We start from the raw sequence: 72089 nt of genomic DNA, 5'->3' as shown, positions 1-72089 counted from the left end.
AAAAATTCAGACATATACTTAAAATGGCCCAGCATATCACTGCTGAGACAACAACTGTTGTCTTAAAAAAAAATAATAAATATCTATGGTTAAATAAGTTAGAATGTTGAGAAACATACACGGTGAAATATGAAATTCTCCCTCTTCAACAGCCCCTACCCATAGTCACTCCCCATCAGTTGAGGTTTTAGTAATTAATTTCCACAGAAATAATTTGTGCACATGCCAGTGATATGTGTGTGTGTATATGATTTGTCTGTATGTTTTTACCTACAAATCAGGGATCATACTATACCCTACTCTCTACTTAAAAAAAAAACACCTTAATTACGTATATTGTAAATATTTTCATATCAGCATATAATCCTTTTTAAACAGTTCTAATGTTTATACAGTTATTTAAAACAGACATGCACATAGCAAATCCTGATTAAATGAATGAGCACAGGCTTTGGAGTAAGAGGGACTTGGTGTAGCTGTTTACTAGTTGTAGGGTCCTGGGTAAGTTATTTCTCTTTGTTTCTGTTTGCTCATCTGCAAAACGTGTATCAAATCTTCGTTTAGGGTAGCCATGACAATCATGATGGTCAGGCACATAGAAAACCCTTAATAAATAGGTGTCATTCATGTTAGTCTTGTTATGTGTGTCATCTTTTTTCAGACATTGACCAAAGCACATATTATCTATTTTGAAACCATTATCTTGCCTTATTTTGCACTAAAAATCATCAAACTCTAAATGCAAAAGTCTTTATTTGATTTTAATTTTCTACTGAATCTTAATGGTATATGAAAGCCACCTCAGGATGAGACTTAAGAGCCAGTTCCTGCTTTTCCTCTTCTGTTGGCACATGGATTTCTCCAGAGAGCACTTCAGTAATTATGAGAGAGAGAAAAGAATTACAGATGATTCCTTCTATACCTACCTCTATTGTCTTGTATCTGTCTAGGACTGGGGTTTCTGAAATAATTAGGCCACTGGGAATTTGTCTCTTGCTCTTCTCTGAAAGCAATCATGCTTTTTTTTTTTTCCTGTGCATTCCTTAGAGAAGCTGTTGAAGAGTAACAAATATGGAGCCCCATGTGTTATTGGCAGAGCTGGCTTTAAGCTTCAAGTGATTTTTTAAAATAGTCATATTTATTTTGCCTTCTTGTGAAAAAGTGTATTTATTTTGTAGCTAGCTGGGCTTCCATCAAGTTGTGCTGCAACTTGCAAAGAAAAAATTGAGGTTTTAGTTTAAGTTATTATAATCCATTTCAAAGCTGTCTACTAGTGAGTTTCTGTATTTTATGTCTCTTGATCTAAACCTATTTTTTATAATCTCAATAAACAATTGAATGTGCAAAAAAGAGTCCCACATTTTTTCAATAAAATTTCCCAGTCATCTTATGAATGAATTTAGCATTTTGTAAATAAGAAAGGTTGCCATAACAGTGAGTCCAGGAGCCCCAAGCTTTATAAAGACAGATAATTAGAACATCTTTTTAAGTTGCCTTATGAAAGTTTTTGGAGAAAAAGGCAAATTATCATCAAAGATGATTCCCTAATTCTATCATTGTGTATTAAATTATGATGCCATCTCAGTTTTTAATAAGAAAACCAGCATGATTTTAGCCCAAATATGAGATATTATGATACTTTTTTATGCACGTTCAAGGAAGAGTGGTTGCAGAAAGGCTCTCTTCAAAGTCCTTAAGAGAGGCTGAAGGGAAAGGCCATTTTCACAAATCTAAACTGTATGTCTTCTTCACAGCTAAAATGTCCACTCAGCCACGAAGACATTCCTGGGCTCCTCCACTCTTTTGCACTTCTTGTTTATCCATATTTAGTAGCACTAGATATTTTCTTCCTTGTGTTATAGTTATTGATGGACAGGCTGTCACATTCTCATCTGACTTTGATTCTTTAGAGTATTCGTATTCCCACAGCATCCAGTGAACTGCAAATGCCCAATAAGCACATGTTAAACTTATACACTTATATTATTTAGATCTTGCTATATTTCACAATAGGAAACAGAAATACTTCTTTGTTCCCTTGCTATGAGAAAAAGAAGATAAAGATGACTAAGCACCGTGTCAGTGGTACTAATGGTACTGATGGTTTTAAATAACTAGATCCTACATGAAATGAAAAACATTCAGTTCTCTTTATGCTTAAAGGATTATGAAACCTGAAGTGGGGTGCAGGGTCGTTCAGGAAGATTAGAGGTGTGAAGACTGGGAAGAGATGAGGGACCCAGAATTAAAATATATTCTATCGTGCATCCAGAAGCATCCTCTCAACTGTTGTTGACTGTAATTGAAACATAGAAGGTTTTACTACAATGACAAAAGTTAAAACACCTAATACCCCCAGTGTGCATAGCAGATATTTGTGCCATTTCTAAAACAGAAACGTGAGAATTATGAAAGCAACAAGGTCCAGGAGATTAAAATAACAGGTTAGGATCTGAAGGCAGGGTCTATACCTGGTGACTTCCAGAAAGCAAGCATCCTTTTGGTTGCTTTTTCCCCCAACCTTTGAGTTATGAAATATATATATGAGATTCTATGTATCTCTCCTTTAGTCCTTCATGTAAATAAAGTGCTTTGAAATCTTCAAAAGAAAATGTGAGAAAGATTAATAGATTTGTTCTTGTCTTCGAAGGTCACGTTGAACCAGCAATTTCTTTTTAGGACTCATTACACACACATCTCATGGAAAATTTGCATGGGTATCTTAAAATTATATAGGATATGTCAAAATTATTTTTTGAGCAGTTTGCCAAAAGAAAGACAGGTTTTATTTAGCATGCAGCTGACGTTCCTGTTTTTGTTTAGGTGTGTGAGGGTCAGATGAGAGAGCTGGATTCTTCCATCATTAATGCTGTTGACCGGGACATTCCCAAGGACCCCTTGCTGTTCAGCGTCACTCAGAAGCCACGTCATGGCCTCCTCATCAACGGGGTGTTTAGCAAAGACTTGCCTCAGTATAAGCAATCACCCAACCCTGGCCAGAAACATGAGCTTGTTTACAACTTTTCTATGGAACTTCTCAAGAATGGTATATCACGCTTCATTTCAATTTGTTTGTTGTTGTTGATTTAATAATTTAACCCAGGAAAGATAATAATAAATCACAGAAAGAGGAAGTGAAGAAATGGCATTCACCTACATTCATTATCCCTCAAGGGTTTTCTCTGGGCTCTGGATTAATGCAGGGCATGAAACCCCAGCTAGAGATAGTGGGTAATTGAAAAGGAAATAATATGTTTTCCTTTACTTTTCGAGCATCAATAAAAATGGTATTTGTGATTTTTGGTAGTTTACCCCAAGCTTTTTTTTTTTTTTTTTTTTTTTTGCGGTACGCGGGCCTCTAACTGTTGCGGCCTCTCCTGTTGCTGAGCACAGGCTCCAGACACGCAGGCTCAACGGCCATGGCTCACAGGCCCAGCCGCTCCGCGGCGTGTGGGATCTTCCCGGACCAGGGCACGAACCCATGTCCCCTGCATCGGCAGGCGGACTCTCAACCACTGCACCACCAGGGAAGCCCTACCCCAAGCTTTTAATGTCATAATAAAAAAAATTTCTTTTTAAAACTATTGAGATCGTGGAACTAAATTGAAGAGGTTTGTCTGCCCAAACATCCACATTTGAAACAAATATAGAACAAATATAATAACTCATTATTCTCTGAGGAGATAATTTGCCGTTTAAGGAAATGACACATTGGAATAGCAGCCTGAATTATTCTTTCATTACTCTTTCTGAAAAATTGATCTTATCGCATTTAACATATATATATAAATGCTTTTAAATATTTGAGAAAAGTGTGTTGGCTCTAGAATCACTGCCTACTTGCATTCTCCTTCCTGCCCTGCCTTCATGTATTCTGTTTACCCTGCCTGAGGGGTCCTTCCCTCTCCTTCCCCTGGCCACCCAGTACCAGCCTTCAGAACCAGTTCACTATCGACCTCCCTGTGGAGCCCACCTGCACACTCCTTCTCTGTGTTTGATTTATCTAGCACTTGTTCCACATTTTTTTCTGTCTTTAAATTTTTCCTTTCCCCAACTAGAGCTCTCTGCCCCAAAGTTTATTTTGCAATAGTTGCACAATATCATATCATGTTTGAATTGAAAAAGCTAATTAACATACTTCTCAGTTTTATCAATTGCAAAGAAAGAAATTCCAGAGCTTAAATGATGGTATTACCAAATGAATAACCCTGTGTAGGAAATAATACAATATATTGTTACAATATTTTCTTCAAATATAAGGCCAAGGAAAAAGAAATAATAAATCAAATTTTACTCTCAGGAAAGTCAGTTTTTTGGGACTTCCCTGGTGGCGCACTAGTTAAGAATCTGCCTGCCAATGCAGGGGACATGGGTTCGATCCCTGGTCTGGGAAGATCCCACATGCCACGGAGCAACTAAGTCCGTGTGCCACAGCTACTGAGCCTGCATGCCACAGCTACTGAAGCCTGTGCGCCTAGAGCCTGTGCTCCGCAACAAGAGAAGCCACTGCAATGAGAAGCCCGTGCACCACAACGAAGAGTAGCCCCTGCTTGCCGCAACTAGAGAAAGCCCGCGTGCAGCAATGAAGACCCAATGCAGCCAAAAATAAATAAAATAAACAAATTTTTTAAAAGTCAGTTTTAAAAAAATAATATTCATTGTTTATTATTAAGTTAAATAAGTATTGTATGCATATTGTGTGAAGTTTTCATTACATGATCATTTTGAAGAAAAAAATTTTCATCTAAATTAATATTTTGGTGACATTCTCAGAGATTAGATTTTCACCTGTATTTTATTTTTGGTTCATTTATGGCTACATTAAAAAAAAAAACTTTAGTATATTCTAACCTCTGCCTCCACCAAACATACAGAACTTAAAAACTACCATATTATGTAATCTGTTTTTTTCTTATCAATTATTATAAGCATCTTTTTACCTTTTAAATATTGAGAACATGATTTGTGATAATTACAGTGTTTCATTATATGGACATACTGCACTGTAATTTTATACAACTATCTCCTATTTTTAAATATGCAGGTAACTTCATATTTTGATATTATAAGTTACATATCAATAAACATATTTTACATATATTTATGTAACATAAATCTTGGTGCCCATCTCTTAATATTTCTTTTGAATAAATTTTTATAATGAGATTGCTCGGTACAGAAAAGTCAGCATTTATAATACTTTTCGGGAAAAAGAATACCATTGCTACCACGTGCCTGGGTATGCCTTTTGTCCTAATCAATAATGGATATTATTTTTAAAAACCTTTGCAAACTTGGCGATCAATTAATAGTCTCTCATTGTTATCTTGATTTGAAGTTCTTAGATTGAGTGAGATTGAACATATTTTCATGTTTATTGACCAGATATGTATGTTTCATCTTTTGTGAATTTCCCGATAATATCCATTGCCCATTTTTCCATCAATTCGTATTGATTAATAAGGGATTGGTAAATACTGATGCTTTGTATTTTTGTCACATTACAATAAGTTTTTCCATGTTTTATTTGCCTTTAATTCATGTTTTTAAATACAGAAGTCAAAATTGTAGGAAGTAAAATTTATTGTTATTTTTCTTTATGTATTTTTCTTTTGTTTTTATATTAGGAAGATCTTCTACATCCAGGAATAAGATATTTATTTGTATTTTCTTCCAAATCTTTTAAAACAGCTTAATTGAAATATAACTCATGGGCCATAATATTCACCAATTTAAAGTGTATAATTCAGTGGGTTTTAGTGTATTCATCATCACAGTCGATTTTAGAACATTTTCGTTACCCCAAAAAAGTAATACAATACACATTAGCAGTCACTCTCATCCCTCCCTCCCTAAAACCCCGGGCAGCCACTAACCTATTTTTGCCTCTATAGATTTGTCTGTTCTGAACATTTTACATAAGTGAAACCATATAAATGGAATATGTGATCTTTTGTAACTGGTTTATTTTATTTAGCATAATGTTTTCAACATTCACCCATATTGTAGCATGAGTCAGTACTCCATTCCTTTTTATTGCCAAATAATATTCAATTGTATGGACATACCACAATTTATTTATCCATTCATCAGTTGATGGACATTAGGGTCACTTCCACTTTTTTGACTATTATGAATGATGCTGTTATAAACATTCATGTACAAGTTTATTATATGGGTATATACTATATATTCATTTCTCTTGGCTATATATCTAGGAGTGGAATTGCTGGGTCATATGTAACTCTATGTTTAACATTTTGAGGAACTGCCAAACTGTTTTCCAAAGTAGCTGTATCATTTTACATTTCTACCGGCAACATATAAGAATTCCATTTTCTCCACATGCTCACCAACATTTGTTATTGTCTATCTTTTTAATTATAGCCATCCTAGTGTGTGTGTGTGAAGTAGTATCTCCTTGTGGTTTTGAATTCCATTTCCCTAATAGCTAGTGGTGTTGAGCATCTTTTCATAGGTTTTTTGGCTATTTATATATCTTCTTATATCTTCTTTGGAAAAATGTCTACACAGATCCTTTGCCCATTTTGTAACTGGGCTGTCTTTTACTATTGAGTTGTTAGAGTTCTTAATACATTCTGGATACTAGATCCTCCCTTATCAGGTATATGATTTGTAAATATTTTCTCCAGTTCTGTGGATTGTCATTTTGCTCCCTTGATGGTTTCCTTTGGAGTTCAAATTATCTATGTTTTTGTTGTCATTTTGTTTTGTCACTTGTGCTTTTGGTGTCTTATCTGCAAAACCATTGCCTAACCCAAAGTCACAAATGTTTTCTTCGAACAGCTTTTCTAGCTTAGCTCTTGGTGTTTAGGTCTATGACCCATTTTGAGTTAATTTTTGTATATAGTGTGAAGTAGGGATCCAATTTCATTTTTTGGCCTATGGATGTCCAGTTGTCCCAGCACTATTTATTGAAAGACTACTCTTTCCCCATTGAATGGTCTTGGTGCCCTTGATGAAAATCAGTTGATCAGATACGTATGAGCTAATTTCTGGGCTCTCTTTTATTAGGTTCCTCTGTATCTATTCTATGCCGGTACTACCCTATCTTGATTACTGTAGCTTTGCAGTAAGTTTTGAAAATGGAAAATGTGAGTCCTCCAACTTTGTTCTTTTTTTTCCCAAGACTGTTTTAGCTATTCTGGGTCTCTTGCATTTCCATATAAATGTTATATAGGTTTTTAAAAATAGTTTTATAATTAAGTTTTGATTCATCTAGAGTTTATTTTGGTTGTTGGCTTGAGGTAGGGATCTAACTATGAATTTCTCTATGTAATGAACTAATTTTCTGTTTCATTTAAACACTCTGTCACCATTGTTCTCCTGCAGTTTATTAAATAATATATACTTTCTCACTGATTGTAAATAAGACCCTTATCAAATACTAACTTATTTAAATAGGAACTTTTATTGAACGAGGACAGGTGCTCTTACTTCATAAAACAGTTTGATTTATGCATTTATCAATGCAACCTTATGGTATTGATTAATGAGCTAATGCTAATACCAATGCCTTGGAGGTTAAAACAAATTATCTGTGACGTGCTTTGAAGTGGTTCGATCATAAAAAAGATTTGCTTTCTCTCTTTTTTCCTTTTTTCCAGGAATGAGGTTGATGTATTTGCATGATGACTCAGAGAGCCTTGCTGATGACTTTACAATCCAGTTGTCGGATGGGAAACATAAGATACTTAAAACCATTTCTGTAGAGGTCACCCCAGTTAATGATGAGAAACCAGTGCTGAGCAAGTAAGCTACCTGAAAAGAGTGCCTTTCAAATTCTGTGTAAAATTCTGAGGCCTGGAAGACTAGATGCAAATGGAATGTGTGTCCTCAAGAGAGAAACAAGTCTTTGACAGCTCCTGCCTGTTACAACTTGCCCCATCTAGTCAGGCACCTAGAACCTTTGGTGCAAATATTAGTTAATATAACTTCTCCTTAACAGTTCTCAAATTAGCCTTTTAAAAATTAATTTTTATTGGAGTATAGTTGCTTTACAATGTTGTGTTAGTTTCTGCTGTACAGGAAGGTGAATCAGTTATATGTGTACATACATCCCCCCTTTTTTAGATTTCCTTCCCATTTAGGTCACCACAGAGAATTGAGTAGAGTTCCCTGTGCGATACAGTAGGTTCTCATTAGTTATCTATTTTATATATAGTAGTGTATATATGTCAATCCCACTCCCCCTTCCCTCCTTGATATCCATAAGTTTGTTCTCTACATCTGTGTCTCTATTTCTGCTTTGTAAATAAGTTCATCTGTACCATTTTTCTAGATTCCACATATAAGCAACATTATACGTTATTTGTTTTTCTCTTTCTGGCTTACTTCACTCTGTATGGCAGTTTCTAGGTCCACATCTCTGCAAATGGCACTATTTTGTTTCTTTTTATGGCTGAGTAATATTCCATTGTATATATGTACCACATCTTCTTTATCCATTCCTCTGTTAATGGACTTTTAGGTTGCTTCCGCGTCCTGGCTATTGTAAATAGTGCTGCAGTGAAACTGGGATGCATATATCTTTTAAAATTATGGTTTCTCCACCTTTCAGTTATTTGATTTTCCTCTAAAAGTTTTATTTACTTGTCAATAATTCAAAATAACCAAACATACAATATAAAATGAACAGTGTACTAAATATTTACACACATGCATGCACATACATCAGAGTGTAATTAATATATAGATTCAATTAAAGTGTGGTAATATTAACTGCAGACAGTCCTCACTGTGGATTTGGTCAAACTTTGAACTAAGAGTGACTGAGGGAAATATATCACTGACTCTTCTTTCATCATCTTGCTATTTCATTGTCCTCCAGTCCTCTACTGTGTTCCATAGGGATCAATGCCCCCTTGCCACCTGTTGTCAAAATGATCACTTTTTAAAAATTCTGTAGTGATATTATTAATTGCAGACTTTCTCGGTGTCTCCCTCTGTAGCTGATCAGAGTTTGGTGATAGGGTACAGAGTCTTCATCAATTATATTTCTATAGTTCTAGCCATTTCCTTTATTATTGGAAACTGTACAGAACTGTCCAAGGTTAGAACTTTAGGAAGTCTGACTCTTCTCAGGTGCTGGATGGAGAGAATTGTCTGCTTCTTGGTACCTCTTTGACCATTTTAATGGTGTAGCAGTGAGGGGCATTGAGTAGACAGTCCAAGTCTTTATCAGGAAGTGAACAATTTCCTGAAGTGTGTAACTCCCAAAGTCTCGTCCACTTTGCAGAAAACAGGACTTTAAACAAATCCCTTACTTATTCTGCCAATTCTCCTGCTGTTCCCTACGGGCCACCAAGGCCCTTGGAAAGCATTATGGGAAATACTGGAGATAGTTTTTTGGAGGATTGCATCTCAGATATCAGTTTGACAAGGAGTATTCAATAGAAATTTGAATTTGTTGGAAGGAGTCTGGAATGTTGGATTGCTGGAATGTTGGATTGGTAAATCTTGATTTATAAAAATGAAAATATGAAGGACATTGTGGTATTATGAAACCTCCTTTCTGATGACCTCATTTTACCTAAAAAGGAGGGAGAGAGGTGAAAACTGGTGTTTATTAAGTGCTTACTATGTGGCAGTACGTTGGCTCCTTTCACATATAGTTGTTCCTTAAGTCCTCACCAGAACTGTGTGAAGTAGGTATCGTTATCCTCACTGAGACAACTGAGACCAGAAAGGTGAAATAACTTAGCAAGGCACTCATTCAGTCCTATCTGATTTACTATTTCTTGCTGTGTTCTTGCTATTAAACTTCCTGGCATAGCTTCATCTACAGAATCACCAAAGCTCCTCTAACTTTGCCTCGAAATTCCTCCTTCTTCTTTTCTTTTTTCCTTTTCTTCTTTCCCTTCCATATGTGTCCTTGGGCATATCACCTCTTGCCTTCTCCCAGAACTTGCTCCATTATTTTCTCCCTACCGCATCTTCCATCTCTCTCTTTTCATTCCTTCTGCTAATAAGACACAGGGATATAGTTAGTGGTGAAGGGAGCAGATTCTGGAGCCAGACTGCCTTGGTTCAGCCACTTATCAGTGGTGTGACCTTGAACGTGTTACTTAACCTCTCACTACCTCTTTGTCAACTTCTTTGTAAATGGCGATAATAGCAGTATCCTCTTCATGTGGTTGTTGAAAGGATTAAAGGAATTAAAATATGTAAAGGTATTTCAGATACTATACCTATTAAGTTCTCATAAGTGTCAGTTATTAGCATTATTCCAAGCAGGTATTCTCATTCTAAAACTACAACGATGACCCAGTCCCTCATTTATTTCAGTGCCAAACTATTTGGAGGAATAGCTTGTGTTTGCTTCCTCTATTCCTGCCCACTCTCCAACCTCCCTTAAAAGTTACCCTTGGATTTCCCACCAAATCTAATGGCTCTTCTCATATTGCTGGACCTTGTTAGGTCATCTGACACCATTCCTTTGATATTCCTTTTAGATGCTGTGCTTTTGGCTCCTGGGGTTACACCCCCTTAGCCCACCTCTGATTCTAGTTGCAGCTATGACGGAACGTACCCTGCACGCTGTCTGTGCCCCATCTAAGTGCCCGCAGTGCTCTGCTTTTTTGCCTCTGGACTTTCTCTGAAGCAGCAGTGGCTCATTCAGCCCATGTCCAGGCACAGGGGAGAATACTTTGAGGGCAACCCTCCACCTATGAAAGGTAGTGGAGAAGATAAGTATCCCAGCCTCCTATCCTTCTGAAGCATAATTTGAGGCATATTCTACATGGCTCTTCAAAGGATCCCCAGCAGGATTGAGCCCCATAGCAGTAAATACACCCTTCGTTGCCTTTTCCTCCTTTCCTTCCTCACTCCTCCCTCCCTCTCACTTGTTCCTGAGATCACTTCGCAAATAAATTACCTGCACCAAGGTCTTTGTCCCTTTCAGGGTAACTCAGACTATGACATACTTTCTTCTCTCTTGGACCCTCTGAAATTTAATTCTGACCCTTTCTTTCTACCAGACTCCTTATCATCTTCATTGTATGGGCTTCCTGTTTTGATTCATCTGTTTCTATATTAAAAGCACCACTGGGGGGACTTCCCTCGTGGTCCAGCGGTTAAGACTCTGTGCTCCCAAAACAAGGGGCCCGGGTTCAATCCCTGGTCAGGGAACTAGATCCCGCATGCCGCAACTAAAGATCCTGCCTGTGGCAACAAAGATCCCGTGTGCCACCACTAAGACCCGGCACAGCCAAATAAATAAATATTTAAAAAAAAGAGAGAGACCTTTCCACACAGTCATGTGTTTAAAAAAAAAAAAAGCACCACTGGGAATTCCCTGGCGGTCCAGTGGTGAGGACTCCATGCTCTGACTGCCTGGGGCCCGGGTTCGATCCTTGTTTAGGGAACTAAGATCCCACAAGCCGCGTGGCGCGACCCAAAAAAAAAAAAAAAAAAAAGCCACCGCTAATCTCCATAAGCCCTAACCATCATTTTAGCCTACTAAAATGATAGGATTAATATTCTCTAGTAAAGAGGTGGGCAAAAGTCATCTCCTATGGCCAGGGAAGATGTCAGTTATGAGTAGGCAAGAAAAACCTAGTAAAAGAGGTTAGAACTGAGGTGCTTGGGCTACGGCTTGTCAGCAGAGGAGTGGAAGGTTGTTGAGAATGACCAGTTGATGCTACACAAATGTCCTTAATCTAAATCCCAAGGAAACTTCCCAGTTTTTCTCAGAAACAAAGTGTCAAGTTGGACACAGGCCATGTGTGATGACCAAAACCAAGAGCTAGAAACACAGGTGAAAAGAAATCTCTTCTTCTCTTTGGTAGGACCAGGGAAAACAGCCATATTGGCTGTGAAAGCAGCAGCCCTTTATAGGAGACACAAAACCCATAGCAGCAGCATTTATGGTAGAAGCAGCACCTGCTCTCTGTCCCAGCCTTCTCTTCAAGATGCCAGGAGCTGACCGGGCAGCTGTAGCATTTGGAAAAGATGAATTACTGTGAAGAGAACACTAGTTATGCAGAACATCACCAAGGAGGAGAGTAATGTAGAGGGCTACAGATTACCTAAATATCACCAAATTCATAATGGTCTATCATAAAGGGTACCAGAACACCCGTGAATAAGTCATTTCATTTCTTTAAGTTCCTGTCTGTAAAATTAGAACAATAATACCTAGCCCACTTACTTCATGGTGCTGTTGTTGTATCAGATAAAATTTTGGAAACAAAATCAGTTTATAAAATAAATGTTAACAGAACATTATAAAGTTCTATACAAGTAGACAGAAGTATGTAATTACCTCGTGCCATACTCATTGTTGCTGACTAATTGTCCTTAGGACTTTCACATGTAAGGTGAAATGAAAGCGTATTTTGCAAATCTGACTCATCATTTTCAGTACTTTGGATATTGAATATCATTCCCTAATTTTTTAAGGTTGAACGCTGTAATAGTCATTATCAGTGTCCCCTCCTAAGGTGATGTCTTCTATTTTTTATATCAACCCAGACATCTTCCTTTTTACAGGAAAGCTGAAATTACAGTGAATATGGGTGAAACTCGTATTATTTCTAGTGCAGTTCTCTCAGCCATAGATGAAGACTCCCCCAGGGAGAAGATTTACTACGTATTTGAAAGTCTTCCCCAAAATGGGCAACTTCAGCTTAAGGTTAGTGGCCTTTTTACTTTTATTTTTCAAAATGAATGTAACAGGTATACATTTTCTAAATGCACAGATTCCTATAACTGAATTTATTCTGTAATAGCCATATTTTGCTCAGAGGTAGAAAATTTAATTTTCCTAGTTTGGGAAGAACTCACAGTATTCTAAATTTACTTCCTCAATTCAGGGTAAATTCAACCAAAATTAAGGTTCATCATTGCTCCTTCCCCATTGGGACTGTACCTAAATTGGAGCATAGGGAGTTACTGGGGTAAAGCAAGTTATCTAGTTACTGATAGACTTTATTTTTTAGAGCAGTTGTTATGGGTGTCAACAAACTGATTCTAAAGTTTATCTAGAGAGGCAAACTACCCAGAATATCTAACACAATATAGAAGAATGAAATTGAAGGGCTGACACTACCTGACTTCAAGACTAATATACAACTACAGTAATCCAGACAGTGTTGGTTTGGTACAAGAATAAACAAACAGATCAATGGAACAGAATAGAGAGCCCAGAAATAGACCCACACAAGTGTAGTCAACTGATTTTTGACAAAGCAGCCGAGGTAATGCAATGGAGAAAAGATAGTCTTTTCACAAATGGTGCTCACCAGTCTGATTCAGACTTTGTGTGTGTGATGTCCAAGAATCAGCCCAGTACAAATTATAGCTCAGTCACTTGAGAAGGTCACTTGAGTATTCCATCATAATGTCTGTCTGAATGGTGGATTAAGGCTAGCAGCAGTAACCACCAGCCATCTCCAATGTGATTATTTGACTGAATGCTTAACTTTTAATGTAATGTAGGTACAGCCTGAGAAAAGCAGCAAGGATTCATTCTGCGTAGAACAGCTTGATTGTCTTAGATTGTGGGCACCATAGAGAATCAAAGTGAAGAGCAATCACAGATTTAAATTGAGGTGCAGCTGTGTCCTTATTTCATTTCAAAGAGTAATGAAGCAGAAATGCAGTGACAGCTCACACATTTGGGTGACATGGGAACTGAAGTGTTTTGGTTATGAGAAAATCCAGATGGGTCCATGTTCCCAATATGGTGCCACAGAGTTCTCTCCCTGCTCTCTAGGGCTTTTCCAAGTCTCTCCAAGACCAGGGACCAGGCCTCCTGGACTTTCTCACGCATCCTGGTTTTCTGGTTGACTTTCCTGCGTTTTCCCCACCTTGAGACTGAATCTTATTTTCTTCCTCTTTTGGGGCTTGCAAATGATTTTGTTAAGTCAGAGCTCACACTTGGGAATGCAAGTGGGGAATTAGATGGAGATGACAGAGAGCAAAAGATATCATCTTCTGTATTTACTTTCTGGGAAAAGATTATAAAGAAAAACATTAAATAGAATTGCAGCCCGTTTGGTTTAAAACCTGAAAGAGAATCTGTTCTAAAAAATAAATTTACAAACAGATCTTATGATGCAGACAAACAATGTGCTTAATTATTATAATTAACTTTCACCCAGTGAGCACTGGGGCAGAACATACCTGTGTGCAAACATCAGATGGGCACAAGCATTAAAGGGAGAGAACTTTATCAAATAGAATGACAAAGGGAAGTGGTAATACAGTGAGGGGAGAGAAGGCATGTTGAATAATGTGACAAAGGAAATTTTTTAAAAATCGTTTAAATTTCTGTTATAGTCTCTTAAACCAGAGAGGAAAAGCACAAGATAATATCATATAGTAAATTTTTAAGATGACATTTTGCTTGAATTACTTCAAATGACTTTTATGAGCCCTTCTTAGGGAAAGCTATGCATTTTTAAGAGAAAACAGTAGAATTATTAATGAGACAGATTTATTATTATTGTATTTTCTAATAGTCTCAGTTGTCAGCTCTCCCTCAGCATAAGGACCTCTTTTAATTGAAAATGCCACAATTTCTGCACTGAGTTCTGTACAGAATATATGCTTAACTAATGCCAGCTTATTATTAGAAGAGCATGATACATAATACATATATGATATTTGCAGTTGTTTTTGTGCTGACTCAGGGTATAAATGTAGGGAGTGATAGGGACTTTGATCATTTTTGGTCTTTAGGAAGCCTAAAAATGTGTGGACAGTAAATACACCCATTCTATTTATGTTTTATCTACTTCAGATAAGCCCAGTGACAAACCAGTATGAAATAATAGGTTTTATTAGTTGTACAATGATAAGAACTAAAAACAAAAAAGGAAACCCCAAATGAGACACATTTAATTTTTAAAGAATCAATTCCAACAGCTCGATTACCCACCTGCTCTCAATAATTGAAATACTTAATCAGCTATGATTGCTTGTGTTAAATACCTTGGAAATAGCACTGCAGTTGAATTGCCACAAGACTTTGTCAAAAATCCTTTGGTTAAAGCTTGTTTTTTCCCCAAGGCCTGCAATTGTTTTAATATATTTCTTTAAATGGAAAATATGATGCAGAATGGCAAAAAATTAAATCTAGAGTTTTCCTGAAATATCATTTATATTGGAAGTTTTCAGAGGATATGGAAAATGTCCACTGACACAACGTGGGGGGAAAAATACCCCGGGCAGCTGACTAATTCTGACACCTTTCAGATAGGGAGGGACTGGGTCCCTCTCCATCCTGGCATGAAATGCACTCAGGAAGAAGTGGATCTGAACTTGCTGAGATACACACACACAGGCGCAGTGGATTCCCAGAACCGAGACAGCTTCACCTTCTACCTCTGGGACGGTGACAATAGGTCCCCTGCATTTGACTGTCACATCACCATCAAGGATATGGGAAAAGGTAAAGCATGTCTGTCAGGGTTTATTGGAACCAACTTTTACAACCAGAAGTGAGCTGGTGTAAGCCCTTAAAGCTTTTCCCCTCCCTCTCTTCCTCTCTCCCTCTCTCCCTCCCTCCCTCCTTCCCTCTCTCCCAACCTTTCTCCTTCCCTCCTTTCCTTTCTTCCTTCCATCCTCTGTCTTGAAATTCCATCATTTATGATTTGATCCTTTGACTCCTCACTTGCTTTGCCTGTGATCTGTGAGGTTTACGAGGGTAGCCAATTCATTTGTTATTTTCAGTATTTCAAAAAGCCTATTAAAAGCCCAGCCTTGCCCACAATATGGCTGCACAGGCTACTTTAACTGTCAGGGTTTTAAGCTTTAAGTAAAATTTTACCAAATCAATGTGATGACTCTAGTTTTATCTTCAGGGATTGAGTTATTACTTGAAAACAGAGTTTGAAAGGAAAAATATTTTCAATACAACAATAATAAAGGAAATACAAATAAATGTGTCTTAAAATAAAAAAATAATAGAAAGGAATTTTGTTATTGTAAAGGTTGGAGGTTGTTTCTCTGTTCACTTTGGAAGTGCTGACAATACTCTTCAGGGACAAGGGAGAATGCTGTAAGATAATTATCTTCTTGAATTAATTAAAGACCATTTGCATGATAGGACTCAGCAACACATAAATGGCAGAAGGAAGAGATTGAAAAAAAGATACTGGAAAGGAATCTCGGCAAGGGAGAGTGTAAGCCCTTGATTCCCAACATGTCACTCACTACCCCATACTTTTCCTTAGAGCTTATGTGAAGAGGGTAAAGATCCTATCTCATTCATCTGTATAGTCCAGGATCTATATATTCCCAGGACCAAGCATAGTCTTAGATCCTCAGTATGTGCTTGATTGACAGAGTGCTTTCTTTTTTTGCCTTGGCTGCCAGGAAGCTCAGAGCTAAATTAAATTGGATGCTTAGGTACAGTAAAAGTCTTACTTCATATGTATGGTAAAATTACAGTTGTTCTGAATTTTTTTAAGACAGATTTTAAGCTAGCTTGATTGATTTTCAGATGTTTATTTTGGGGCTGTATAATAATATATTTTATTTGCTTGTTTCCTTGAAGATGTCTAATAAGTGACTCTCAGATAAGCTACGTGTTACTGTACACATTTATTTCTCTCTGCAAAAGTAAGACTGCATTCATCATAAGTATTTGTCCAGGCAAAACGTAATACAAGTAAAATGCACGTAATGTATTAGGGCAGGTTATCCTGTCATTGCCTTACTGAGATGCATTCCCTAGCATGGTGGAGGAGAGTTCTGTTCCAAGCAGCCACCTGGGGATTCTTTCCAGCTAGGGGATCATTTGTCTCGGAAGTCCCCGGAGTCACTTTGAGAGTGAGATATGGAGGATATGAGAATGAGAGAATTTCATGGGCTAGGCTTGGAGGTAGGGTACCTGTGGCTGAATTGCAGTCACGGGCTACATTAAGGAGTCTGGGCAGTAGAAACTGGAGCAGTGCATCCAGGAAGAAAAGGCATTGAGGCTGGTGAGTGCCTCACTAGTCTCTGCTACAACTGACACGTAATTATTTTCTAAAAGTATTTGTGAAAACTTACATCAGGTAGATACATTAACCTGTTAACATTTTCAGAAGTTCATAATTTCTTTTTTTTTTAAACGTAGTGGTGTTTTATCTCTGTACAGTGTTCTCTCCTTCCCCTCCTCCTTCACTGTTGCTGTCCTTCCTTCCCTTCTTCCTTCCTTCCTTCTTTTCTTTCTCTCTCTCTCTTTCCTTCCTCTCTCCCTCCCTCCCTCCCTTCCTTCCTTCCTCCCTCCCTTCCTCCTCCCTTCCTTCTTTTTTTTCTCTCTCTCTCTTTCCTTCCTCCCTCCCTCCCTTCTTGCTCCCTCCTCCCTTCCTTAGCGTCAGTTTTCTCAGTTTGCAGTGTAACTTTATAGCCATAATTGTTCATCTCTAAATGAAACTATACTGAATTGTTAGACTAAATCAACACTAATATTAGCATATTGAACACTTGGGTTATTTCCATTTGGGAGCTATTATAAATAACATTATGCCTTCCCATTGTGCTGTGTCTTCTGATATGTGCAGTGGCAAAAATGACATGGACATCTTTGAGAGAAGTTGAGAAGGACATTGTCTGTAGTTGACCCTGATCCATACTCTGTCATTACAGTGCTGAAAAGTTGGGTTCAGGCTAAACCTAGATGCTCTTCCTCCACTCAGCTGTATCTTCTGCTCCTGGTGAAACCTCCTGTGCATGATTTTTATTTCCCCAGCCTTGTTCATTCTTCTTACTTCCTTGATATATTCATCTTGACTCCCTCTGAAGAATCTGGGGCTCAGGTTTTGATTTAAAATTAGGTTGGTCATTGATTCTTAGGTTGGACGTAAGTTGCATAGCATTTTGAGTTAAAAGCATAGTATACAAAAAAGACCAATTTGATCATCTCAAACAGGGTTTCCCTGTCTCGGCAATATTGACATTTTGGAAAGCAGAAGTCTTTGTTGTGCATTATCAGATTTTTAGCAGCATCTCTGGTCTCTACCCACTGGAAGCCAGTAGCACGTCTCAGATAGGATAACCAAAATGTCTCCAGATGTTGCTAAATGTCCCTTGGGGGGCAAAATTGTCCCTCATTGAGAAACACTGGGGTAAAATTATACCTCCTTGATGTTTTATTTCCTTATAGGACTAAATATCTTTTCAAGATTTTATTGACTGTATTTTTAATTCAGAAATGACTTGGCATTTATTTTACACACATTTCCTTTTGGGTATTCACCGTTTTAGTGTTAATTTTCAAGAATTCCTTATATACTAAAGAAAGGAAGCCAAATAATAAAATGTTTGAGTTTGTGCTCTTGGGTCACATATTCAAGCTCCACCTTTCACAACTGTGTAATCATTAGCAAGATGGTTAACATTTCTACACCTTAGTTTCCTCATTTATAGCCTGAGAAATGTGACAATACCTTAACCCTGTAACTGTACAAAGTAGAAACTCTATAGTATATTAGTTGTGATTTTTTTAATGAACCTCAGGTGAGCAAAATTGGATTACAATCCTTAGTTTGTGAAGCACCATATCCTTTGTCTGTGTGTGATCCTCTTCTCCTTTGCTCATTCAGACACTCATTCATACAGTCTTTTAAGCATAAGAACACCTGTGTAGCCACCACACATACAAGGACTGGAATATTAACAGTATCAAGCATCTACCTATGTGCTCTTTCCAACGTCCAGTGAGAACCACCATCCTGAATTTTGTGTTAATTTTCTTACTTTTGTTTATACTTTTCTGGGACTTGCTCACTCAGCTAATAAATGTTAATAAGCTACATCTTGTGTGGTTGCATATAGCTCTAGTGCATCTGTTTTGCTACTGTACAAAATTCAGTTGTATGAATAGACCACAGTTTGTTTATACATTCACCTTTTGAGAAGGCATTTGGGTTGTCTCCACTGTTCTCAGTTACAAGCAGTGCTGCCATGACCATTCTAGCCCAGATCTCCTGGGTACAAGTGCATGTGTTTCTCTCCAGCATGCAGCTGGAGTGGAATCCCTGGGTCAAGGCATAGGTGAGTATCCAACTCTTTACAAAATAATTCCAGATTGTGTACCAGTTTACCCTCCTACCAGACTCATATGCAAGATTCTACGTCCTCTTCAACACTTGGTATCATCAGGCTTCTACATCCTTGCCAATCAGAGGGTTACAAGATGACAACTTACTGTGATCTTGATTTATATTTCTGTGACTATTCATGAGACTGAGCGTCTTTTGTGCCTTTGTTGGCCACATTGTTACTCCTTCTTTGTGATATCTGCTCGTGTCTTTGGCTGAATTCTTTTATTAATCCTTGTTATAGAAATCTTGCTATGTCATATTAGTTTTGACTTCTGCACAGTTTGACCTTTGCTTTTTACCTTCACCTTGGACATTTTATTTTTAAAAATTTGGTTCTTGACCACAACCTCTTCTGCCACGCAGGTGATATTGTCATCCGGTCAAAACCACTTTCGGTGTCTAAAGGTGACAGAGGTTTCCTGATGACCACCACCCTCCTTGCTGTGGACGGAACAGACAAGCCTGAGGAACTTCTCTACGTCATCACCTCCCCACCGCGATATGGCCAGGTCGAATACGTCCGCTATCCTGGGGTCCCCATTACAAGCTTCAGCCAAATGGACATAGCAGGACAGACAGTCTGCTACGTACATAAGAGCACGGCAGCTGCCCACAGAGACACGTTCAGGTGAGCCCCGAGGAAACTCTTCAGAACTCCTTCTTTGGATTAGTGATTAGAAAGACAAAGGAGGGGAAAAAATGGGTCCTTTTCCAGCTCTGGTGTAAGTATGCTCTTCATCCACTCCCTCGATGGATGAAAGGGAAAGGTGCACAATTAAAGTGACAGCAGCCAGCCAAGAAATTAGGGCTCGTTGTTTAAAAATAAACACCTAAGCAGATCTCAGTGCAAGCTGTTACGTGAAGAGACATGTGAAGACCTGAGGATCCCCGCTAATGAGAGCTGCGGAAAAGTAATTTACCTCTTTTTGAGTATGTTTTTCTATCTGAGGGAAAGGAATTTGCTAGTAAACATTTGGCATAAGCAGACAGTGCCTTTTGACACAATGTGTTCTGGTAACTACATCATAAATCATGTTGCCATAAAATGGATCGTATTTCCCCATAGAAACCGTGTTATAATTGGGGGCTGTGCACCTGTTCAAGGATTCTGTATCAAATAAATCACTGGAAGGAATAACAATCTGTTGAAAAGGCAAAGATACAACATTAATGAAGGTCTACATTCATTTAAAATACTGAAATCTGTTTCCAGTCACAGAAAGCAAGAAAAACTGCAGAGGATCTATCATTTAGCAGTTTGCAAAGCTGGCTGAACTTGAGTTTCCCCAAGGACCTCAGGGCTGGGATGAGAACCCAGAAATCTTAGACTAGCCTTTGGGGGACCATGGTACACATCTAACCCTGAATTTTACCAATTAAGAAGGAGGCCGTGGGGCTTCCCTGGTGGCGCAGTGGTTGAGAGTCCGCCTGCCGATGCAGGGGACACGGGTTCGTGCCCCGGTCCGGGAAGATCCCACATGGCGCGGAGCGGCTGGGCCCGTGAGCCATGGCCGCTGAGCCTGTGCGTCCGGAGCCTGTGCTCCACAGCGGGAGAGGCCCGAGTACCAAAAAAAAAAAAAAAAAAGAAGGAGGCCCTGAGAGCATTGATTCATTTTGCATACACATAGGACTTCTGGCCTCCAGTATAATTTTTACCATGTCAGAAAACAGCCTTCAAAAGAATGCTATACAATAACATAAATGTCGCAGACTCCTGTGTTATTTGAACGGCTCCCATAAACTATCAATTACACTGATATACCCATGTCCAAATACCACTTTCCTCTATCATATATCTTATCTATCTAAATTCAATATGTCTGCTATGATAAACAGTGTTTAAATGTCAGTAAAGATGATTTTGCTTCCCTTTTTGGCATTTGGAATGATGATTTGAAAAGATGATTTGGATAGTTCAACTGTTAAACAAAAAAATCCAGGGGAGTTTGAACTAATACCTTCTCTTTTCCCTTGACACGTGTTCTTAACAAGCAGATAATCATTTGGTTGGTCACTCTCTCAATAACGAATTCAGTGCCTGAGTGTTGCTCAGTATTAACTGAAACGTCAGAAGTGGGGAATACTTTTCCCACTGGTTCTTTGGCTTGGGAAGGCATAGGCCTGGGGTCAGTTCCTGCCTTCATTACATCACATCTCTGGTTTTCGTCAAGTCACACATTCTCCTGTGCTCGCATTAACTCTTCCATGAAAAGGAATGATGCTCATGTTAGCTGCCTCAGAGAGTTGCTGAGGGGTTTAAATGGGCTTGTGTACATAAAGTACTGAAAACAGTACTGGCACGTAGGAAGAACAAGATAAATATTGGTTTCTATTTTTACTGTTACTATTGTTGTTGTCATTCTTGTTGTTATCATTGTTTACTATATTCTTTCCTTGGCCCCATTTTTTTCTCTCCAATCTTTACACCACTAAGATTAACCTTGGAGGAAAGAAGGTATAAAGAGCAATGATGATTCTGTTTTTCCTGTTTGTTAATGGAGGGTGGATGCTTCTTGACTTAACCTAGGTCTACCAGATTCAGGGCTTTTCGTTTGATACCCATTTCTGGGACTTCTTGTTCCTGTCCATTCCTGCTTCCCCCCGTCAACGCCTATGGGAGAGTCTGTTGAAGACATTAATGACTGTATTGGAGAAACCAGAGATCCTACTGGTGAAGCCAAAGAATGAACATGTAAAGATGTTGAGAAATAACAATTAGGTCTTAATCAGATGGTAGTGATGAGCTGAAAATGAAAAACAAAATGCCTAATGTGAGGATTGGTGATACCATAACAGTTTCCTAATTCACATGCAGAGAGAGTCATACTAGATGGTGTTTTAGAAATCATTCATCCCAGGAATGTCTAACTTTCTAGATTCTGAAGAGACTTACCTGAGAGGTTTAAAAAATTCAAATTCTTGGGCCTTACCGCAGAGAGGCGACTTTGGTAAGTCCAGTTTCAGGCCCAGGAATCTGTATTTTTAAAAGCTCTCTAGGTGATTCTGATGCTATTGGGACTAGCCGTCTCCAGTCTGGTCCAGTCCATTGTTCCAAGTATGTTCTGAGGAGTTTGAAGATTTACAGGAGGCTTCTGAGGGCCTCCCAGAGACAGAAAATGAAGGGGCTGAATTAGTGGGACTCTGCAGCTCACATCCCAGTTTTCTGAGATAACTTTGTTTGGTTTAGTTTTTTGGTGGTTTGACTTTTAGTTTGTTTTGCACACTGAGCTTCTGGGCAAGGTTTTCTTTTAGCAAAAAATCTGTTTCCTAAAATGAGTGATTAGTACCATCAATGATACAAAGATGCAGAATGATGTGGGCTGGTACAGGAAGGAGACAATAAATAATAGGGATTCAAGAGTGGGAAACTACTCCCTTTTAATTCTCTCTATCCTTCTGTTTCTAGAAGGAAGTCTCAGGCCTGTGCTCATATGTACTTAGCAGCTCTTCAATATTAACTGTTTTCCCTTTTTAGCAAAGAGTGTACAGGCCTCAGGCTCTAAGCCATTGGCCAACAATATCTAGCTAGAATGAAAAACAGTTTGTTTTCCTGTATTTATTTTTATAGTATTTGTAGTGATTAAGTTTTTATGAGTGCAAACTTTGAGCTTTTAGTATTTAAAAGGTTTCTTTTCAAGTACATTTACCTAAGCAGAAAAGTGAGTTGATATAAAACAAAACAGTAGGTAATAAGAATACAGGTAATACTAGAAAATGGCAACAATTGTGATGATGGTGTTTGAATGACTTAAGATTAGGGAACAGGTCCATAGAGAGACAGTAAACGAACAACAAGGGTTGAAAAGCATTGATTTAATCCAATCCCTTCATTTATATCTAGGAAAGCTAGTATTGCTTGAACACCTGTAATGCGTCAGGCAGTGTTCTAGACCCTTTTTTGTGTGTATATCATTTCCCTTAAGCCTTACACCACCACCTTGAGAGAGGTGTCTTGCTCCCATTTTATGGATGAGAAAACTGAGTTTCCAAGAGACAAAGAAAGTCACCTAAATTGACATAAGTAAGTATCAGAGCTGAACTTGGGCTGAGATCTCATTTTGGAGAGGTCTTTCCATTATACCTAGTTGTACCAAAAATTTGTGGACAATTTGTACTTGTGGGAAGGAACCTTCTCAATGTGTCATTCTGACGTTTGGCCAGCAGTTTTACATATTTATAGTGGAAGAGCCTAGCATCTGCTGAAGACCCTCCTTTTAATCTTGTCATTTCACTAACCCAATCATCGACTGCTGTGTTTGTCAAGTGGCGCTCAACCAAAGCTGAAAGCCTGTTTTAATGAAAGTGTGATTATGGTGCTTTTTAAAAATTAAATATATGCAACCAATCTAATCACCTAAATTTATGTTGCTTGCTGTTAAATCTGGCAAGGAATTTGGCTGGGTAGAAGAGATAAATTCTGCGGCAGAGAATTTTCCCCCTTCTCTTTTTAATGTAAGCTATGGCAGCATTAATTAAATGGGGGAGTTTCATGGTCAGATTTTTACCTTCTGCAAAACTATTTTGTGAATCATAAATTTCTCCTGTATTGTTTGGTGCTGCTGGCCTGGAAGAAAGATTTGGCATCGCATTCTGGGACAGATGACACCAAGTGATTAGCAAGCTGACTTCAGCTGCTAGCAGCCGGGGACTAAAAGAACATGCTAATGTCCTCCATTTTGACATGCCGGCTGGACTTTTTTTTTTTTTTTTTTTTTTTCTGAAGAACTGGCTCTATTTATGATTCCATTTTTATCTTTTAAATGCCATGACAGATGGCAGATTCTTCAGCCAACTCTATTGCCAGGAAATGCAGAAAGCTTGAAAGCACCATGGTAATGGTGAAATCAGACCAGGCAGGCACCCCAGACAAATCTAAGAGTCATTCCCCAAATTTCATGAGATAGTGGTCATCTTGGCTATGTCTCTTCTCAAGGGAGGGGGGCGGTAATAAAGGAAATGGGACCCACAGAAGGAGCTGCTCCCTCGATACCACCAGCTTCTTAAGCTTGGAGTGGATGCCATAACAGCAATGGCACTATTGTTTTAGAACTTGAAAATATGTTTGGAAGGTTTCTTTTGAGGGGGGTGGTAGTGCAGCATTTGTAAGATCATCTGGTCAACCTTTGTAGACACGAAGCACTGACCTTGTCTCACTGGTTCTGCTAGGCTTTTTTTTTTTTTTTTTTTACTGGGAAGCCAACCATGACCATCCTCCCTGTCTCTCTCTCTCTGATAATGTTCTCTGCCTGTGAGTAGTTTGCATTGTTACCGGTGAAGGTGGAATGATGTGTGTGATCCAGTCCTGTTGAGACATTGTGTCCTTTTCACCACTGGCTTCTTAGCTTTCAGTCCGTGCAGACAGCTGCCTTGGGGTCCCAGCTGGGAACGCTGGCCTCAGTAAACATATTTCTTACTCTTACATGGTCCCTCTCCCGCTCGCCCTCATTCCCATCTGTCTGATGGCAGGCTGCCGGTTTCCGACATGGTCAAATGCCCATCAGAGGCAGGGAGGAGTCTGCGATGGACCACCTGGATCAGGAGAAAACTTCAGTGCCCGCCACACGGGTCACACACACACACGGATAAATGCAGCCGCCTCGAGACTGAGCTTGGAGGACCTTGTTGGGCATTTTTGGAATTCAGTCTCCAGGGAAGAAAGTCAGAATCTGATGCTCAAAATGACTGCCTCTGATGAGCCCGTGGCAGTCGCTGGGCCTCCCCCTTCACCTCCTTGCCCCTGAGGGCTGCCTCTCCCCTTCCTTCTTTTTCCTTCTCCACCAGTATTTGACCTGCTTTTAACGGGGCACAAAGACTTGAATTCCACAATTAATGCTAATACTAGAAATACATGTCCTCTGGCTTAAATTTTTGATCAACTCTAAATGGCTAATTTAAAACTCTCCACAAGAGCATGTGTGGATATAGGGATCTGGTAGGGAATAGACAGCCACTTTATTGTGAAAGAGGGCAAAGTTGGAAGCCTGAAACGTGTTTCTGGAGGGGTTAAGTGAAAAAAGGAGAAATTGGAGGCCCTGAGGGAATGCCTAGTCTCCTTATTTTACCTCTGGTCAGATGATAGGCTCCAGGGAGGAAACATGAAAAAGTTAACAGGAAAACAGTGGAATAAAGGCATAATTCCACGAAAAGCTGCCCCTGAGAAACAGACCATGATTTTTGTACCTAAAAAATGTATATCGCTTGATCTTTGAAACTGTCAAGGTGACTAGTAAGTAAAAAGTTGAAGTACACACACAAATATTTTTCTAGGTGTGCTTTTTTTTCCTTTTTTAAAAAATAATGAATTTTGCAAACACTTCATGATCAAGCAACGAAATTACCCTCTTTGCTTAGAATATATTTATCCAAATGTTTTGTTTTAAGGAAGCTATGTGATTTTGCTCAATCTACAATTCTAAAGTTAATTCAGTATTCTTTTCCAAACTGTAAAAATAATGCTGTGGACAAAACCAGGTCATATTCTTTACAAGACAAGGTGTGTGAAATGTCAAAAATGTGCTTTATCTGTAGTACTTCACTTAGCAGTTTTAACTTTTTAGACAAGAATTTCTATGCATCACATCCTATTTTCCTTGTAGGCAGTCTTATCAACTAGATAATTTGAAAGCTCAAAATTTTTAGCCTAGCCTTCAAAGCAAAATCTGTATCAGCCAAACTCATCTCTTACGTTTTGTTCAGCTGCTTTTTTTCCCTGAGTCCTTCGCCTCAGGCAGGCTGGTTGCTACATGACGCCCACACAACCTGGTTTCAGGTTCCCTCATGTTCAAAAGCAAAGCATCAACCTTCCAACCCTGGAGGATAAGACACATTTTGTAAAGAATGAAAAACTTGGTAGTCACATTTGTCAGATTAGTAAAGATAAACCCCATGTCTTCTCTAGTTTTGAAAAAGAACCTCCTAAGTAAATTATTATATAATTTAATGTTATATGCCACAGCAACAGTTTTAGACATGTTTACATCCATGGAATATAAGAGTATCTCTCTCCCCCATGAATATTTCAAGCACCTGGTACATGGAGAAAAACGAATAGACAAAACTCTGTGATTATTTCAAAGTACATTTCTTTGGCCTACGGTGAATGTGTCAGTTCCATTTGAGTAGTGATTTCCTAACTTGTTGGAGTTTTAATAGTGCATTCTGTGGGCTTAATTTCATGATGGTCTCCATTGTCCTTCAAATAGAAATTACATGTTGAAATGTTCTAAAGATCATTTCAATTAGTTTAATTTTGAGATTGGCAGTGCTGGGTGGAATGTGATTTAGTGATCAATATAATCAGAAGCACATTATGGTATCATAGAACCCACGATTGTAAGAAAGATTTTGCTCACCTTGGATTTGTATCATTTCAGTTTTCTCTTTGTAGGTCTGCAGTGGTACTCAGGCACCACAACTCTTTCTTAGTGGACTGCTAAACCAGCATTTATTAAAAACTCTGTAAGAGCAAAAGGTGTGAGGTCAGAAAACCTGGGTTCTGGTCCCAGCTCTGTCTCCTACCTGCCTTATGATCTCCTGCCACGTTTCTGAACCCTTGTGCTCTAATTTTCTTTTCTTTAAAGCAGGGGAATAATCGTTATCTAATGGCTCTCCCCCATATCTTGTCAGGGGCAAATGTGGAAGCTCAAAGAAAAGTATGTGAATTGAGTGAATTAGCCAAATTTAGCCCACTCAGCATTTTATTGGATGAGCTTCCAATGATCAGTCTTAAGAGTTTAGCTTATTATAGCACAGGGAGATCAGCTTGGTGCTTTGTGACCACCTAGAGGGGTGGGATAGGGAGGGTGGGAGGGAGACGCAAGAGGGAGGAGATATGGGGTATATGTATATGTATAGCTGATTCACCTTGTTATAAAGCAGAAACTAATATACTATTGTAAAGCAATTATACTCTAATAAAGATGTTTTAAAAAAAGTTTAGCTTATTAAATTCTCACCAAAAAATACAGTTGCAAAAGTCTATATATATAAAATGAGTGTACTCTTCAAACTAGTGCAGTGGATCTGAAAGGATGTGAAATTCCTATTTGGGGCAAGGAATTACACTAAGTACTGACAAGCCTGAGAAATATCATTGGCACACTCTGCCCCATCACGTGAGTTACCATCAATGTTGATGAAAAAATACTTTGGGAGTTAGAATGGTCCATTTGTGCATCACCTAGTGATTGGTTTAATGGATAGAATAGTGTCCTCCTGCAAGATCCACCCTTGAGTTTTCATTTTCGTCCCAACACGACATATCCTTTAGTAAAGGTGTGTATTGTTATAATTTCATTCCAGTAGATGGTGACACAAGAATCCATGTTGAAGGCTACCTTGCCTCTCTTTGCCAGATTCATCGTGAGCAATGGACTGCAGACCAAGCCTGGGGTGTTTGAGATCACACTGGAGACTGTGGACACAGCCTTACCCATGGTGACCAGGAACAAGGGGCTGAGACTGGCTGAAGGGGCCACAGGTCTTCTCTCCCCTGACCTCCTTCAGCTGACCGACCCTGACACTCCAGCGGAGAACCTCACCTTCCTTTTGGCCCAGCTTCCACGACATGGCCAGCTCTACCTGCGGGGGACAATGCAGCTTCCACACAGTTTCACTCAGCTGGACGTGGACAGCGGGCATGTGACCTACAGGCACTCGGGAGGGCACTCTCGCACCGACCGCTTTACTTTTGTGGCCACGGATGGGACAAACCAAGGCTTTCTTGTGGATGGGAGAAGGTGGCAAGAACCTGTTTCATTCACCATCCAGGCAAGTATGACAAATACATGGTCCTTGGCCAGAGATGTGGAGAGAACGACTTCCAGGAGAACTGTTGCCTTATTTCCTTCCTTCTTTCATTCAAATGTGTAGTGTGTGTCTACAGTGTGCCAGGCACTAAGGAAGGCACCAGGCATGTTAATATGAACAAAACAGTTGTGCTCCCTGTGTACGGGCTAATGACTGGCCTTTGGAGTCAGTGGTGGTACAGAAAGGACCACAGAACATGGGCTTTGGAGTCAGACACACCTAGGTTGGAATTTCTGTTTTAAACATTTTAATAGCTGTGTGACCTTAAAAGAGTTCTTTGACTCTTCTGATTCTACTTTGCCTTCTTTGAGAAACAATCCTTGCACATTATGGTGAGAATTAAATAAGATTAGGTATCTAAGGTACTAGCATATTGCCTGAAATACATCAGATATTCTATCTCTTGTGAATACTGTAACAACATCTAACTACACTATTATGTTGATGCCTTTTGGTCTGTGTTATCTACTGGCATTTTAATGGTTTTCAAGTAAACACATGGAAACTTACGAAGCAGCATCAATATTACACATGTATTAATGGTGGGGATAATAGCGGTAGCAGCTACAATTTTTGGAGTGTTAACTGTAGGTCGGACCCGCTTTCCATAAATCTCATTTAATTTTTATAAAAATCCAATGAACTAAGTTTTATTACCTCCATTTTATAGATGGTCAGGAGTTCAAAAGTTTGGTCAAACACACATAAAGATCTCAAGTCTTTTTGATCCCCAATACTGTGTCCTTTCTGTGGTACTACGCTGCCACAGTTGTGTTGACTGTTACGATGGTTCTTGGAGGGCATAATGTGTGTTTCTTTTTTAGTCAAAACACATCAAGTATGTTCTGGCTCTCAAAGCCTTGAATCCAGTCTCCTTGGATATAGTTCACCCTGTTCTACACACTTCCACCAACAGCAAAAAAAGATGTAAATCTGTCTCTTAATTCAGGATACATTCTGATTATGTAAAATAATAATAATTTTCCCTTGCTCTTTCATCTCTGTCTTAGAGTTCTCCAGAGAAACAGAACCAAGAGGATGTATATAATTTATATACATATAGATTATGAGAGAGAGAGAGGGGAGAAAAAGAGAAAGGGAAAGATTGATTCAATTGATTTATGTTCAGGAATTGGCTCACGCAATTGTGGGGTCTGACACATCCAAAATCTGCAGCGCAGGCCAGCAGCCTGAAAATTCCAGCAGGAGTTGATGTTACAGTCTTGAGTCCAAAGGCAGTTTGGAGGCAGAATTCCTTCCTCTTCAAGAGACTTCAGTCTTCTCTTAAGGCCTTTAAGTGATTGTGTGAGGCCCACCCACATTATCGAGAGTAATCTGCTTGACGCAAAGGCAATTGATTGAAATACTAGTCCCATCTAAAAAACAAAAAAATGCCTTCACAGGAGCATCTAGCTGGTGTTTGACCAAACAACTGGACATCAAACCCGGCTGAGGTGACATATCAAATTAACCATCACAGTCTTTATCTAAGGTGGGATCTGAGGAGGAAGGTGGGGAGTTATGATCACATGGAGTGGATACAAGATGAATCTTTGGCATGAGGGAGGTCCAGAAAGTGGAATGAAATTATGATGTACTAGGAGAAAAGAGAAGGTGTTGGTAATATTGGTACAGTATGTAAGAAGTACTTTGTACATAGTAAAATTACTCTGTTTCTTTTTAAATTATGTTTTACTTGTTGTTAGTTTCATCCCACTCTTCAGTCTGTTAATATCTTTTTCTTGACCCCTGACCCCCCACACAATGTAGAGAAATGTCACTGTACTGCCCAACCTGGAATAATGTTCTGGTCTATTTGGTTGCAGATTTGTAGGAGTTACTAATTCTGAGTGAAGGCATAAGAGTTCCGCACTACACTCAGAACAGAGAGGGAAAAGGGGGTACAGTTTGAAGAGAGTACCAGAACTTAAATCAGGTTTCTCCCAACACCAATAATATCTTAAAGAACATGGTTATCATAGGAGAGTTATCTCTTGGAAGTTGTAGAATTTACTGATAGGGAAATATTCAATACATGTTGTAAAGGTTTTTCATTAAAAGTACAAGGGTTTCCTTGCCTTGTGTGTTAAAAAGCAAGCAAGCAAACGAACAAAAAACCTCACAAGGAAGGCCTCAAACTTTCTCCCACAATTCCCCTGAACTTCCTGGTGTCTCTGAGCCAAGAAGTCAAACAGTTTAGGAAATGACTCACCCCTCCAGCAGTGCAGGAGAGTGACCTCCTCAGTCTCTTGCTTTTAAGAGCTTTTTCTGGCAAGACAATAAGACGTCAACCACCACTGAGGGATGAATTGGTCCAAATAGGTCTACTAAGCATGGGTGCACTACTGTTAGGGTCCCAACCTGGCTAACTGTGGGCAAAGCTACTGGATTTAAACACAAAACTGATACCAGCAGGCACTAATCTGACATTCATTTTGTAGGAAATCATGTCTATCCGACCAAGATTCTGCAGTCTTTTTTTTAACTGAAGTATAGTTGATTTACAGTGTTGTATTAATTACTGCTGTACAGCAAAGTGATTCAGTTATATGTATATTTACATTCCTTCTTTTTTAAAATATTCTTTTCCATTACAGTTTATCATGGAATATTGAATATAGTTCTCTGTGCTATACAGTAGAACCTTGTTGTTTATCCATTCTGTATATAATAGCTTACATCTGCTAATCCCAACCTCCCACTCCATCCTTCCCCCAGCCCCTCTCCCTTAGGGAACCACCAGTCTGTTCTCTATGTCCGTGAGTCTCGTTCTGTTTCGTAGATAGGTTCATTTGTGTTGTATTTTAGATTCCACATATAAGTGATGTCATATGGTATTTGTCTTTCTCTTTCGGACTTACTTCACTTAGTATGATAATCTCTAGTTGCATCCATGTTGCTACAAATGGCATTATTTCATTCTTCTTTGTGACTGAGTAGTATTCCATTGTGTGTGTGTGTACACACCACATCTTCTTTATCCATTCATCTGTCAATGGACATTTAGGTTGTTTCCATGTCTTGGCTATTGTGAATAGTGCTGCTATGAACGTAGTGATGCATGTTTCTTTTTGAATATAGTTTTGTCCAGATATCTGACTAAGATTCTGCAGTCTTGGTGTAATGATTCCTGTAATCTTTCTTAAAAGGAGACAATGGGAGTGGGGGTGAGGGAGAAAGGACCAGCACCACTGCTTTCTAAGGTTTAGGCAAGTGTGAGATGATTTTTAGTAAATCCAACACAAGTGATCATAAGGATGTAGCCTTTTTAAAAAAAAGTCTTATACTCCAATATTTTAAAATGCTTCTGTTATACTGATCCAAAAGACCTGCTTTTGAAGAAACTAGAAATTTAATAAGACTAGAATAGATTTTAACACAAAGTAGGACTGAAGACACAACAGGGGACCATGTAACCGGAGTGTAGATATTAACAATTTTTTAAAAACAAATGAACACGACAGGCATTTATTCATTTTGTAATACTTTTATTTTTAAGGAAAATATAACATAAAAAAAATCCCTATACTCAAGTATTTACCAACTTTGAGTATTACTTACATGGCTTGAAGTATTTGTATTTTTCCTCTCTTGACATTGACCATCCTTCCTACTAGTCACCTTGGAGCTTCTCCCCCAGTGGCCATGATAAGTGTTTGACCCTCCACCTCCCACCCAACCTCACAGCTCTGAGGGTGCTATGCACACTTTTTTAGGAGAGGAGAATGACTAACTTTTGAAAGTGTTTGTTGCTATTTCAGCTTATAAAATAATTGTTGTAAAGAATTCATAAACTACAGAAAAGGACAAAAAAATAACCCTTCATCATCCTACTGCTGTCAGTGGCTTCCTTGCATTCTTTTATTGCAATAAAAAAAGGATGATATTATATGTACTATTATGCATATTGCCTGTTTCCACTCATAAAAATTTCCTCATGTCATTAAATCTTCCTTGAAAACACAATTTTTAAAGGCTGCATGGCACTCAATCTCAGGCAGAGGTGTTTTATAAATCCCCTGTTGGACTTTTATGTTTTATGGAATTTTTTGTTAATTGCTATTACAAATTATATTTTAGTCAACATCCATATATATATATATTTGTGTACATATGTATTTCTGTAGGATGCATTCAAAAACTGAAAATTTTGGATCACAGTATGTGCACATTTTTAATATACATATACGTCTAATTTATCTCCAGAAAATTTTCACTAATTTGCATTTGTACCAGCAAAATATAAAAATGTCTGTTTTTCCAAACATTTACCAACATGAGGTATGATTACGTTCTTTAATCAAAAAGCAGCTTGCCAACTTAAAAGGAAAAAAAATTTTGGTTGTTACAAAATTCCATACAGAAATACTCAAAGGAGAAGCGGTAATTTTTCCTCATCCCAAGACAAATGAACAGGTTTGTGCAAATGCTCCCAGAATTTTGTCTATGTCTGTATGAACATATATATGTATTTGTTTTGATCAAAAATGGTAGTGTAGTTGTCTCCTATTCGGCAACTCGCTGGGTTTTGTTTTTTGGTTTTTACCAGTTAACGTTGAATTGTGGGAATTTTTCGTTACTAGTTTGTCCTGCCTCCTTTTCTTATTAATAGCTGAATAGCAGTTTATCACATGATCATACACAAAAATATATATAGTCTTATCATTGACACTCTTTGGTAGAATTACAAGAGGATCATTTGAGGTAAATAAAGTTAAAATTTGAATGATTAGGAGTGAAGGGAAGTACAAGTGTCCTTGTACCTCTTTTGTGGTATCAGTGATGAATTGTGCTAATTCATCCTAAAATGTTCCCTCCATAACCTATAAGAGTCATTTTGAAGAGGGACTGAGCTCCATAGGATACCTGAATGAGGCCCTTTGTAGTGTTTGAAACTATATATCTCTTTCACTCAGGAGTAGTTGCCCATCACAGTCTTCACAGATTGAGTCTACCTGTTTAGTTACCTGGTTCTCACTGTCAATAAAACAAATATGCAAGTGCCTATAGATAAGCACCTTTCACTTTTTTTTACTGAGGTATTTTTATTTCTACTCAACGTTTTTGCTATCTTAACAAAGACACGACAAAAAAAAATGTTCAATGCATTTGTAAAACCTTACATGTTTTCTTCCTTAAGTCACCAAACACTGGGAAAAAGGGGAAATCCTTCTGTAGAACTAATATTAAGTTTGCAATACAATTCTTGGGTCAGTTTTAATGTATTCATTCAACAAGTATTTCTTGAGCTTCTATTATAGCTGGGCATTGTGCCAGGTGCAGGGAATAGTTGGGGAGAAAAAGACATGTATCTGCCCTCAGGGAGTTTAGGTCCTAATGGGGTAGTCAGACGGTGGACAAATAAATAAAGCTGGGTCAAAGTTTACAGTAGAAAGTTGGCCTCTCTTCCAGGCACTATGATATTTGCTGAGAATATTGTGAATGAGATAGTTTTCAGCAGAAATTAACCAATAAGGAATCTGAAATTCAGGAGCGTTTGTCATCGTTGAACCATTAAAGCCCTGTGTTGCTTGGGGATGAGAAGCCTTTGTATAACACTGTGTGTAATTATTGATCATGCAGGTGGACCAGGTGGACAAAGCAGCCCCCCACATCACACATTTGCATTCCCCTTCTCAAGTGGGGCTCCTGAAAAATGGTTGTTATGGGATTTACATCACTTCCCATGTGTTGAAGGCATCGGACCCCGACACTGATGGCAATCAGATCATCTTTAAGATTTTACGAGGCCCCCAACATGGACATCTGGAGAATACAACAACAGGTACTGCCTTCCTTACTCCTTGTAATTGCTCATTTTAAAATACCCAGTGGCTGGCAATGCTAGACAGTAATTTAATTAAGTGCAGGCCCATTTGGTAAACACTCCCCAGGGCTTCTGATAGATGCAGTTTATAAATCAATATAGGTGCTAAAGAGGGTTTGAAGTTGAGTTTTCCTAAATTCATCTTGAGTGGGAGAACTAAATACTGATACACAGTTGTTTATTGTTTACAACTTTTTTTTCAATAACCAGATCGTAATATATTGACAGGAACACACATTGTCAGGACCAAATTCATATTTGTGACTCATTTTTTTCTGTCATGAATTCCAAGGTGATGTAAGTTCATTAAAAACAATTTTTTTGGTGTAAGTTTTCTCTGGATTGTATCTTATTTCTGCTTTATGAAGACAATGATCACAATATGTCACTAAACAGGATGGCACAGAATTTTAGATTTTATTACTATATCTTCCTACTCCCTATTTTCATATTTAAGGTACAATATTTCTGAGACAAAGTAATTTGGAATCCTAATTTAAGTTCATTGAATTTGAATTTTAAGGTAGTTACATTTTATTAATTTCTTTAAAAAATATACTTTGGCTACTTTTAAAGAGGAGTTTGAAATAAAATAGCCATAAAATTGTATCAGCCCTTACCTAATATTTTGTTTGATTACCAGTGAAACTCATTTACTTCTTTTTTGTAGGTGAATTTATCCATGAGAAATTTAGCCAAAAGGACTTAAACAGTAAGACCGTTCTTTACATCATAAACCCATCTTTGGAAGTAAATTCAGATACCATAGAATTTCAAGTCATGGACCCCACGGGGAACTCTGCCACTCCTCAAATGTAAATTCTTTTGCTTATTCAATAGTCCTGCATATAATGTCCAGAATGTATCTTATTAGGAAAGCGAAATGTTATTTTTTAATCAGAATCTAAGAGGACAAATTGATAGATTAATTCACAAGCTCATAGAATTGATTTTGGAGAGGGAAACTTCTATTACTGCTTGATAATGGGAAAGCCAGTAGCTTCACAGAATATGGAAACGTTAAAAAGTTAAGTTCATTAACTTAACTGGGTCATTCATTTTATGCGTGCATTTACAAATGCATATCCTTTCACACCCACAGAGGTTTCTGTCTTGACGATTCACTGGCATCCAGGATTGAGCTTGTAGGCTCATGTACAAACCATGCAGCAAGAGGTCACTCTAGGACCGTGTTAGTAACCACAGTTTCCTAAATCTAAATCTCTAAAATATCTAGAACTGGGAAGAGTGAGGAAGTCAGGAAATGCTAGCAAAACATCTTCTCTTCCCAAAAACCCAAGCAATAACTAGTGACTGCTTTTGTAAGTCAGTAAACCTACCATAGGTAAGGTGAAGACAGTACAAAGAGGAAAACAGACTTGGGGAGATATTAAGTGATACTTAGAATTTGCATAAAGTGTATGTCTTTCAGAATAACCAGAGTAACAAACCCTCAAAATTAACAATATTCACAGACCATAGTAATTTCACTCACCAGGTCCCTATTCTAAACTTTTTTGGAAGGTGTACCTTGAGTAACTTGCCAGCTGTCAGATGATCACAGAAAGGTTAATCATAGCCCAGTTCTCCACGTGCAGTGTTTTTTCTTTCTTTTTAAGTTTGATACCCTTCCCAGTCACCTCGAAGGAAAGTTGTTCATTTATCCTAGTTTTAGTATTTACCTTATCCTAGTCAAACTACGTCCCATAAGTGAGGACAGCTCCTTTACGGGGCTTTTATGACAGAATATGGACAAAGGAAGAAAAGAAAAATTGAGAAATTCACCTCTGCTCCCTTCGTTCTTGCTTTTTCTTTCTAATCCTGAATTGTAGTCCCAATATCTGCCAGCAGAGGTCTCTGTAGTCATTGTTAGAAAAACACGTCTTTAACAAAACATGTTCCCAGGGTCCCACCTCTATTGCCTGCAGTACCTGGTCCAGATTTTTACCGAGTGGCTACTATAGGCCAGGTGTGCAGTACAAGAAGCTGGGAAATAGGTATGAGCAAGGAAGTCCTGTCCCCTGACATTAAAATACAATCATGGCGCTATAAAAGTAAAACAGCTGCCCACCTACCATTAAAATGCTCTTGCCTCGGGATTGCAATCCTTATAGAAAATATATTACCTACTTGCAATTCAGACAAATGTCTTCCAATTCTCAAGGAAATTTTTTTTTAAATCCTGCTCCAAAAATATTAATAAATTGATTTCACTTGCTTTTTAATAGTTCAACTAAAAAACCTAAGAATATTGTTCAGACTTGCTACTCATCAAATGCTGACTGCTGGTCTTCCACATGAGAACACAGCATAGGTGCCAGAGAATTTTTTTCCCAAAATAGAGCTAGATTGATACTGCTTCACCTACATACCCTTTTCAGTCCTCATTGTTACCAAGGGCATTGTTTTGAAGATGATTTATGATTTTAAATAATCCTCAAACTTATTGCAGAATCACAGAATTTATAACCTTACTTGAGGCTTTTAAAATAGGCTCCTACCTGTACTGAATACCTTTTTTCAGGTACTTACGCTGAAGTTGTTTCTAATTCAGCCTGTAATGATTGGAACCAGTGGAATATAATGTAAAATATGCCTACTGATGGTTAATCCCAAATAACTTTGATTTGATCTGACATATATTAAGTTGTCTCCTCTGGAGTGGGTCGGGGGAGGTGGAAACTACTCAGTGCTTATCTGTATAAATTTTGAAGGATATAGTTGGCCCTAACCTCATTTGTAAGTAGATGTTTTTTGGAACAAGAAGAACTTTTTTTTCCCAGCAGGAAACAAATGTTATGAATAGTGGTCTGTCTTCCCATGACAACCAGCAGGAAGCTACTTACACATACATTATAAATCACAGGCATTTACAATGTAGGTTTCTGCTCTAGTTCATTGCTCTTTGTTTAATCGTCAAAACCACCTTTAAGTTAGGAACTATCATAATCCAGAATTTACAGGCGAAGAGTCTGAGGCAAAAGGAGATAGGAAGTGACTTTTCCAAGCTCATACACCTAGCTAGGGAAGGAGCTAAGATTTAGGTCCAGAAAGTACGGTTCTTGAGTCCATGGTTTTCCTCACTGCACTAAAGGACTTTTTGCCCACTTTTAATGAGTGTGCGGAAACGGCCTATAGGAAAAGAAGCTCCCTTCTTTCTCTCCAGTCTTTGGCCACCAAAGCAACAAGAAAGGGGGAATACTTACTCCTCAAGACCTTAAATGTAAATTACATTTACATTTCAATATGAGTGTGTACTCCATGGCTAAGGCACTGGGGGTTATGGGACAGATAATACACAATAAACCACTGGACTGAGAGCCAAAGAACAGGGTTTGAGCCTTGGCTCTCCCACTGACCTGGGTCAAGGCTTACTTACCTTAGTTATCTTATCTGTAAAGTGGGGGCAGTACTACAGTTTCTTCAGTGGAACGAATGAGGTAAAACATATGTAAGCATCTTCTATATTTAAAGTCATTAACAAATGGGACCTGTGGTGGTGATTACTATTGTTGTTCATTCACAAGGGGGCAACAGTTGACTGAAGAAGGATCCCAGAGACATTGGGTGGCCAGCTCAAGCCCATCTCTAGTTAGAAATTGACTCTGCGTTGATCCACAAAGTGAATAATCCATATGCTTGTTAATCAATCAGCTAAATGCTGTGGAACTTCGTGTTCTTTTCAGGCTTACACGGTATTAATAGATTAATATTCTGCATGTTTAAAGGGGTGGGACCTTCTATAACACAGCTGAAGAGACAGGTGGGTGCAATCTGGAGCAAAATGGAGGCTCTTTAAAGAACAAGAAGGACCCATGTTCAGGGGGAATTGTCCCAGAATCTTGATTGCTAGTAAGTTTTTGCCATGGCAGCATTTCTATAGAATATCATTCCTGAAGGGTCAATAGATATTCCGTTAGAAATAGTGTTTGCAAATCTTAACGTAATCAAGTTATTGCTAGCTAGCTTGCGGGCTGCTTAATGCATCAAGTGCTAGAGTCACGAAGATGCTTGTATGCACTGGGAATCTTCGAGAGAGGGGTATAGTATACAACATATCTCAACCTGATTTGACTATAGAACCAAGACCACCCTACCCCAGAATAGCTCATGAAACAAGTTTTTCAAGGGATACATTTGGGAGACGTTTTATTGTAAATAGAAGTTATTTTAGAACACTGAAATCCATGGAAATTTGCATCAAGATTTAGATTTGGTTAAGTGCCAAAATTTCAGGCACTGTGCTAGGCGCTTTTACATATGTTGTCCAATTTAATCTACAAAACACAATCCTCTGAGGGTGATAAGAAAATCAGGCTCAAAGCATTTAAGTAATCGGCCAGAAGTCACTAAGTGAATGAATGGCAGAGGCCACAGTGCACCCTGACCTCAACATGAGTGCTCATCTTATCGGCTCACGCCTTGGCGTGATTCTCTCATACGCCCACGACAGTTCTCTAGTCCGATGTGAATCTCAAGGTGGTCTGCATACCACCCAAACTCAGTTACACAGGACCGCGTAAAACACCTCTGCAGACCACAGAATATAGCTGACTTCTGACCAAGCCAGTTTCTTAACACGCATTCAGGGTTGACCTCTTTCTTGTGCCCCCTGCAAAAAGGTGAACTTCAAAAGAAAAGTTGACCCTTGCTGAAGTTCTGCATAACTCAGTAGCTGCTTCATGATTCTAAGCACTTTGATTCTTCTCCTGCCTTTGGCTACCCTCATTCTAGCTGTTCTGTTATTCATCCTTGGCCTTAAAAGAGAAGAGCCAAAGAAATCAAAAAAGAAAAGGAATTTCTAGCAGGCGAACCTGGCAATGCTTTAGCAGCTTTTATGAAACACATTGTAGGGGAAGAGTTTGAAACTCTTAGTTAGGTTCGGCTTTCATGTTACCTGCAAGCCAGAAGTTAAAGTATTTATCTCCAGACGAGATCTAAGAAACCATAGAGGAAGGGAAAGGAAATAGCCCTTATTAAACACCCACTGTGTACAGGTGCTTTATACATATTAACAAATTTTAATTTGCATCATTTGACGTGAATATGATTCCCTTCATTTTAAAGATAATGAAAACTGAGGTCCAGAGAGACTAACTGACCATAATCACACACTAATAAGTGGTTGTGAGATGTGTCTGATTCCAAAGCACTTGTCGGGGGTACTAGCTGTGTTGCTTCCTGGCTAAACACTGTTTCCCCATTATCATGCGAGAAAGACAAATATGAAAGTGCAGGTGTTCATAGCATTTTTACTGAGCTTAATAGCATCCCCTTTGAGTTGATGTCTTAGATTGAACACTTGGAAAAATATTTTTTACCATTTCTATTTTCTTAAGTCATGTGCTACTTGATTATAAGTGAAGATCTAGTTATAAGAATAATTTAATCACAATTTTAGCTACTATAAAACCTTTCACTGAGAAGCTCAAAGTACTTAATGAGTATTCATTAAGGTTCATTTAACCTCTTTATTATTGCACTTCGGGAAGTGAGGAAACTGAGGCATAGAGCAGCCAAGTACCTTTTTTACACACCCTTGTTAACCTGGATTAATGTCCCATATCCCAAAGTAGAGTTTTAATCCCAACTGGTTCTTCTGGTCCATTGTTCCTTCATATAAATGAACCGAGTAGCCACAAAATAAAATATCAGAAAGTATATATTTTTGACTCTACTTCAACACTATTGACTACTTGGTCCAGACAATTCTTTGCTGTGGGGCAGTGGTGGAGGGTGAGTTGGGTGTCCTATACATTGAAGGATGCTTAGCAGCGTCCCTGGCCTCTACCCGCTAAATAACCAGTATCACCCACCTCCCATTGTGAAAAACAAAGCTGTCTCTAGACATTGTCTGATGTTGAGAAGCGTGCACAGGCCTTAGAAAACAAGAAATCATACTTTATGATAGAATGCTCTTTTACCAATGCCACCTTTCTCTCTAGTCCAATAGGAGCTAAAGAATCCAGAGTGAGTCAGGGCTGGAAAAAACACGTGAGGACCATCTAGTCTAGCTGTTTTTTCAGACTGTGTGAAATACGTTAATAGGGCTGGGGAGAAAAAAAGTTTCAGTGGTCAACTTAGCTTTTCAAACAGAAAGCTAAACAAGGTTCATTATTTCCTTTAACAAATACTTATTGAGCTCTTACTATGTCTCAGTCACTCTAGAAGGGACTTGGTGATACATCAGTGAACCAAAGACCCCTGTTTACTTGTAGCTAAGTACCTAAATACTTAGCTAAGTTCCTTGGTACCTAAGTAAATTAAATAGTATGGTATACACGATACATACTTTGGAAAATGAAAGTTGGTCAGATTAAGGGGGATCACAGACACTGGATTTTGGGGACGGATTGCAATTTTAAATTGAGTGATTAAACGGATTTTCTCGTACTTGACTTAGAGTTAGAGAGGAACCGGAAGTCCCATCCCGTTTAATTTCTAATCCTCCATCCCGTGTCTTTCATTCACGATAGTTGTTGGGAACCAAAATTTAGCTTATACATTAAATAAAATGTTCTATTGTTTTGAGTCCCCACAATCACTTAGGGTAGGTTTCTCCCCTGGGGATGACTTTCCCCATGAGGGACATTTGGAAAGTTCTGGAAACAGTTTTGATTGTTGTAACCAGAGGGGAGTGGTGTGGCTAAATCTGGTGGATCTCACGAGTAGAGGCCAGGGATGCTGCTAAACTTCTTGCAATGCACAGGACGGCCTCCCACCACAAAGAATCATCTGGTCCCAGATGTCGATAGTATCAAGTTTGAGAAGCCGTGACCTAGGGCCTTAAGGAGTTCTCATGTCCTGCTAAGTGACTTGAAATGATTGCGTTGTGGGCTTCACAGAAAGTGTATCTATAAACTTAATTTCTGACTTTAGAGTGAGCTTTACTTTGTGGTAATAGAAGGGAGGGATCATTAAAATGTGAAGATTTGAACCAACTCTTGTCTGCATGACACCTCGCAATCCAGAGCTTCCCACATTTCTTTCATGGGGTCCTGCACCTGGTTACCCACATGATACCAAGCATACGTCTGTGTGGCTTCTTTCAGGGAGAATTCCCAAGTGACTGACTACATCTCTTACTTTTCTTTCAGGTGTTTGTGTAGAGTTTTAGCAACTGCAGTCTCAGTGTAGAAAGATCTTCTTCAATACAATACTGCAGAAAACAAAAAACACATTCAAAACATGTGTCACACATATCCTCTAGGTATGCAAGTGCTTCGTGACTTAAGTATTTTTCTGGGAAATATATAGCCCGGCTTAAGTTTCATGGCTTTTCAATAGATCTTTATTATTTGTAGGGAGTAGTTTTAAGAAAATAAAGTAGAACATTGTGTAATGACAATCTTAACCTCTAAGCATTATGAAGCATTCGAATGGTGTATCAGGGTTATGTATGCACTTTCCCAGACACCAAGACCCTTAATGCTTTGAAGCTGAACAGCGCTCTGCATGGTCCCCTTATGGATCTAGATCAGCAATCAAATCACATTTCACTTTAAGCCTTGGGGTCACCTGGACCTGCAGAGTGACACTGTTGAATTTTTGCTGGTCATGGTTAGCATTAGCAATGGATGGATTCTTAGAAGGTTGAACATTGAAACTCATTTGAACCTTACTGAGACTTAGCTGAAATCCATCCCTGTGTATCTATTTCACTCCTTCCCATTGTTCCCCTTTCCTCCTCTTTTATCTTTCCCTAATCCCTCTTGCTGATTTTGTTCTCCTTTCTCATTTATCTGGATCCTTTAGGAACTCTTTGCAATGTGTTACTTCTATTAGCATTTATAACATCCTTGTTGCTTGTTATCTTGTGATTCTTTAAGCAGTCTCTTATTTCTTTATGTCTTGATTTGAAATCAGTTGCGTCAAAGACCCATGAGGGGTCTTTGAATACTATTGAATATAAGGATCCTATTTTCATGTCAAAATTTTGTGAAGCCCAGCATGCCAATAATAATAAATTTCATATGTATTGCTTGAATAAACATTCATACAAATTCATTCCACACTCCCACACTCCCCCTTGTCCCACTGGCCCAGGGTTGGTGGAGTAGGAGACAGTGCTACTGAGTTTGTTTCGCTCGTGAACTTAATCTATAGGATGTGACTGTGACACATGACTGGTACAAGGACATACAGTGATTATTAGAGGATAAACTTACTCTCTAATATGAATGATCTACAGGAAAGTCTGGAGAGCCCTGTGAAATTTGTGAATTCTATGCTCTACATAGTAGCACCCAGAATTTCTAGTTCTGAAAGGAAAAGAAAATTGTAAAGTAACTTTAAAAGTCTAGAGGAAAGAGCCTGAATCTAAGGGAAAGTTTGGGAATATAGTAAGGCAACCACTGAGGGTTTTGTGAGTGGAGAATGAAAGGGAAATGAATAAAACACAAGCAATGGAAGTGGGTTAAATGATCATAGTGAAGATTGCTTATGTCTTTATGGCTGAAAGGTTACAGGGGGTAAAGGATGTAAGAACATATTTGAAGAGAAATGTTCAGGTGAAACATTTCAAGTTTTCTCACCTCAGAAAGGGAAACACTTCAGGGTAAAGATAAAATTGTAGTCCCCTGCTTGAGCTCAGACTGCAAGAGTCATGAAGAACTTCAGTTGGGAAGAAGAATGGTAGAGAAGGAATAGTACATTTGGTTTCAGATTTATACTGGGGATTCCATCTCTGCTGTCTGTTAGCTTTGTCATAGCTTTTTGCCTTCGAGGTAGTTATTTAACCTCTCTAAGCTCAGTGTTCTTTTCTGAAGAAAAGAAAAGAAAAAGTCCCTCTCCATGCCATGAGGATTAAAGAAGTCAGTTTCCGTCAAATGTCGGGCTTACTAAATATAGCGTGGGGAAAAAAGACCACCCTGTATTTAGCAAGTTTATTCAGTTGTATAGCTGCATCCAAGGTACATATTAGTGTAGCCCTTTTATACGCACAGAGGAAGGGACAGATAATGCTTTAAAACACAGGCACATTCTAACTCCTAGGCACATCCTCAAAGATATCTTGTTATTAAACTGAACCCAAGTTCAGAGAAGACCTGTGCCTGGAAATGATCTTGTTGTATTGATGAAGGAGGCCAAAAGATAGGAGAGAAGATTTCATATCAATGTCCTTTCCAAAAATGAACTTCCCCTTGAACTTAACACCTGCTCCTTTCCCTTCTGAAGACGCAAGTAGGAGTCTCTTTTCTATCACTAATAATTGTAAGACCTCTGATAGACTTTTAACCTTATTTCTGCATTTATAAATGGAATTCTTATCCGTGCTGTACATCACAGCATTGTTAAGAGCAATAAATGAGACAGTGACAGTAAAAGTTCTTTGTGAGCTAAAACGTCCCAAACAAGTGTAAGGAGCTTGTAGCATTGGTGTAGGTTGATGAACCGCTTCTGTCTCCCAGTGTGGACGAGTGGTTCAGCTTGCTACCCAGCGGAGGAGCCCCCCAGGCATCCATTATGCATTTCTCATGACTTTCTTTCTTCTTTTCCTTACATGCATAGCTTGGAACTGAAGTGGTCTCATATCGAGTGGTCACAGACTGAATATGAGGTCTGTGAGAATGTGGGCGTATTGCCCTTGGAAATTACCAGAAAGGGATATTCCATGGACTCGGCCTTTGTGAGTGTAAAGGTAACAAGTCTGTCAATTTTCAAGCTAAAACCTCGGTTGCTGGTTGGTGCCTTTGATTGTTTCCTTAGAAAAATTCAGAGTAACTAAGGAAATTTCAAACTGCACGAGTGTTGCACTATTCCCAAGAGTCTAAGTACAAAACCTCCTTGCCCCTCCATCACTTATCTAGGTGAATTAGCTCCTAGATAGGATATTTCTAACCCATTTTTAGTTTTTAAATCTGGTCTTTAACTCTTGAAGTTTGATTTCACAAGGGAGATCTATCCAACCTAGTGAACTTGGGCCAAACTCTGCTTTGGAAACGAGAGTTGTAGGCAAATGTTAAGTCCCCAAATGGCTTTCTCTTAGTATGCACCAGGACCATTTCCTGTGGTCTCAGTGGATGAAAAAATCAGGGAACACACCTATCATAAGCTTCACCCAAGCCACGCAAAATTAAGAGACCATGTATCAATACAGGCACCCTGAAATATAAGGAATTTTCAATAATTATTTTTGGACTAGTCACCTGCTATTTCTTTACACTGCCATGGGCCGTGAAGCACAACCTATGGCTTCTAGAATTGAAAGATTTTTTTAGGAGTCACTATAAAAATTGCACTTCACGTGAACGGGAACATGAAAATCCTGTACATACGAATGCTGGTGAATGAGCCTGAAAGACTCCCCTCCTCAATCTAAGGAAAAAAGCAGTGATACTAGCTTCTGGGAAAAAAATGCCATCTCAGTTAAGTCTCAATTACAATAATAAGTTCAAATCACCCTCACAACCTTCTGCACATAAATCCTACTATATCCAGACTCAGTATTTATCTTTCTAGTGGGCATAGGGTCTTTTCCCCTGATCTGGGGTGTTTTATTATTGTTAAATCATCAGATAACTGGGTATCCCCTCTACCTTCCCAGTAGATAGTTTATGGAAAAAGAAAGAACCCGCCTGGATGGTTTTCTAATATTCTTCTGGTCCTCCATAAAAAGCGCCATATGCTCCAGTCTGGAGTTTCGGGCCACAGAACCGTTCACCATGCCAGGTAGAAAGAACAGACGTAGTGTGACGGAACCTTTTGTCTGCTTAAGCTGAGTGCACACAGTGAAGCTGCCAGCTGAGTCTGCAGGCCTTTCGCAAACAGCCCGAGTCCTTCAGGGACCACTCTGCTTACAGCACAGCCTGCTGCTTTAGCCTGGAGCCTATTGGCTGCTTGGCTGGGAGGAGGGAGAAGAAAGCACTCTTACCCTACGTTGTTTGCTCTGGTTTGAATCACACACCTGCACCGGACTCATTTCTGCAGCCACCTTGACTCAGCCCATTCCTTTTCCCACGTAGGATTCTGTAAGCTCAGTGGTGGTAAATACTAGGTAATTGCACGTGCAAGAACCACATGGGGAAATGTAACTCCCAGCATATGATGGGTACAGGTGTGCAATGGGCTGCCTTTCCACAGGGAAAGGTTGTTGGGGAGGAGCCTTGGCATTGTGGAGAAAGAAGAAATGGGAGCTTAGGAGGCAGTACTCTTCTTGAGCAAAATGTTTCCACTGCAGACCACTGACACGTGTTAGGGCCTTTGGTTAGAAATGCAGATAATGTCTGAGGCCAAAGAAATAGGAATTTGCAAGTTTTTACTTGTGCCCTTCATCCCTTTGTAAGAAAGTGAAGGAATAGAGTAACTCACTTTCCTGAACATCTCATTCAAGGACCTCTTTTTCAAACCAGCTGAAGCTTCTTTTTCAAACTCCTTTTCAACCATATTTCAAACTAAATATGTGTTCTTCACACATATTTAGGCTCCTCTGGGGGAAGTTAAGGGCACGAGATGTCAGAGCCCTTAAATCACCTCTGTTCTTTAGCCCTGGGGGATGGGGAAAAAGGGGTCAGCCAATTGTCTCTTTAGACTGGACCAATTTTTTTTTTTTTTACAACTTACTTGAAGGAGCTTCTGAAGCCCTTGGTTCTGGGTGTGGATGGCCTTTGTGTGGCTGTTCCCCAGGACTGTCATCCCCACAGAGCCCTCATTCATGTCTGTGAAGAGGAATGGTTTCATCCAGATGCGAAAATGGACCAGACTTATTTTAGTTCATCTGGTCTAAAGGCTTTCAGTGCCCTGAGCTCGCAGGATACCTCCAAGCTGGCTGACAGATCAGCACCCCGGTTGTCAGCAGTACCCGCTTTTCCTTCTCTTCACTGCCCTTCTCCCTTTCCTCCAAGGCATTATTTTAGGACCTGGTTGGGGTAGAGGGAAGGCCATGAAATAAAATGATATTTGCAACAAAGAGAAATATACTGTTTAAAATTCACATTACTTTCTTCAATAACCAAATCATTTATAAAGGAGAAGAAAAAAATAAAAATAAAGTTTTATGTTTACTTCCATTGATATTAGTCTAGGAAAAAGTTAACTTTAAGGAAGATGGGTCAAAAATGATGTATTAGAATTAAAAAACCACTTAATGTTAAAAACAGATTTAAGAGCATGAGTTTAGTCTAGTATGAGATCAGACTAGATGTTTTTCTATTACAGAATATTTATTTTTATTAAAAAAAAAGATTTTGTTTTTCCCCTCTTAAGGTCAACCAAGTGTCAGCTACAGCTGGAAAGGATTTCACTATGACTCCATCTAAGCTGATTCAGTTTGACCCAGGTACGTTTTGCGTCTACACTTTGTTTCATGTTTTTGTAAGAAAGTCTGGAGATGGTGGAAAAGACAGACTATTATGCAACTTCAGCCAACTAGAAACTCCTCAGGGCACAGGATCACCCCTCTCCCAGAGAGATGAGTTTGTACTTGAGGCTTTGCCCCTCATATTTTATGTTATTACTAGTGAGTATTTATTTAAAATGAGAAGAGAGATCGTAACAAATAAAATATATAAAATATTAAGGCAAACATCCAAAAATCCAGAAAAAATGCCATTTAAAAAAATTATTCAGAGGTCTGACACAAAGCTGAAATAATGTAATTGCCTCATATTTTAATGGAAATTTTTTGAATGTTATAGTCATGTGGATTCCTAAAGGGTCATTTCTAAATTATCTCTCTTGGAATAGGCTGATATGAACAGATTCCAGGGGAAATTATTATTTAATTAGATAACACCTGTTTTGTTTTAAGCATTTGGAAAAATTTTGCTAGGTGCAAAAGGGAATACAAAAGCATGGGGCCTGTTGTCAAGGATGTTCTATCCTGTGAGAAATATAGACATGAAAACAACTCACTAATAGAGTACATTGTGACCCCAAGGATATGCCATTGTTCTGGCTAAGGAAAATCCTGGAAGACTTCCTGGGGGAGTTGGTAGCAGAAGAAGGGGACTTAAACTGCAGGACAGACATTCATTTGGCTAACTGTGCCTTAAGTACCAAGGCGGGAGCCATGCCCCCTTTCCCTGGTTTCTGTAGATGGGAACCAGTAGCTCTCCCTCACTGCACTGCATGGTTGTCTCTCTTTCCCTCTGGTATGGAATGGACCTAGATCACCTGTCCAGGGACAAAAGGAAAAGGCCTTGAGAAGCAGCCAGGGCGTGTGGCTTTCTGCTCCCCTGCAGAGGAGGTGTTCTGCATTCTGAGAACAGGCCATCCAATCAAGACTTTAGCCGTTTTCTGCCACTGACACATGAAGTTTTGGGCAAAGGCAAAACAAAATGGCCTGAATACCATTACCACTCCAAAACTGACAACCTTAATATTAAACGTAGAGGAGACTTCCCTGGTGGCGAAGTGGTTAGCACTCCACGCTCCCAATGTGTGGGGGCCTGGATTCAATCCCTCATTGGGGAACTAGACCCTACATGCATGCCGCGACTAAGAGTTCACATGCCACAACTAAGGAGCCCGCATGCCACAACTAAGGAGCCAGTGAGCTGCAACTACGGAGCCTGCCTGCCACAACTAAGACCCAGCACAACCAAAAAAAAAAAAAAATTAAACGTAGAAAAGAAATGCCTTTCTGCAGTTCACCACAAGTTGTACGATGTTTAGTGACTGTATTAGTTTGCTGGGGCTACCCTAATAAAGTATCACAAACCTGGTAGCTTCAAAACAAGAATTATTTTTCTAATGGTTCTGGACGCTAGAAGTTCAAGATCATGATGTGGGCAGGGTTGATTCCTTCTAAGGGCTGAGAGGGAATCTGTTCCATGCCTCTCTTCCATGCTCTGGTGCTTTGCTGGAATCTCTGGCCTTCCTTGGCTTCTGTTGCATCACCCGATCTCTGCCTTTATCTCCATAGGATGTTCTCCTTGTTTGTGTCTGTGTCCAAATTTCCCCTTTGTATACTGACACCAGTCATCATAGACTAGGGGTCCACTCTACTCTAGTATGACTCCATCTGAATTACATCTGTAATGCCCTTATTTCCAAATAAGGTCACATTCTGAGGTACTGAGAGTTAGGACTTAAACATAGAGATTTTTGAGTGACACAACTCAACCTATAACAGAGAGCCTTACATTTGACATGGAACAATCCCGATATTGTTTTTGGCCTCCTTCCTGTGATATTTAAGTTTCTGACTTGCATAATTTTGTCCCTCAGACTGACCACCCTTGATGAGAAGAGCTATTCCTGTTATGTATTTGAAGTTTACCCTCGGGTTGCTGCAGGCTCTGGTTCTGATCAACCCTAAGATGAAAGGATTTGATGCATTGGCTCTGTGCTCTTCATGTACTTCATGTTAAGGCAGGTCCGGCCTTTCCTCTTTTCAAGAGGCAAGAGTGCTTGTCATATATCACCTTTATTATTTGAGGTCTGTTTGTCACAAGATCAGGAGTGATTTGGGCTTTTGGTGGATTTTGAGCAGCCCACCAGGTTCTCTGTTTGGATTGATAGGGACTAGAAGATATCACACTGGAGGAGCTCCTGGAAGCTAACTCTTGCAAGTCCCACTGGGTGAGGGAATGCCCATTTGCTTTCAAGAGTTTACATGCTGCTTCCAGTAGATACTAAAGACTTCTGAGGGTCTAAATCGTCATAATTTTAGAGATTATTTAGACTTTTTTTTTTTTTTTTTTTTTTTGGCGGTACGCGGGCCTCTCACTGTTGTGGCCTCTCCCGTTGTGGAGTACAGGCTCCGGACGCACAGGCTCAGCAGCCACGGCTCATGGGCCCAGCCGTTCCACGCCATGTGGGATCTTCCCGGACCGGGGCACGAACCCATGTCCCCTGCATCAGCAGGCGGACTCTCAACCACTGCGCCACCAGGGAAGCCCTATTTAGACTTTTTTTTTTGGCCATGCCGTGTGGCATGCAGGATCTTAATTCCATTTCCAGGGATTGAACCTGTGCCCCCTGCAATAGAAGCGCAAAGTCTTAACCACTGGACCACCAGGGAAGTCCCTATTTAGACATTTTAAGAAAATAAATAAATATAGCTTATAAATGAAAAAGAAACAACACTTGGGTGTTCATTGCTTTGGAACTTATTAGCCAGAAACTGTTTCATAAGCTGACGTCTTCCTTTAGAGAATGTTAGAATTCCCCGTGTCCACAGGTCCTGTAAATACTTATTTACTCCCATCTTGTTCATCCTTGCCTCTTTCAGATCTGGTGTCTTCATCCCCATTCCCACCCCTTTCACCCAAAGCAATCTGTTCATTTCTTTAAAAACAGCAGCTTCCATGATTGGTGAGGAAACAGAGAGTGAGAAATCAAAGACAGTGGAATATCATAGGGTTTGAGAGCCCTTGGAGGGAGCTGAAGAGAAACTGAGGGACTTTTCAGTCTAGTGAGCTACACTCAAGTAAGCTTGCCTTGCAGCTTTGTACCAAACCAAAAGCTAACCCTGACTACCTTGCCTTCTGCTATTGTGAATAATCTTGAGTCAAAGTGCAAATATTCTTAAGAAAATGATTGTTTTCCTTTAAAATAAATGTTCTTCAGAGGTTTGCTGCATTCTTAATTGAGACTTCATTGTACCTGAGTCAAAATGTTTTCCAAAGAACAGCTCTCTCACGTGGCATTTGCTGAAAAACATTGAGAATATGTCTTTCAATAGTGAAATGTGTTTTGCAGGAAAATATCCAGGAATTAACTCACTCTGTAAAGTGGGCTATGTCTGCATAACCTGACACCTCTCTCTCCTCTTCAGCACCTTTTGTTTCATGGGAACAGGGGGCCAGTTCATGCCTTCTGAAATTGTTTATAATCACCGTGATTTCACAAATACTTTGCACCTTGAAGGCTGGAGAGGAAGGAAAAAGAAAAACTAAGAAAGTTCTGATTTCTAATCTCATTAACCTAAAAAAGGAGGTCCTGTGTGCCTACCTGGTAGACATATAAACAAAGTTGAAATGCAGCAAACCAATCAAAAGTACTTAAACGAAACTTGGAATAGATCTTCTCTAGCCATCTGGTTCTACTTCATAAGGTTTTACAAAAACTTTAAGGTTTTTTGGGGGGTGGGTGGGGCAGTGGGGGGAAGGGGTACTATAATTTATTAAACAGTTCTTAAAATAAGAAGGCAAATGGTTGGGGCTTGGGGAAAAAAATTTTTTTGTATTGGATTTTTATTTGAATAACACTTAACTTTATGGGCTTTGAGAGTCAAAACAGCTCTCTGAATATTAAAACCTTAGTATTCATATGCCTTCTTCATTGTCAAGTCTCTTTTCTCTCCATGCCAATTTATTACAACAGCTGCCTACGTGGATTCCCAACTTCTAGCCTCTCTGCTTGTCTGCCTGGGCCCCTAAATCTTCCCACATACCACTTTCAGGTTCATGTTTTTAAGACATCCATTTTCAAGAGCCTTCCCTGTTGCCTGTGGTTTAAAGTCTGAGTCTGACCCACCTAGTGTCGAGGGTTCTCTGCAGTCTGGCTATACCTACCACCTCTCTTCCCTGGCGTGACCTCTCTACTCCAGCCGGGTAATCTGCTCAGCCCTCCTGATCAAGGTCTCTGCTTTGCTATCTAACTGACTTTGCTTCTGTTGTTTTCCCATTTCCTCCCAGGTCCTTCCAACTCTGGAGCCCATATACATGTAGTATTTACCATCTATTCTGTACCTTGTGGCAGCTAATTATACACAACCTGGAATAATTGACTTTTTTGGTATTTACATCTTGTCTCTTCAAGAAGGTTGTAAATTCCTTTATGTCAGGGCTTCCTTATGTTATACCTCTAGTATTCTCTCTAGCATCCACCAAAGGCAAGCACATAATACAAAATATATATTTTGATGGACTGATTCATCCAGCCACGAGGTGGGAGTTATGTAGTTTATATTAAATGCTTCAAATTTTGTCTTTGTAAAGACTATGAAAGTAATTGATTTAAGAACTCAGTGGAGGGACTTCCCTGGTGGCACAGTGGTTAAGAATCCACCTGCCAATGCAGGGGACACGGGATCAATCCCTGGTCTGGGAAGATCCCACATGCCACGGAGCAACTAAGCCCGTGCACCACAGCTACTGAGTCTGCGCTGTAGAGCCTGCGAGCCACAACTACTGAAGCCTGTGTGCCTAGAGCCCATGCTCCGCAACAAGAGAAGCCACCACAATGAGAAGCCTACGCACTGCAACGAAGAGCAGCCCCTGCTCGCCGCAACCAGAGAAAGCCCGTGCGCAGCAACAAAGACCCAACGCAGCCAAAAAAAAAAAAAAAAAATCAATGAAGGACTAATACATGTTACAACATGGATGAGACTTGAAAACATTAAAAAAAAAAAGTTCAAAAAAAAAGAAAAACTCAGTGGATACTGAAAGCTTAACAACTTACCTGTCAGCCTATTTTTTTTAAATAAAATTATTTCAAAGACCCTTAATTTTTCTCTCTAAGTGCAGGCAAGAGTAGGATAAGTGAACAGTTTCCTCTTTCCATTGGATTCTGTCGGGGATTGATGAGACTTAGATTCCATGATGAACTCTATAAGCAACATACCTTCAAGAAGGAGGCCATCATCTAGCTAGCACAACTGAGAGGCATAAATCTGTAGAAAACAACCTGCAAGGAGAAAAGAATCCGATTTTCAGATGAGAAGACTAGAAAAAAATGTTTAACTGCTTATATAGATGGGTTTATGGGAATAAAATCACTCAAATAGCCAATGAGTAAATGACACAGAATAAAGTTTCAAAACTTAGTCCTCAAAGGTTAAACCATAAGTTTATCTTTTTCCCCTTAAAACTGAGCCATCTTTCTTCCCTAAACAATACTTTCTTTCCTTCCTGCCAACTCTTCTAAATAAACCCATGGGGGATGTCCTGCTATCCACGTCATGGAAACTGGTCAAGATTTGACAATTTCAGAAGTTTCTTCCCACTTTAATATTTTGTGGTTTTGGGGTTGCTTTGTGTCCCATCTTGGTGGTGACAGGATAGCTGGGGATATGTTTGTAACATCAAAGCTCTTTTGCATTAAGTTCGCAAAGTTACTGTGAACCAAGCTTGATTGTAACTCCATGAACAGAGGCAGACAGAAAGAAAAAAAAAAATTGGCTCCGTCTATTTCAAGAACCCCCCAGCCTATAAATTCTCTGTAGGAGGATATCAAACTCCTGAGTATTACATCATCAGAAAAAGCATTTGTGGGCTAGAAGGATCTCAGGAAGTAGGGCAGCCGATGGAAGCAGCTGTCGTTAGAAATCAATCATTTCTGTGAATAGCATGAAGTACCATCCAATAATCGCTTCTGACTGTCTGAATCAACATCTTAAGGTTTTTCAAACTATTAAGATTTAAAGATTGCAGTACTTGTTTATTCTTAAGGAGAGAAGGGGCAGGTCAGGAAAAAATTGTCTTAGATCTCAACTGCTCACCATTTTCTGTTCATCCCTTGCCTAATGCAGCTCGCTTTTTTTGTTACAGTGTTTGCATTTAAAGGGAAACATCATTGTCCAGGAACAAATGTGTTCTCTTAATATTATTTAGGAGAACAGCACGACTTCAGCGAGTTGGTAGCAGTACAATAGCTCACTCAGGCTACTGCAGTCTAGCTGTAGACATGTTAATTAATATATTTCTCTGACACCTAGGTGATTGAAATAGCAATTAAAGAGTAATTAAAATGTTTACTTCTTGTAGGAATGTCAACTAAGATGTGGAATATAGCAATTACCTATGACGGATTAGAGGAAGATGATGAGGTCTTTGAAGTAACTCTGAACTCCCCCGTGAATGCGGTTCTTGGCACAAAGACAAAAACGGCAGTGAAAATTTTGGACTCAAAAGGAGGTATTCCTTTGATCCTCATCTTGAAATCAGGAGCAGTCCTGGCACTGTAGTTGCTTGCTTTCAACAGCCAGTGTGCTTGATAACACCTTCAAATCAAAATGCTTAATTTCTTGTCAAGAAAGCAACCTCAGTCGTGATGTAGGCCCTTTATTCTGGTTTCTGCTTCATGTGGTTTTCCTCCTGCTAAGAACGACCGTTTTGAGAAAAGCAACAAGTCAGAGCTTCGTTGTTTTTTTCCTCACCCGTTTGTTGTTCTCACCAAAGGGGAAACAATGTCGCTGAGAATCTATCGACAATTATTTTCCCCCCAGAGTTTATAGGGCTGTAATTATCTTCCTCTGTTAAAGAGAGCTCTTAATGCCTAAAATCTGAGTCCCCACTGTAGCCTGACCCCGAAAATTCTGAGAGGAAGGAATTGGAGAAAAATAGATGTGAAAGATGCAGCTGGCTTGGGGATTCAGGAGCAGCTGGAGAATATTAATTAATAACCTTGGGTTGCACGGCCAAATAGGTCCTGGATAGTATATGCTAAAGAACAACGTGTGAACTAAATAAAATAAAGAGCAGCCCAAAGTCTTGGTGCTCTGACGGTTTTCCTGCCAAATACCTTCTACTTATTTGTCTATTTAGCAGTTGACAAGTGTCCAGTTACTATGCTTGGTCTCACCTTCCTATTTTGACACATCACGCCCTACAGGCCATATGTTTTTCTTACCTGAAATTTATTATCTCCTCTTTCTCATCCTATAATAAAAACAGACACTATCCTCTTTCCTTTACCATAGCATCTCTCCCATACCACCTTACCTCACCAAATTCATTTCTTTTTCAGTAGAATTTTCTGGTCACATTAAGTACATGAATACATAAAATACACACTTTACGCATGAAGTGTAAAGTATCCAGACGAGGCTGCTAGGTTTAGCATTTTTTCATACTAATTGACAATATTTCTAATCAAAGGAGCTCCATTAAGATTTACTGGATCTTTTCTGTAACAGTTAAATGCTCATTTTTATAACTGTTAACTTGATTTCACTGACATCTTCAAACAATTCCAGTTTCTCCCTCTAGGAGATTGGGGAAAGTGTTTGTGCAATGATACTTGATCAGGGAGTAAACCCGATAATATGGAGGAGTTCTATAATATGAAGGGAGGCTATTGCCCAGGTAGATGGGATGATTATAAAATCACGACAGTGATTTTCATCTGTGGTTCGTGAAATCCATTTCATGACTTATAGTCACCCTGTAGGTGTGCAGAAGGGCACGGCCTTTCTGGATGAACACTGATGAAGAGTAAAGGGGTTTCTGGCAAATGGCAGAAAGGCAACATCTGGTGGGAAAATCATCCGTCTGAGTTTAATGACAAGCTGCTCCAGGGACTTTCTCCATGTGATCACTTATCTGTTTGTGTAAAATGAACTGACCTGCCATTTTGTGCGCCTCCAGGACAGTGCCGTCCTTCATATGCCTTCAATGCAAACATGCCCAATGCATGGGAGAAGGGCATTTGGAGGCTGCTCTCCCCAGGGGCTTCCTCACGCACCACTTCTGGTTCCTTTCATCCGGAAAGAAGACCCCTTCCGTCTTCCAAGCAGCTAGCAGTCGCCAAGGGAGACACCCTGCGGGACTTTGATTCTGAAGATCTTTCTCTCATGAAGCTTAGGACCCAAGGGAATAGCAAAAGAGTAAGGATGGGGACCTCTTTGGTTTTGATGTGTGGAGTGCATACTGAAAGGATCAAAAGATCTTAATAAGTATTCTGAAACACTGTGGAAGCTGTTCTGGTTCTCACAGTGACTGAGGGCCATGGTGATTTTCACGGTTCCTTATACCATCATGAAGTGCCTTTTGTATACAAATATCATAATGCCGACCTACTTCATTTATTGTACTGACTGAGGTGATAGATGTACTGACTCATCCATATGATTTCTGCTTTGGTTCCTTTTGTGATCAAGACAGATGGGGAATGACCAGTGACGCTGAAATAGAATGAGATTAAATGATCTACTTGGGTGTGGAAACAATGGCTTTGACATTATCAGCCTAGTTTTCTAACCAGGCACACACTCATGGGGGTGTGTGTGTGTGTGTGTTTTCTTGGACCTCTGTGTACTATAGATGTACCAAAAAAATAAGGATGTTTTTTCTCTCTAACTGGGACTAAGAATAGGTGAGTCAACATTGATAAAGTGCCATTAGGTCCAGTGATTTTATAAAAATTCCAATGATTTAGGCATGGAAAATCTTAAGAAAAACATATGTTTAAAAATTTTTCAGTCATTAAAAATATCTTATTGGAAGGGTTTTACCCTACTGCTAATTATTATTCAAGTCAATTTTTTTCATATTTTGTTCTCTCTTGATTTCAGGTCCATCCATCCTCTGTTTATAGAAATGGAACAGACATCATCTACAATGTAAGCATAGTCTGAGAGAATTGCTAAATTTCTTGTATTTATGGATACAAAATATTTAGTGAAACTACCTTTCATAACTGTTATATTTATGTATTTCTCTTAAAAACATGTTTTGAAATTTGTTTTAGAAGCTTGGGTGGTCAGAAAAAAAATACACCTTTTATCTTTTTGTTTTGATCCAATTTTTGGATTGCTCATTTTTGCAACAAATGTTTTTGTTTGCTCTCTTGGTGTTTATTTTTTCTTTATTGTTGTTTGTTGATTTCCTCAAGTATCATGGAATGATTTCCCTGAAACTGGAGGATGACAGTTCCTCAACTCACAAAAGTAAGGCCAAAGTATCCATTGTTAGTCAGCCACAAAAGACAATCAAAGTGGCAGAACTGCCTCAAGCAGATAAGGAGGAATCCACAACCGGCTCACACTTCCCCCAACAGGTATGAAAATCTCTTCACTTCCTATTCACTTTACAACAAGCTGTGTTCTGGGTCATAAAACAGCCTTCAAGCTTGGGGATAGCTGATGCAACACAAATGCTACTCAACAAAGGATGACCTAAAAGAGGTACAAGTGTGATCAGCTTACATCAAGTCTGAATCACCTTTCTTTGCCATAGGACCGTTTGCCCTCATTTCCAAAGAACTGCACACTGGAATTAAAGGGACTCTTCCACTTTGAAGAAAGCCTCCAAAAGCTGTATAAGTGCAATGGAATTGCCTGGAAATCTTGGAGCCCTCACACCAAGGTGGGACACAGGCCGAGCAGCCAAGTACCTGTACTTGCAGCATGTCCCATGATAAGCTGAGAGAGAGGGAGTGCCCTGTCCACTCCTGCTACCTCGGCCTGCTCTGTTACACTTCGAAGGTGAAGAGGAAAAGATGGCCAGTTGGTGTTTTAAAAATCACAAAACACATTAGTTAAGCAATACAATTTGAAAAGATGTTTACTTATTTTATTCAATTATCATAATGTCAAAGTGTAAAATTAAAACACTGCTGACTTTACCAGTGTGTTCCATAAAAAGCCATTGCATTTCTCAAAGTAGAGGATTGGGATTAAGGCTGACCTCCTTTCTGGTGACAAAATTACTCACATTAGGGGACTCATAGGACTCTTTATGCTGACAACAGACTCTAGATTGTAAAGACCATTATAATGTGAACATGGACAACTATTTTTCAGGTGGAAGATAAATCATGCCCAGCTGGGTGGCACCATCACTTAGGCTACTGCCACTCCTTGATCACAGAGCAGAAGGGCACCTGGATCATAGCCGCCCAAGCTTGCAGGGAACAGTAAGAAACCCTGTTTCACATTTGATTGATGTTTCTTTGCTGATGTTTCTCTGTTTTCTCATGGAACTGTAATGTTGCTTCATTCATTCAAGCGTTGAGTGTCTGATATCTACCTGGCTTTGTTTTAGGATTTTGGAGGGAGCTCTGTAGTTCAGAATGGATTTGGGCTGACCTTAATAATGTGTTTTGACTTAGCTCTTTTATGATAAAACTGTGCCATTGCCACAGTTCTATTTTTTTTTAATATCTTTATTGGAGTATAATTGCTTTACAATGTTGTGTTAGTTTCTGCTGTATAACAAAATGAATCAGCTATACGTATACATATATCCCCATATCACAGTTCTATTTTTTAGCCTCTCTATCTTAAACTTTGGAGAAAGTCAGAAGGAGATTCTCTGAGTCAGCAGTGTTGCAGATTCTAGATTTATTAAATAGTAATTCCTGCCCACTGATTTGAAAATATATAGCAATGAAAAGTCTTATGGTATCAGGCCTATAACAATGTAAGAGGCATTGATGATTATGAAACCAGACGAGTTGGACAAAGGGTGATTGGATAACAGAACACTCAATGAAAGATGACTTGTGGTCAGATAATGACAACAAAATTTATCTAGCTGAGGCAGACTTTAAAAATGCATATGTAACTATCTCTGAACCTCCTTTTTTGCCTCCCTGGATATTATCCAAAGCAATGCAATTAGACTAATATGTTCCATGGCTAGAAATTGAGACTAGATAAATTGCTGGTGGATATCAGTCAGATTTTGCACTTCATGAAATTTTAAAAGTTATGTTCATCTAAAGACACTATTAAGAAAATGAAAGGTTAGACCACATTTGGGAAAAGCTCATCTCAAATCATGTATCTGATAAAGGTCTCAAATCCAGAAAATATAAACATCTCCTACAAATCAGTGACAACCAGATTTTTATAAAATAGCATATACACTACCAAATGTAAAACCGATAGCTAGTGGGAAGCAGCCACATAGCACGGGGAGATGAGCTGTGTGCTTTGTGACCACATAGAGGGGTGGGATAGGGAGAGTGGGAGGGAGGGAGACGCAAGAGGGAAGAGATATGGGAACATATGTATATGTATAACTGATTCACTTTGTTATAAAGCAGAAACTAACACACCACTGTAAAGCAATTATACTCCAATAAAGATGTTAAAAAAAAATAGCAATTGACTTTGAGATTTCACAAGTAAAGAGAGACAGTTGGTCAATAAAGACATGAAAAAAGGTGCCCACCACCATTAGATGTCAGAGAAATGCAAATTAAAACCACAATAAAATACCACTTCACACCCACTAGAATAGTTAAAATCACAAAGACTATGTTGTAGAGCAAATGGAATTCTCATTTATTGTTGGTGGAATTGTAAAATGGTACAACCTCTTTGTAGAACTGTCTTGCAGTTTCTTATAAAGTTACATGCATCTGCCCTGTGACCTAGCAATTCTACTCCTAGGTATTTACCCAAGAGAAATAATAATATATGTTTAAAAAAAAGCACTTAAAAGAATTTCATTAGTAACCTTTTTAATAACAGTAGTTTGGGTCATTTGTCTTCTTGTTATTGATTTATAGGAATTGTGTATATTTTCTCCATCAAAAAGGGAATAGACAAATTTTCTTTTCTTGATAAATTAATTTTTTTCTTTAGAATATAGAAATATTATTTTACAAATTTATTTTTTATGGAAGTATAGTTGATTTACAATGTTTCAGGTGTATAGCAAGTTACATATATATATGTATATATATTTATATTCTTTTTTTCAGATTCTTGTCCATTATCGGTTATTACAAAATATTGAATATAGTTCCCTGTGCTATATAGTAGTTTCTTATTGTTTATCAATTTTATATATGGTAGTGTGTAGCTGTTAATCCCAAATTCCTGATTTATCCCTCCCCCCCTCTTTTCCCCTTTGGTAACCATGAGTTTATTTTCTTTGTCTGTGGGTCTATTTCTGTTTTGTAAATAAGTTCATTTGTATCATTTTTTTTCAGATTCCGTATGTAAGTGATATCATATGATATTTGTCTTTCTCTGTCTTACTTCACTTAGTATGATAATCTCTAGTTGCATCCATGTTGCTACAAATGTCACTATTTCATTCCTTATTATGGCTGAGTAATATTCCATTGTATATATATACCATTTCTTCTTTATCCATTCATCTGTTGATGCACATTTAGGATGCTTCCATGTCTTTGCTATTGTAAATAGTGCTGCTGTGAACACCGTGGTGCATGAATCTTTTCACATTAGAGTTTTCGTCTTTTCCAGATATATGCCCAGTAGTGGGATTGCTGGGTTATATGGTAACTCTATTTTTAGTTTTTTAAGGAACCTCCATAGTGGCTGCACCAATTTACATTTCCATTAACAGTATAAGAGGGTTCCTTTTTTCCCCCACCCTCTCCAGCATTTATTATTTGTGAGCTTTTTGGTGATGGTCATTCTAACCAGTGAGAGGTGATACCTTAGTGTAGTTTTGATTTGCATTTCTCTAATAATTAGCAATCTTGAGCATCTTTTCATGTGCCTGTTGGCCATCTGTATGTCTTCTTTGGAGAAATGTCTATTTAGGTTTCTGCCCATTTTTCAATTGGATTGCTTGGCTTTTTTTGATACTGAGCTGTATAAGCTCTTTATATATTTTGGAAATTAATCCCTGTCAGTAGCATCATTTGCAAATATTTTCTCCCATTCTATAGGTTGTCTTTTCATTTTGTTTATGGTTTCCTTTGCCATGCAAAAGCTTTTAAGTTTAATTAGGTCCCATTTGTTTATTTTTGCTTTTGTTTCCATTATTCTAGGAGACAGATCCAAAAAAATATTGCTGCGATTTATGTGAAAGAGTGTTCTATGTTTTTCTCTAGGAGTTTTGTAGTATCCAGTCTTACATTTAGATATTTAATCCATTTTGAGTTTATTTTTGTTTATGGTGTTAGAGAATGTTCTAATTTCATTCTTTTACAGGTAGCTGTCTGATTTTCCCAGCACCACTTATTGAAGAGACTGTCTTTTCTCCACTGTATATTCTTGTCTCATTTGTCATAGATTAATTGACCATACGTGCGTGGGTTTATTTCTGGGCTTTCTATCCTGTTGCATTGATCTATGTGTCTGTTTTTGTGCCAGTACCATAGTCTTTTGATTACTATAGCTTTGCAGTATAGCCTGAAGTTAGGAAGTGTGATTCCTCGAGCTCCATTCTTCTTTCTCAAGATTGTTTTGGCTATTCAGAGTGTTTTTTGTTTCCATACAAATTAAATTTTTTTTTTTTTGTTCCAGTTCTGTGAAAGATACCATCAGTAATTTGATACAGATTGCACTGAATCTGTAGATTGTCTTGGGTAGTATGGTCATTTTAACAATATTGATTCTTCCAATTGAAGAACACAGTATAAGTTTCCATCTGTTTGTCATCTTCAGTTTCTTTCATCACCATCTTATAGTTCTCGAAGTACAGGTCTTTTGCCTCATTAGGTATTCATAAGTATTTTATTCTTTTTGATGCAGTAATAAATGGGATTATTGCCTTAGCTTCTCTTTCTGGTATTTTGTTGTTAGTGTATAGAAATACAACAGATTTGGGTAATTAGGTGGATCAATAAAATAAAAAAGATATTGGGCGACTAATACAGGGTTGTCAAAATGAAGACATCAACAATATTACCTTAAATTGCCATTATTTCACAAGAAATGTTTTTTGACACCAAAAACCTAGAAGATCATAATCTCAGAATAATGGTATTAAGAAATACATAAATAGGTATTTTGTTCTGCAGTAAACTATTATAAAATCCAGTATAATAGTGATGGAAATTTTCTATCTCCCCTATTAATTCAAGAGGATTAGTGATCGTATATAGCAGATCAAACATTATGTTATAAGCAGTTTCAGAACTAACTTTTTCATATCATTGTGAAGTTAATTTTATAAACCTCTGGTTTCAGGGAATTGTTTTAACTGTAGTACTGAGACCTTTTTTTAGATGTAAAACTGAGACAGCTTTCAGAACAAGAGAAAGTTTTCAGGGGGCAACTGGAGTTTTTCCATCATATTTTAGAGAGTGACATTATGTATCTATCAGTAATATAAACTATTTTGACTTACATGTTATGTATTTACCATATTGGTCCAGAAATTAAAGCATTTATCAAATACCATTTCTAACGGTATTCCAGGGTGTGTAAGAGATAAAATATATTTGGTGTGAGATTTTTATTTTTTTTTCTAAATTAATCAGTTTATTGTTAGGCAGATTGTTCTTTTTTTTTTTAATAAATTTATTTATTTATTTTTGGCTGTGTTGGGTCTTCATTTCTGTGCGAGGGCTTTCTCTAGTTGTGGTAAGTGTGGGCCACTCTTCATTGCGGTGCAGGGGCCACTCTTCATCGTGGTACGTGGGCCTCTCACTGTTGCGGGCTCTCTTGTTGCGGAGCACAGGCTCCAGACGCGCAGGCTCAGTAGTTGTGGCTCACGGGCCTAGTTGCTCCGCGGCATGTGGGATCTTCCCAGACCAGGGCTCGAACCCGTGCCCCTGCATTGGCAGGCAGATTCTCAACCAGTGCGCCACCAGGGAAGCCCGAGATTTTAAAAATATCATAAAAAGCTTCTAATTTTCAAATTTTAAGTGAAAAATGGGTATGAATATTTGACCTGATGGCTTTTGTATGATACTTCAATATGCATTTTATTTCAAAAGGACAATAAGAATGATGATCCCAAGAACAGTTAATACTAGTTACAGGCATTCCAGCAAATGCCTAGCAGCAGATTAAAAGCAAACTAAAACAAAAATAAAAGATCTGCACATTCTTTTGGATCAGTCATTTTAAGAGGAACACTTTTGGATGACAAGGCCACCTCCTCAGTATATTTTTCTCTGAACCCCAAGACCTCCCCTGTCATTCAACATGTTTTCATTCATTCTATGGGCCTCTCTGCTTCCCTTCACCCATTACTTTTCAGGTTCATTTAGTCCTCTTCTCCAACCTCTTTCCCTTGAAAAATAAATATTCCTCTGGGAATTGTCGATTCCTTCTGTGATGTAAAATTAATAGTTTCAACATTTTATAACCTGGCTATTTACCTTCTCATGAATATTTTTAGGAGATGGTTTTAGATTCTATAATTAGAATTAATATGCATCTAGAGTGTTTTTGTTTGGTCTCAGGGACCATTTTTCAATTCTCGGTTATGTTTCCTCAGGCTCCCTTGCTACCTGATGGTCCTTTACATATGGTCATTTACAGCACCCGTGTTTCAAGAAGAACAGCAAATTTTACTCTATCCTTTGTCCTTAATCAGATTGCTAACTCAACCCAATCTTTATCTCCAATCTCCTTTGCTCCCCATTGGTGTTTTATTATTTTTCTAGCCCAGAGGAGCCAGACTTCTAGATTAGGTATTTCTTGAATTTACATACTGTAATCTCATCTGCTCATTTCCTTAGGCAGTCATTGTACATTTGGTAATTCTATTATTATAGATCATTATCTATGAAACCATTTTGCTTTCCCACAGGAATGTCTGGAACCCCTGCTGACCTATCCTTAAAGATTTAGTCTAAAATACATCTATATTTAATCAAAAAGTTTCAAAGAAGTAGATGTTTATTTCTGTAGCTGAAAAAATTAAGGTTTCTGTTTTTAATACTGCACTTTGAATGCTTTCAACTTTCAGAGCTGTCAAAAGATTTTTATTTGTGTGTCTCTATATTTTATTTTTATATCTCTATAATATATATATCTATATAGTTAATATTCTCTATTTTATTTGTATATGAGTATAAAAGAAAATGAATGGTATTTTTATAAAATAATCAACATACAAATGCCTAAATATTTTTTTTGTAAATAACTATGGTCTAACATTTTACGTAGCCTAAACACAGCTGTTTTCCCCTCTTGCTCTTTTGGGATTTTTTGCTTCTCATAGCATCAAAAAGGAAATCAAACTTGTACTTGACCAGCTAAAATGGATTTTACAAAGTATCTTTTAAAGACAGTTTCAAGGATCTTAAAGCAGGAGGAGATGTTAATATCCTTGAATAAAACCTGTTCCTTCCTGATAAAGACATTGAGGCAGAAGTTGCATCCATAAGGAAATTGGGGACAGAGCAGGAAGTGGAACCCAGGTGTCCCATGTTCTGTCTAATACACCACATTGACTGAAGCAGCCCCTCAAGCCCTCCCTCAGTCTATATTTTATACACATTTCATATTCCATGTTCTAAACCCGCAGCACCTCAGAATTACCATATTGGATGTGAGAGAGAGGGGAGAAAAATTGGCTATCATATCTGCTGTAACTGTCAGATAGGAGCTGACAGTAAGTAGTAAAGTCAGAACCAAGTCACACAACCCAAATCCGGCAGCCCAAGGACATTCAGAAAAGTGGGGAAGAGCCTACCTATCTCAGAAGGCCCTGAAGTCACCACTGCATCATACAAAACTAAACTACTGTATTAGTAGGAAAAAAATCATTAAGAGACAGGTTAGATTATGTTCACTCTACATGATCTGGAAAAGCAGAGAAATGAATCTAAAGTTTGGAAAGATATAGGCAAAATGAAAAAAAATTCAACAGTCTAAACTTGTGACAAGTATGTATTACTAATGATGTTTCCTGCTTTTTAAAATATCAGTAGATATTAACCAGGCAAGAAGATCAAGGTGATTTTGTTTGTTTCTTTTTTTTTTTTTGAGACTTTCTGTATTAGAAAAAGAAGAAAAGAAAAAAAATAACTATTTATTGGCTTTTTACTTAAAGCATTTTAAAGAGCTTTTAATGAACACTGTTGGGGAATTAGATAGAATCAAATATTGCTTATAGGAATAATTCAGCTAGCTGAGAAAATAATTCATAAGGAATTCTTATGCCTGTTAAGAGTGTCTGTCATCAGAAAGACAAGAGATAACAAACACTGGCAAGGATGTGGAGAAAAGGAAACCTTTGTAAACTGTTGGTAGGATTGTAAAATGGTGAAGCCACTATGGAAAACAGTATTGAGGCCCCTCAAAAGTTAAAAATTGAACTACCATATGACCCAGCATTTCCTCTTCTGGGAATATGTCTGAAGGGAATGAAAATACTATGTCGAAGATGTATCTGCTCCCCCATGTTTATAACAGCATTTTTTACAATAGCCAAGACATGGAAATGACCCAGGTGTCCATCAACAGATGAACAGATAAAGAAATTGTGGTACACGCACGCGCGCGCACACACAAACACACGAATATTATTCAGCCATAAAAATAAGGAAATCCTGCCGATTGGGACAACACGAGTAGACCTTGAGGGCATTATGCTAAGTGAAATAAGTCAGACAGAGAAAGACAAATACTATATGATGTCACTTACATGTGGAATCTAAAAACAAAAAGTCATAGAAAAAGAGATCAGATTTGTGGTTACCAGAGGCGAGGGATGTGAGGTGGGAGAGTTAGATGAAGGTAATCAAAAGACATAAACTTCCAGTTATAAGTAAATACAGGGGATGTAATGTATAACATGATGACTATTGTTAACACTGCTGTGTGGTAGATTTGAAAGTTGTTTAGAGAGTAAATTCCAAGAGTTCTCATCACAAGGAGAAAAGCATTTTTTTCTTTTCTTCTCTTTTCTTTTTTTGTAATGTATGAAATGATGGGTGTTAACTAAACATATCGTGGTAATCAAAGTTCACTATATATGTAAGTCAAGTCATTATGCTGTATACCTTAAACTTATTAAAAATAGAATTATATTTTGGGGAAAACATTTATATATATTTGTAAGAACAGGTGCTTTAACTTCTGCACAACATACGAAGGTTTGACAGTGAGGCTGAGCCTGTTTCTCTGGGTGGGATGAAAGAGTCACACATATTGGGGTATTTGACTAAACATGCAAAGCTCAAAATGTCGGCTTCAAGTAATTTTATCCGAATAGTTTGGGTTACCTTACTGGCCAAATTAACTGGGAAATTGCAAAATTTATGCCATTTAGAGATAAACTTCCCATGAGAAGAGTCATTTTTTGGCATTAAGTAATTTATATAAGTAAGCAGTTGCTGATTTTCTCAAAAGATGTTTAAAACCCATTGAATTTATGCTTTAAAGCCCAGATATTATTACACAATATCACTTTCTTTGCTGTCACCTACCCCACCCTGCAGATACTCATTAATATAAAAAAATAGAGTATTAAAATCTTGGAAAGTTCTTTCTACATACGTAGCTTTTTTTCTATTTTAAACTATCTTTGATTTGCATTATGCATTTCACATCAGCAGAAATGTTGAATTCCTTGTCACTGACACTCTCATTTTCGTGTGTTTGCACCTAGTCACCTGGGCAGCCTTGTAACTGTCCTCTCCAGGCAGCATATGCAATGGCTTTGGGACATCAGTGGAAGAAAGCCCTTTTGGATAGGCAAGTATCCGCGCTGCCCTGAGGGGGAAGGCAAGAACGCGAAGAGAACGTCTCCCTTCCTTAGGCCAAATAATTGTGGTTTACAATAATAAGCAATGGTTAGACAGTTGGACAGTCTGTCTTTTAAAACTCATCTTAATTACATAATACTTTCATTTATAGGCATCTAGCTCCAAGAAATAATGTGGAATGTGATTCAATTTATAAGTAACAGAATTTTTAAAATGTTATTTCTAAAAGTAAAAAATTAGAAACAGTTGTAAATAGGGGATGGTGAAATAAATTACAGTATAGCCATATGAAAGAATATTTAATATTTAATGCTTTTGTAAGGCATCAAATATTAAAGACATGACAAAATACCTTATGTTTATGAATTCATTCAATGTTGAATGCATATTGCATATAAAATATGTAATGCACTGCATTTGTGGCAAGGTGCTAAGTGAAAAAGCACTGTCTACAGCCATATGAAGCATGAAATAATTTATAATAAAAAAGAAGTGTATGTATGTGTGATATACATACATATATACTTATATGTATAGACATAAAAAGAAATAAGCCAAAAAGTTAGAAATTTATTTTGTATCTCCGGTTAAGAATTATAGATCTTAATTTTATCCTTTGTTTTCTGAAGTTTTAATATTTTCTACAGTTTGAACAGTAATACAAATCTTTTCAAGCCAGTTTAGAAATAGAATTCTCAGGGTGCACTGAAGTTACTATTCTTACCATCTCTCCTTAAAGGTATTGTATTGCAGGGAATTATAATAAATGCACTCTTGGCTTCTCAAAATCTCTGTAATACTCAGTGAGCGTCTAATTCTGAAATCATCTGAGAGTATTAAATTAAGGCTGGAAGATAAATTTTCTCTATGTCCACAATGACTGATGTCAAGGCTCTATCCCCAAAAAGTCCTTGGGCATAGCATCACCTGATCAATAATTCAAAGCAACAGTCCAGAGGAGACAGTCATTCCCAACCAAAAATACTTCATTTTATTCTACCCCAAAATATAGAATGAGAACCAGTGGGGAGAGGGTTACATGCTATGTAACAAAGACTGTTTTCATGGTCAAATTTGGTTTGGGAGCTGCCAGGCCATCCTATTGCAGAGGATTCTTTTCTCATGCTATTATTTTTATTTCTATTCTGAAAGACAGGAGGAGGAATGCTTCTTTAAGAAAAATTACAAGAGCTTTACAACATTGAAGTGTAATTTTCAAAAAACTGCCAGTGGGAGTAAAGAGACAAGTTGAGAAAAGCTGCTTTTTATTAGAACTGTAGCAGATTGAAAAAAACCTTAAGCTCCAGACTAAAAATAATACTTAGTAAGCTACTTTCAAATATAAAAACCGAGACATTTAAATCGTGAGGAAGAAGAATAGACAAGAGTGTGATACGAGTTCTGCCTGTAGGATACTATGAATAATAATTGCTATTTATTAAACACTTATATGTCATGAGCTTTATATGAGTTATCTGTTTTAATCCTCAAAACAGGCTTGGATATATTTAGATATACACTTCCGAGTTGAGAAAACTAAAACTCAGAGAACTCAGAGAGGTTAAATAACCTGCCCAAAGATGTTCAACTAGCAAGTGGTGGAGCTAGGATTTGGATTCCAGTCTGCCTGACCCCAAAGCCTTGTATTCTCACTTGTGTCTCACAGGATTCCCAGGTCCTAGTCCTTGTTTTAGAACGTAGGCCTACATTTGTATGTGATTACTTAACTTCGAATAACAGGTTGATATGCTGTCCAATTGTAAATGTAATAAAATCCTATGACGCGCTTCTTTGGTTCACATTAGGTTTGAATGACCAAGTGCATGCTGGTCACTGGGAGTGGATCGGCGGTGAACCTGTGACCTTCACCAACTGGAGGAGGGGGCCTCCTCAACGTTCAAAGCCTGGCAAGAACTGTGTTTTGGTTCAAAGACAAGGAAAATGGCAAACAAAGGACTGTAAGAAGGGCAGATCTCACAATTATATGTGTTCCAGGAAACTCTAAATGTAACTGGCCCTACAGGTGCCCACTTGGGATTTCTTACCTATTTATTTCCAGGATTTGTGCACATGGCTCAATAGAAAACAGGGTGTCATGACTGACTGGTACATTTTTTTTTTTTTTTAATCATAGTGTTTGAAGGATTCTGTCTAGTAAAGGAGAAACACAGTTAAATAGTTCCGGGAAGATTGATAAATGAATGTTACTTATAGGAAGAGATAAAATTTTTGCATCTCAATACCTTCCAAAATAAAACCCCAAGTATTATATGGCACAAGATTTGATTATTCCGGAGACCTCACTCCATATTTCAGTCAATACGAATTTCATGGTCCTTGGATGTTTTTGGTCCCAATACCTCAAATGAGTCCATTCTGAAATCTATATTGCAGGTGCTTCTACTACTTCAATCTGAGGGAAGCTCACCCTGCCAGTTCATTAAATCAAGGTTGAACTGCAAAGGGTTGCTTTGTCCCTTTGGAGCCCTTTCACATGTGAAAGCTGAGAGGCTGTGGATAAAAAGGAGAATTCTCTGTGGTGAAAAAGGAAGGCTTTAGATGGAAGAATCTGGCAGATGGAAACTCATCTGCAAAGCTCTAGTTCAGGTAAGAATTCAGGGGCTACCTGTCCTTCAGAGGTCTACCCATCACTACTCACAAGACAGATCTCCTTTTCTAATAAGAATGGTGCACCATTCCAAAGCAAATGATTGGGTTTCCCCAGCTTTACAGGGTCATGAGAAATTTGAAGTAACATGAGCCTTTCTCTTCATTCATGTTTATAGTACTGACAGGCATTTCTCAAGGACATTTGGAATAAAAAGCATATATGAATGATGATTAACATATGGAAGAAAAATATGACTTTCTCAAAAGTGTCCCAATGAACTGTGCTGATGAACAAAGAAAAGTAATACTGAAAACAGAGCTCTTGAAAGCCTATCTTCTCAGAAAGGATTTTGATACAATTTTGAGCCCTTAAATATTTAATATTTGTAGAAATGCCATGTTAACCTGATTCTCTAATGAAAAGGTACCTTATTAATTTATAATGGCTGCTGAGTGAAACATTTTGTAGCAGTGATGCATGTTGCAGCCTTGCAAGGACTCCCTTCTGAAATCAAGGTTTAATTACAGGAAATTAAAAATTAATTTCTAAACCATTTACTCAAAATTTTCCTCTTTTCATAATCCCTGAAAAATATGGTTATGCCACATGTGACTTGCTATATGAGCACCAGGGTCACTTCAGAATCAAAATGGAGTTATTAAGTGGACCAAAGTTTTGGTTCAGGTTTTATTATAAAAATACCCTGAGAGAAACTAAAAGTGAAGAAATTCAGTCCCGTTTCTGGTTATAAAACATGACAGGCTTATTTTATTTGTGCTCATTTATCAAGATTTTGGTTAATAGAAATATTTACAAAAAGAGGTTGGAATGAGATTTAGACATTCTACATCTTATTAAATTCCAACATCTTTGTGGAGTCGGGAGGCTCTTTACCTTAGATATCACAAGTAAGCTCTGGACTGCTGTGATACACAGGTCTTCTGTACGACACAAGTAGTTTCTGGTGTTTAACCAAAAGATGTAAAACCCATTCTCTGTATCAGTTCAAATCCCTTCTGATCCACTGGCTTCTGCAATGTGGAAAGGTGGGATGCCGAAGAAAGAAATGAAGAGTTGTTTACCTAAAAGGCTATATCCTAGGAGGGAAAGTAAAAGTTCAAGGAATGAGGAATATATTAGAACTATTTAAAACTGGAAATCCAGAACCATGGCAACTATGTAGAACCTGATCAGCATGGTAGATTTTATTTTACATTCCTGCCATGACAATGATATTTAAATGTAATTGCAAATGTTAGCACAAAGAGAGACTGCTTTGATTTTTATAGCAACTAAAAATACTAGAAGAATATTTAAAATATTCTTGATCATGAAAACATTAATTCAGGCAAGTGTAGGTGCTGGGCAGTATTCATCATGACCTTCATCTCCTTCTCATGATTGGGCTTTGACTGATGGGGAAATAGAAGTAAATGATGGTCATGGTTCTTTCCACCTTGATTGGTTACTGTCATCCTTTAGGTTCTGGTGGGAGTGGGAAGGAAGGAAATGGAGTGATGGTAGAATGGCAATGGGAGGTTATACGAAAGGAGAAGAAAGGGGAGAGTGGAGGAAGAGATGAGGGTTGATTTGTAGCTGAGAAAGAGAGCATCAGAAAGAAGGACCTGAATGCCACCCAACTCTTCTCCCCAGACTTGAATACCGACTCAGGAAAAGTCCCAGTTAATCCAAGGGCATTAACTCAGCTCAATAGTGTGTAGCTTTTCAGAATCTTGTACCTTTGGTCTTCAACAAAAACATATATATATATATAGTATATATTTGCTAAGCATAAACTTAAAAAACATATGACAATCACTTCATCTCCTTCCAAGGAGTGGTAAAAATGAAGTAGGTGACATTTACTTACATTTTTGTTTGTGTTTATTTTTAAGACAGCCAAAAAGAATATGCACATATTTTCATTAACACTATGGTTCTGTGTAATTTAAACCATAAGCTGGTGCTGATTAATTTCTGCGACAAAGCAGCTTATTAAATACACTGTATCTAGAGTTGTATACAAATTAATAAAACAAACTTATTTCTAGTTCTGAATCACTGTCCCTTTAGTGTTTAACATTTTTTATTTATTCTACCCATTGTAAGAAGAAACGGAGAAGAAAAGTCAACATGTATGTTTCATCCTTACTGTTTGGATCAGCCTTTCATTATACAGCTTCCATCCATCCATCCATCCACCATCCACTCAACAAATATTGAATATGAAGTGCCAACCCTGTACCTGATAGTGTTCTAGATACTGGAGACGTGGAGTGAATGAGATAGGAAGGTAAAAGTATAAAGGCATGGTGCAAATATGCAAATTTCTAATAGTTCTTTTTAAGCATGGAGCTTTTTTTCTTAATCAGGGAGGAAGTCATTGATTACATTATCCCTTTTCAGAACTGGAGGGAAAGCCACACTGACACAAACAGCTCAGGCTGTCTTTTGTTTTATTTCTCAACTGATTAAGAAGCTGGTGTTAACTTCCTGAATATATAATCTGGTCAAAGTGTTATTGATAGCAGCTGTCTCAGATTTTCTGTCTCCAGATCAAGTTAGGAACTAAAGTTTTCAAATCTAGGTAATTAATTTTGTAACAATTATTTTTTTCCAAGAAGACAAGCAGTGTGTGTCTGTGTGTCTTTGAGATTCCTGGAGTAACAGGAATGAAAATGAGAGACCTTTGATGTCATCTCATCTAATATCCCTTTTGTATAGCAGAGGAGACTGAAGTCCTCAGATGTTAAAGTAGGAAGAGATCAGCACTAAAGCTACAGTCTTCCAAATCGTAGGCTGGATCTCTTCTAATTATCCCATGTATTTATTACCACTCTGAGCAAATGGTTTTATTATGTTCAAGTAAGATATCTTTCAATGATGATTATGATGAAGTTAACGATATACTTGAAAACATTATTGTAAGTGAAAGAAGATGGACACAAGGCTGCATACTGAGTGATTCTGCTTATATGAATTGTCCACATTAGTAGATTAGTGGTTGCCAGACGGTTGTTAGAAGGGGAAATTGGAACTAACTGCTTGTAGGTACAGGGTTCCTTTTTGAGGGAATGGAAATGTTCTGGAATTAGATAGTGGTGATGGTTGCACAACCATCACTGAAGTGCACACTTTAAAATAGTAAAGCTCGCACAGAGCCCTGAGCCACGCCGAGGTCTAGGCCACTGCACAGCCGGGCTGTATCCAAAGGGCCACCACTGTGTGAGCCTTGCATCTAGAGATGCCCTTGCTGCCCTCAGAGCCACCCGCAGCTCACAGTGACTGCAGGAACTGCCGTCACCACAACGTATTTGTCACTTTCAAAGAATTACAGTACTGTACAGTATGCCTCTCTCTTGGAATTAGAGAAACCACATTATCAGCCCATTATCACAGTAGGTGGACCTTCAAGATGGCAGAGAACTAAGACGTGGAGATCATCTTCCTCACCACAAATACATCAAAAATACATCTACATGTGGAACAACTCCTACAGAACACCTACTGAATCCTGACAGAAGACTTCAGACTTCCCAAAAGACGTGTGGCTGACAGGGTCTTGGTGCTCTGGCCTGGTGTCCCTCTGAGGTGGGAGAGCTGAACTCAGGATGTTGGACCACCAGAGACCTCCCGGCCCCACGTAATATCAAACAGCGAAAGCTCTCCCGAAGATCTCCATCTCAACACTAAGACCCAGCTCCACCCAACAGCCAGCAAGCTCCAGTGCTGGATGCCCCATGCCAAACAACTAGCAAGACAGGAACACAACACCACACATTAGCAGAGAGGCTGCCTAAAGTCATAATAAGTTCACAGATACCTCAAAACACACTATCGGACATGGCCATGCGCACCACAAAAACAAGATCCAGCCCCACCCAGCAGAACACAGGCACCAGTCCCCTCTATCAGGAAGCCTACGCAACTACTGAACCCACTGGAAGCAGACACCAAAAACAACGGAAACTACGAACCTGCACCCTGCGAAATGGAGATCCCAAACACAGTTAGTTAAGCAAAATGAGAAGACAGAGAAGCACACCGCAGGTGAAGGAGCAAGGTAAAAACCCACCAGACCAAACAAATGAAGAGGAAATAGGCAGTCTACCTGAAAAAGAATTCAGAGTAATGATAGTGAAGATGATCCAAAATCTTGGCAATAGAATGGAGAAAATACAAGAAACATTTAATGAGGACCTAGAAGAACGAAAGAGCAAACAAACAATGATGAACAACACAATAAATGAACTTAAAAATTCTCTAGAAGGAATCAATAGCAGAATAACTGAGGCAGAAGAACGGATAAGTGACCTGCCAGATAAAATAGTGGAAATAACTACTGCAGAGCAGAATAAAGGAAAAACAATGAAAAGAATTGAGGACAGTCTCAGAGACCTCTGGGACAACATTAAACGCACCAACATTCGAATTATAGGGGTCCCAGAAGAAGAAGAGAAAAAGAAAGCGTCTGAGAAAATATTTGAACAGATTATAGTTGAAGACTTCCCTAATATGGGAAAGAAAATAGTCAAGTTCAGGAAGCTCAGAGAGTCCCATACAGGATAAATCCAAGGAGAAATATGCCAAGACACATATTAATCAAACTATCAAAAATTAAATACAAAGGAAAAATATTAAAAGCAGCAAGGGAAAAGTAACAAATAACATACAAGGGAATCCCCATAAGGTTAACAGCTGATCTTTCAGCAGAAATTCTGCAAGCCAGAAGGGAGTGACAGGACATATTTAAAGTGATGAAAGGGAAAAACCTACAACCAATATTACTCTACCCAGC

General features: G+C 38.5%; 1 protein-coding gene across 1 annotated transcript; it reads left to right on the top strand.

Moving 5' to 3' along the window:
* Window positions 1–27362: 27362 nt before the first annotated feature.
* LOC309963809 (FRAS1-related extracellular matrix protein 1-like) lies at window positions 27363–66882 on the top strand (the record flags this gene model as incomplete). The annotated part of the gene is made up of 13 exons (XM_082842345.1): window positions 27363–27827; window positions 33450–33651; window positions 34364–34508; window positions 43204–43333; window positions 45898–45970; window positions 52347–52496; window positions 53949–54187; window positions 54875–54922; window positions 55195–55359; window positions 55539–55667; window positions 56105–56217; window positions 64584–64669; window positions 66486–66882. The coding sequence occupies 13 exons, from the start codon at window positions 27363–27365 to the stop codon at window positions 66683–66685; spliced, it is 2145 nt and encodes a 714-aa protein (XP_082698471.1). The 3' UTR covers window positions 66686–66882.
* Between the last annotated feature and the right edge of the window lie 5207 nt (window positions 66883–72089).

The sequence above is a fragment of the Leucopleurus acutus genome (genome assembly GCF_964270905.1).
Source record: "Leucopleurus acutus genome assembly, chromosome: 7".
Lineage (NCBI taxonomy): Eukaryota > Metazoa > Chordata > Mammalia > Artiodactyla > Delphinidae > Leucopleurus > Leucopleurus acutus.
The sequence above is the reverse complement of the archived record's forward strand: the minus strand, read 5'-3'. Positions and strand labels throughout refer to the sequence as shown.